This window comes from Trachemys scripta, chromosome 12 (genome assembly GCF_013100865.1).
Source record: "Trachemys scripta elegans isolate TJP31775 chromosome 12, CAS_Tse_1.0, whole genome shotgun sequence".
Lineage (NCBI taxonomy): Eukaryota > Metazoa > Chordata > Testudines > Emydidae > Trachemys > Trachemys scripta.
The window spans coordinates 33,232,913-33,301,849 of record NC_048309.1 but is presented as its reverse complement, the minus strand read 5'-3'; the positions used below and the strand labels follow the sequence as shown (position 1 = coordinate 33,301,849).

General features: G+C 47.7%; 2 protein-coding genes and 1 pseudogene across 2 annotated transcripts; all 3 read right to left on the bottom strand.

Moving 5' to 3' along the window:
• Positions 1-4,587: 4,587 nt before the first annotated feature.
• On the bottom strand, positions 4,588-5,538 carry LOC117886042 (annotated as a pseudogene).
• Positions 5,539-25,915: 20,377 nt separating this feature from the next.
• LOC117886142 (olfactory receptor 11A1-like) lies at positions 25,916-26,854 on the bottom strand. The gene has a single exon (XM_034787782.1). The coding sequence runs from the start codon at positions 26,852-26,854 to the stop codon at positions 25,916-25,918; it is 939 nt and encodes a 312-aa protein (XP_034643673.1).
• Positions 26,855-48,318: 21,464 nt separating this feature from the next.
• LOC117886040 (olfactory receptor 11A1-like) lies at positions 48,319-49,287 on the bottom strand. Its single transcript, XM_034787674.1, has one exon. The coding sequence runs from the start codon at positions 49,285-49,287 to the stop codon at positions 48,319-48,321; it is 969 nt and encodes a 322-aa protein (XP_034643565.1).
• Between the last annotated feature and the right edge of the window lie 19,650 nt (positions 49,288-68,937).

The following is a 68,937-nucleotide window of genomic DNA, read 5'->3' as shown; positions in this document are numbered from 1 at the left end:
AAATGGTTATCTTCATGGCAGTCCTGCTATTCCTAATCATCCCCTTTTTCTTGATAGTTATTTCTTATATTAAAATTGCCAGGACAATTTTGAAGATCCCATCAGCCCAGGGCAGGCGCAAGGCCTTCTCCACCTGCTCCTCACACCTCATTGTGGTGACTCTGTTCTATGGCTCTGGCATGATTGTGTATTTAGAACCAAAGTCAAAGGAGTCAGTGGACACCGACAAACTGCTCTCACTGTTCTACACCATTGTGACTCCAATGTTCAATCCCTTCATATATAGTCTGAGGAACAAGGAAGTGAAAGCTGCCCTAAGGAAATTAGTAGGGAGAAAATGATTCCATAAAATACACACCGTGTTCCTCAGATAACGTTCTAGATTCCTCCTAAGACAACGCGGAACCCACAAGATACGTTTCTGGTTCCTCAAGAGATGCTCAAGATTTCTGAAGATATAATCTAGACTACTTGGAGAATCCACCAGACATATTGCTAATTAGTATTCATTTCCAGATTACTCAAGACAGATTCTAGACATCCTGACGTACTGAAAAGATTCATTCAGACACATTCAACATGGTACATTTCATATTCCTCAAGATATAGCTTGATTTGCATGTTGAACTTCATCATGTATATTTTAAATGCAGAAAAAAATATTAGGGGAAATCTCATAACCAAAGCAGCTTCTTAATGTAGGATTCACATTCTTCCACATCTGATTTCTTGTAAATACTAAAATGCGCTGTAGCTTTAATAAAGCAAACATGTTTGTAATGAAAGAATGTATCTTGATAATGTAACTTCTTCCTTTCCTGTAGTTTCTGGACAACTGCATTAAAGTCTGGAATGTTATCCAGCCTCAGATCTAAGCCAATGTGAAACAGTTTTAAATGCAGAGTTTATTGTATCACAGTTAAGAAAATATTAATTTTACATTCAAATTATTACTATTAGAAGCACTGTGTTAATTTTTTTAACCCCTCACTTTTAATGAGTATTACCTAGAAGGAAATATGTATGTTAGTGTTACATTGGCTGGAGAAATCTGGAAGGATAGATTTTAACACCAGGGATGCAATCATGGATTTGTAAAACATCTGTTTTAATCTAGCTCAGTGGTTTGAGCATTGGCCTACTAAATCCAGCGTTGTGAGTTCAATCCTTAAGGGGGCCCTTTAGGGATCTGGGCCAAACATAGGGGATTAGACTAGATGACCTGGTAAGGTCCCTTCCAACCCTGGTATTCTATGATTCTAGTCAAGTCTCATATATGTATATTCTTATACCAGGCTCATCACCATAGCGTTTAAGCACTTTGCAACCATGGCTAGGGGTCAGGAACTCTCTGTGCAATGGATAGCTACTGAGAGCATTAGGATAGATACACTATTGTTCACATAATTTTGAATGTTGATGTTGCTTAGCTAGGCCCTGATTCAGGCACTTGAGAACACACACAAACTTTAATGGGACTTGAGCATAGGTTTAAAGTTAAGCACTGATTTCCTTCACAGGGAGGCCCTAAAGTGCAGATCCCAGAGTTCTTTAAAGGGAATAAGTTTAATTAATCAAAGCAGAACTTAAAGATCAATAAGAAAGTGCGAAAGATAAAACAATTATATAGCCATGCTATCAAAGTTAAAATGGATTAATGTAAAATATGGCATGATGCTAAAGCATAGCAAGAATTTTAGAATTGCAGGATGATAAATCAAAGTCTTATCACAAGATGTTAAATTGCTTCCAATTTTTTGCCCTTTTGGGTCAGTAATTTTGGTACCAATATGATCCTTGGTGGACGTCCTTAGCAACTTGCTGGGTAAACTTGATCATAGTCAAATTTCAAAGCATCAGTGACTATTCAACCAAAAGGAATTTCTAAACACAGAAATTATTTTATTACTGAAATGTCCATTTAACCCTAAGTTACCTTCCCAGGTAATAAGGAAAAGGTTGAAATGAAGTGTTTTGCTGTTATCAAAACAAGAAAGTTGAAACAAATTGTTCCAAAATTTCCATCTAACATTTTGTGAAAATTAACACGTCCCCATAAAAAAAATTAATTTTGTCAAAGCAGCTTTTTCTTACAGAAAACTGCTTAACAAAATTTCGACCAGCTTTAAAAATAACGAAAGGTGTGCATGCCAATTGATTGGGTACTTCAGTAGCATTTTGTGCGTGGCCTCAATAGTGCGTGTGTGTGTGAGCACGTGTGTGCACTTGCATGCACATACTTGCTTATTGGTGATGACAAGATGAAATTGTGGAACCAGAACATGGGAATCAAAATTGTTTAGCCACAGAGCTACTATTGTCCCAAATCAATCTGGGAACAAACCTGAGTGAACACCAGTTTGGGAACAGAGGTATTTGGTACAATAACAGCCTAGGTACCTCACATGAACCGGGACGATCAATGTAACGATAGAGAGGAAACAAGGGAAGATTCTTCTCTGACATACCAAGTAGCCTAATGCATCACAGGAAGTGAGGAAAAAAGGCCTCTCTAGAAATGTGAGGCTGTTCTTTTATTGCAAAACCACCCAGGGGGCCATCCACCTGGTTTAACGTACTACATAGTTGGTTAAAATCTGATGGTGTCTCTCTGTTCTTAACAATTCTTGATTTTAATTACCCCACCTGAGTCTTGGATTGTGTTCAGGTTAAAGCAGGTCAGAAAATGTCGCCAAAACATTTATTTGTCCAAAAAGTGACTATTTAACTAAATGGAAATTCCCATGAAAAAAAATGTGTTTTTTTGGTGATACCGTTTTTTGTTTGATGTGTAAAATTCTCAATGGTAAATTGATTTTTTTCTGGATCTACATTGAAAATTTTGGTTTTCATTTGTTGAAATGATATATATTGATTTGGGGATTTTTAGTTTTTCAATTAAAAGTCATTCTCCGTCTCTTCCCCCCATCTAGGGTGACCAGACAGCAAGTGTGAAAAATCAGAACGGGGGTTGGTGGTAATAGGAGCCTATATAAGAAAAAGACCCAAACATCAGGACTGTCCCTATAAAATCAAGACATCTGGTCACCCTACCCCTATCCCCCTTTTTCCGGTCAGCTGTAATAGGATGTTCTGGCTCTGTTCTGTGATAAGTCTTGTTTTTAATTATATCATCTTGGTCTTGGATTGTGCTGAAGTGAAATCTCTGGTATGTTCAACATCCTTTGACTCGGATGGGGGTCAGTTGATGAGGTGTTTGGTTGAGCCAGTCTTCTGTCCCAACTTAGCTGTGTTTGAGCGTCATCAAAGGCGAGGGGTGGTGGAACAATTTGTATAGTGGGGGTGCTGAGAGTCATTGAACCAAACTTCAAATCCTGGATATAAAGGAAACCACTCAAGCCAGGGTGTGCTACAGCAACCCCATCACCGTAGTTCCAGCACCTATGTCAGGGGCTCCCTAACTCACTACTCCAGCTGGCTGACCTACCTCAGAACCAGTGGAGGGATTTGAACCCGTGTCATGGCAGTGAGCCGACATAAATTAATGGTTCTCCAGCCAACCTGCAGGCTTAGTGGAACATGAGGGCTAGCTCCATTCTCCCTTCCCACGCCATGAATGCTTGTAATATGCTGGCATCAGAGCATGGTCTCGCTTGTGGATGCAGCCTCAGAAAGACTAGAGTCAGCCCAGCTACCAGGCTAAAGTGATTTCCTGTAGCTCCAGCGACAGACGTGTCTGTCCGTGGTTTTGTGCGTAGTCCCAGCTCCCTGTACTGGTGGGTTTTGTGGGTTGTGTATGATGACTTCCCCCTGAGCCTCAATGGAAGACAACAGGACTTAGGCACCCAAGTCAGTTGGCACATCTGAAAATGTTACTTGTACAGTTTTCAGCTAGTGAGTTGTTCATGAATTGTTCACCTTGACTATTCCTTATTTGTGATTGGTCACTGACTGCATTCAGATAATTGCTTCACTCTGATTGGTAAATAACCAATCAATTGCTAGGATGAACTTCCAGCAACTAATCATCTGCGCTAAACACCCTGGAATTTCTAGGATTTACAGACACTGTCATGAATCCACAATGGTTAGCTCAGCAGTCGTAAAGAGCAAACACCCCAAGCAGAAGCAGACAGAGGAGCTGGACCATTTATTTATAGGTTTGCTCATTTTTCTCATTAGCCAGCTAATATGGCACAAGAGCCCTAATTTGTGCATAGTCACTTTTCTGCAGAGTGTCACTATTCCTTGTTTTACAGAGCCCACCATGCTGAGAGATGCTACAGGAGAGCCGAGTTGGTGTGCCAAACACCTTGCCTTTTAAATCAAACAGTCCGTATAAGATACACATGTTCCCGTGTCCGGGAAGCATAGGTATGGGGTCAAAGATTTTACACCTGCGCAATGCCATTCAGTCCGGTGTGGTTATTTCTTATTTACATGCTGGCAAGTGAGAGGAGAATTGGGTCCATTTAACACCAATGGAGTTACTCTTGATTTACACCAGGGTAAGTAACAGAGGAGGCCCATGTAAGAGTGGAGAAAACCAGGTTCCCAATAGTTTTAGGAAACACTGGAAATGAGTAACGACCTCCCCTCTGATGTCCCACAAATAAGAGTCACTCCTCACCCACACCGTATGAGGAAGAAAGTCTGCCTTACTATTGACTTTCTGAGTGCATTCCTCACCTCCTTGTTCCTTAGATTGTAAACAATGGGGTTGAACATGGGTGTCACCACCGTGTAGAGCAGAGAGAGCAGCCTGTCGCTGCCCAGAGAATAGACCGACTTGGGCCTCACGTAGGTGAATGTGACTGTCCCGTAGAAGAGAGAAACCACAATGAGGTGTGAGGAGCAGGTGGAGAAGGCTTTGCGCCGGCCCTCGGCCGAGGGCATCCTCAGGATGGTGAAGAGGATGAGGATGTAGGACAAGAGAATGAGCAAAAATGGGATGAAGATAAAGACCACCGTGACTATGGCAACGGCAGCTTCATTCTTGCGAGTGTCTGTGGTGGCCAGTCTGAGCACAGGGAGAATGTCACAGAAGAAATGGCTGATACTATTAGACCCACAGAAAGGCAGAGTAAATATTGACACTGTTTAACCGAAAGCCACCAAAGTACCAATGGACCATGAAACAGCTGCCATCTGAATGCAGACTCTCTGGTTCATAACCAGGGTGTATTGCAGGGGGTGGCATATGGCCACATAGCAGTCGTACGCCATGACGGAGAGAAGGCAGCACTCCGTGATGCCGAAGAGAATGAAGAAGCACATCTGAGCACCGCAGCCTGCAAAGGAGATGGTCTGGGTCTCCAACAGCAGGTTCAGCAGCATCTTGGGGATCATGACCGAGGTGTAGCCAATTTCCAAGAAGGACAAGTTCCTGAGGAAGAAATACATCGGGGTGCAAAGAGCCCGATCTGTCACCGTGACAATAACTATCAGAGAGTTACCCAGCAGGGCCACCATGTAGAAGGTGAACACCACCACAAAGAGCAGGACTTGCAGTGCCTGGAAATCTGAGAACCCCAGGAACACAATCTCTGTCACACAGGTCTGGTTGCTCTTCCACATCTCTTCAACTTGCTTGACTCATGCAGAGTTCATGGAGACTGCAACGAATGCAAAGAAATGTACAGGTGTTAAATGTTCTTACAGGAAGATAAATTGATGGTAGTGGACAGAGATGGATTGGACAGCAAGCCCCCACTCTATACACCCGCTAGCTTACTGGAGGTTTCATAATACATATCTGGCTTCAATTCCAGCTTTTAACATCCTGAAAAATACCCCTTTGATATTTCTGAGTAGGAAGCTGGAATAACCAAAGAAGATTCTGTCCTCACACAATCCATCACAATTTTAACACTGAATCATAAGAGTATTTTTCTTTTTTTATCTGTAGATCTCAAAGCAGTTGACAAAGGTGGGTACGACAATTATCCCCGTTTTGCACATGAGCAAGCTGATGAAGAGTGAAAAGATGCAGTTTTTCTAAGGTCTCACAGAAGGTCAAAGGAAAAGCTTTGATTAAATTCTTATCCACTAGACCACCCTGGCTCCCCAGGAAAGAGCCGGCACGAGGGCCTTGGGAATCTAATCCATGATTTGTTCTAAGCAGAAAAGATTCAATTTTCCAATTTTTGAGTTTTCAATATTTTTTGCTCATAAATCCAATTTTAGATTTAAAAAGAAAAAAATTCATAAAAAATCATTCATTTTTTCTGCATCTTTCAGACACCTCCAGTTCCAAGTTCGTCGGTTGAAGTAGCTCTTTTGCAAAGCACACCTTCAGGATCAGGGGAGCTGCAGTATGGAGACCTTAGGTATGAACCTCCATCCAAAAGCAAAGTGGGTGCAGCAAACAGATCCCTCACAACCAAAGTCACCCATAACTTCCCTCTCTCTGTCACCTTCACGAGGCACTCGGAGTTTTCATCCAACCAACACTTTTAAGAGAAAATGTATAAATCACTGACCAGGAGATAGATCAATAGATTAATAGATAGATCGATAGATGATTAAAGAAATACCTTACAGGAAGGTTTGTGGAAACCTGTGCAATAAAATAAAATGGTCTAATTCTCCTACTGTCCTGTCTGCTGTGTTGTCTTAAACACCTAAGCAAAGAGAATTCAAAGTGGCTTCAAAAGGCTGGAAGCTGAAGCTAGGCAAATTCAGACTGGAAATAAGCCATAAGTTTTTTAACCATCAGGGTAATTAAACATCGGAACAATTTACCAAATGTTGTGGTGGATTCTGCATCACTGCCAATTTTTAAATCAAGACAGGATGTGTCTTTAAAAGAAACAAGACCATATAAAAACTCTCCATCCATTCACATTGGTAGTTGCATTTTACCCATGCTTTGCACTCTTTTGCACACTTGTGAATGGTGACACAAGGTGCAAAGCAACAGTGAATAGGGTCTCCTGTATCCTCTTCCTTTTGGAATGGCATTAGGTTGTCTCTAAGATAGTTTTTAAAATTTAAATTAATGGGGATGTCTGATCTCCTAGAACTGGAAGGGACCTTGAAAGATCATTGAGTCCAGCCCCCTGCCTTCACTAGCAGGACCAAGTACTGATTTTGCCCCAGATCCCTAAGTAGCCCCCTTGTGGATTGAACTCACAACCCTGGGTTTAGCAGGCCAATGCTCAAACCACTGAGCTATCCCTCCCCCCTAGTTCTTTGTCCTAGCATCACAACAAGCAGAGCACTACGAGGGCACTGCTGCAGTGTACACTCTCTGACACTTCCCTCACCCCTTGCTCAAATGCTGAAGCTTACTCCAGACTCAGGCAAAGTCAGCGAGAGCTTGGAAGGAATAAAGACTGTATAAAAACTGAGTATGCAGCTCAAGACTTAGTGTCTTCCTGAGTCTCTTTCCAAAATATGTCAGGATGCCAGTGTCATAACTATAAAGGGAAGGGTAACAGCTCTCCTGTGTACAGTACTATAAAATCCCTCCTGGCCAGAGACACCAAAATCCTTTTCTCTGTAAAGGGTTAAAAAGCTCAGGTAACCTGGCTGACACCTGACCCAAAGGACCAATAAGGGGACAAGATACTTTCAAATCTTGGGGGGGGAAAGGCTTTTGTTTGTGCTCTTTGTTTTTGGTTGTTGTTCGCTCTTGGGATTGAGAGGGACCAGACATCAATCCAGGTTCTCCCCATCTTTCTAAACAAGTCTCTCATATTTCAAACTTGTAAGTAAAAAGCCAGGCAAGGCATCTTAGTTTTACTTTGTTTTCTCAACTTGTAAATGTACCTTTTACTAGAGTGTTTATCTCTGTTTGCTGTACTTTGAACCTGAGGCTAGAGGGGGGTCCTCTGAGCTCTTTAAGTTTGATTACCCTGTAAAGTTATTTTCCATACTGATTTTACAGAGATGATTTTTACCTTTTTCTTTAATTAAAAGCCTTCTTTTTAAGAACCTGATTGATTTTTCCTTGTTTTAGATCCAAGGGGTTTGGATCTGTATTCACCAGGAGTTGGTAGGAGAAAGGAGGGGGATGGTTAATTTCTCCTTGTCTTAAGATCCAAGGGGTTTGAATCTGTATTCACCAGGGAATTGGTGAAAGGTTTCTCAATGCTTCCCAGGGGAGGGAATTAGCTTTGGGAATGGTGGCAGTGGACCAGATCTAAACTGGTAGTTAAGCTTAGAAGTCTTCATGCAGGCCCCCACATTTGTACCCTAAAGTTCAAAGTGGGGAAGCAGCCTTGACAGCCAGCAACTCATTTATATGTTTTTATTGAACTTTATGCTGGTGAGAGTGAATTTCTGCCATCAGCCAGAGAGCAGAAAGCACACAGAAAGCAGCCGTGAATGATGCCCTGCTTTGCTGCACTGGTCCAATACCCATAGGGTATTTGCTCCATAGGGGATAAAACAAATCTTATTGATATTTAAACCACCATGGGACCTACAGGGCCCATGCAAAATAACAGCCCCATTGGGCCAGGTGCTGCACAGACATAGTGAGAGGCAGTTCCTGCCGCAGTGGGCTTGTTAATCTGAACACAGAAGCCAGACAATGAACTACTATTTACAACATATTTCAGATAGGGAAACTGAGGCACAAAGTGATTAAGGGTGAAATTTTCTGAAGGTGCCTAAGGGCCAGATTTTCCAAGGTATTTAGGCCCCTGCTGGGAATTTCAAAAGCACCTAAGCAGGCTAGGAACCTACCACCAGTGAAATCAATGAGAGTTATGCAGCTAACGTATTCAGACACTTCTGAAAATTCCACTAGGAGTCTGTCTGCATCTTCAGGCACCTAAATAATGTTGCCAATCTGTCCTGTAGACATGGAAGAGCCTAGATCTTGTTGAAAGTCAAGGAGATTTAGGCTCCTAAATTATTTTGGTGCTTTTAAAAAAAAATGTCACTCTGCATGGCTTGCCCGGGGTCCCAAAGACAGACTGTGGGAAAGCGAGGGATTGAAGCCACCTTTACTGCTTTCCCCATGAGATTACCTTTGCTTAGCAAGCGGTGAGATTAAAGGCTTCATCCTTGAGGTTCTTTGTTTCCAACATCTTCCATTGCTCTTATCTGGGCTGCTGAGTGATGAACCAACATAGCCCTCCCCCCTTAACTCTCCCTCCGCCGAGCCAAGGAGCCTTTTGTTGCTTAATTTCTGATTTGTAATCTTTATCATGGACAAACTTTTCAAATCGCAACAGCCTCTGAAACAATGACGGAGCTTCCTTGGCACTAGCAGGCTGATGTTTTCAGAGCAAAGTCAATAGGAATTGGACACCTAACTCGCTAGGCAAATTCCTTACTCTGAGACGAAGAATTTGTCTCCTTATGCTTGTGTTGCTGATGCCGAGTACCTGGGAATGGATTGAAGAGGAGCTTTTAAACTCTCCCTAAGAGCCACAGGGAATGTGATGGTCAAAATAGAGCAGGTGGCTCTTCCCTTAAGGATGTCACCCAACAAACAGGCTAATAATACTCTTCTTGTTTGTTTGCTCCAAATTAGTGTTAGGGGAGAAATGCTGTACAGTGCTGTCAATTATCCATTGGGGGCAAGAGGGAAATGGACTCTGGGGAATTCGGACTCTATGAGCAATTCAAGCTTTGCCCACTCTGTTTAGCGTTCTAGCAGAGACAGTCAATTAATGCTAATGGGTTGGGATTTACCAACAGTTTCCATTCAGCTCAGCAAGGAGCTGTCAAATGTAGAGTTGGTCAGGTTGTTGTTTTTTTTCTTTCGCAAAGGACATTTTGATCAAAACAAAACAGTTTGAGTTCTTGTCCAAATTTCCCATGGTACATTTAGACTTTTCATTGAAAAACTGGAAACCAAAAATATTTTACTTTTCAGCAACTGAAATTTAAAAAAATTGGGCCAAAAACTGCCCCACACTCAAAATTTGGGACTGAAAATTGGGGGGCGGGGGGAAAATCAGCTGAAAGTTTACAGTTTCAGGGATTTGGATTTTGATGGGAAATTTTCAACCAAGTCTAATCACATGTCAAGTCTCCTCCTTGTTTATTGCTACAATTCTGTGGCTTCCTTTAATTTCATGGCTGTTACTGAGCATCACAGCAGTAGAGAGAGAATTCAGGAGGAGAGAGAGCGCAAGAGAGACACTGGGGGTATCTCTATACCAGAAAGTAACGTCGCCCTATATTACGCCGACTTACAGTTCACACAACCCTTCTTGGGTCGGTGGTTCGTGTCCTCACCAGGAGCGCTTCCACCGACCTAAAAGGGGCAGTGTGGGGAGCTGAGAGCCCAGTCCACAGGCAGCTTCCTGCTGGAAGCTTGGCTGTCCCACAGGCTCCCGGGCTCCCGGCAGGCTGTCCCCACCCTTAGTTCCCCATTCCCCACGGGGACCATGGGAACCCGCCCGGGGTTTCTCAGCTCCCCATTCCCTGCCGGGAGCTGGGCAGCCTTGTCAATTTCAGGCTCCTGGAGAGAACTGGTGCAGGGAAACCCCAGCTCCCAGCCGGGAGTAGGGTCCAGCCACCCAGTTCTCCAGAGGAGCGGGGGGCAGCTGGGCTCTTGCTGCCTGGCTTTCTTGTCAATTTCACAGCAGGAGCCAACCAATGAAAGTAATCTAACTACACCGCCATAAGCCCTACACCTTTGGTGGAGGTGGAGTTATGAAGTTGGGGGAGTAGGGCACTTACCTCGTCAGGAGCAAGGCTGTAGTGTGGACACTGACATAACTAGGTCGACGTAAGCTGCCTTACGTCGACCTAACTGTGTAGTGTAGACCAGGCCTGACACTAGAGCCTGGTGGGTCGTGCATTCAGCGGGGTGATGGAAGACCCAAGATGGAGTCCTCCAATGTCTATGTAAGTATTTCTCCAAAGTGGAACAGCTTCAGCAGGAGTGATTGAAGGATCCTTAATATTAGAATAGGCCCTAGCTCAGTGGTTCTGGTCCACATTTAAGAGGGAGGAGAAAATCACTGGCTTGTAGTTTGCAGGAGGTAAAATAAGACACTCATCATGGCCCCTTCTGGTTTTGAGAGCTCTGGAAGTATGAATCTAGGAGCTCCCAATGAAGGGAGTATTCTGTGCGTGTCTGGTTCTGATTTCACTACATAGTGATCAGAGAAAGAAGAGGAAGGACCCAATTCTAACAAATATCATCTATGGAGTTTGCCCTTTAGCTCAGTTGTTGTCTCCTGAGGGCAAGATTTTGAACGGTATTTAAGTGGCTAGAAAAAATGCAGGCACCTAGTGACATTTTCAGAAGGAAACAGGCCCTGAATGCCCGTTGATTCAATAGCAATGAGGCACTTGAACATCTCACTTGATGCCTAGCTGCATCTTGAGGCAAATAAATACCTTTAACACTCTGGCCCTGAGAGTTTGGAAACAAAGAGCCAGTGTGCTAAGCCCAGATCCCTGGTGGTGAGGATGGAGGGTGTCCGTACACATGCAAAGTATCTGGTATAACTGGCACATTATTATTCTGAGCTACTGGAGAACTTTGAACTTGCCCAATGGCCCAGATTCTCAGCTCAGTCACAGTGGTGTAAATCTGGAGTCATTCCACTGGCTCCAGTGCTGTCTCTGTCTCTGTTATCAGAATCCAAGCCACTCTCTCGGTGATGTTAATGCACTGGGCCAGATAAATCCTTGGTGTAACCATGGTGAAACTGGTGCAATTACACCAGGGAGTGATTTGGCCCAGTCTTGCCATTGAAAACTCCTTGTACTGAGCTCGGGCTAGATCATGCCGCAATAATGTTGTTTTTAATTAATACCCAAAGGGCCTAATTGCAAACCCTCCATCACCGCACACAGCTTAGAATCCATTTAGGAGTCATTATGTTGTGTTTATACATCAGTTATTTAAATCCCATGTTCCCCAGTTGTTAGGAACAGGTTAGCTCCAAGCAAATTCATCTGGACTTTTCACTCCTCAGTGTTGGAAGGAATCCAGGTGCTGTCTCAATGCTGGTAAAAAGGGATGACAGTTTGGTAGCCTGAGCCCATTTCATACCAAAACCATGGCTACCCCTCCTGTCCTAGAACCAGGCCATGCGAAGCCACCTGGCAGGGCTTTGCTAGCGTCTGGTGGAGTTTGACCTGACCCTCATTGTTAGGTTGTTTTTCACTCTTTACCCTTACACTGGGTAGCAGCGAATCCATGCAGAATACGTATGGATGCTTGAGTGTATCGAGTGTCTGACCAACCACTTACCACCACCAGAAAGAAAGGTGCTAGTTAAACGCTCAAGCATGCTCTAATAACCAGGTCATTTTCTTTGCAGAGCCCCTCAGAAATTCATGATGCTTTAGGAATGGGGCCAAGGGGAGTTAGGTGCCTTTGGAAGTCACTGTGAGTTGGGCTTCTAACTCCCACAGGCCCCCTTTAAAATCCCAGGCTCTGTGGGTAAACATCATGTTTAGTTTATGCGCAGTGTCCATAGAAAAAGCAACAACAATGGTCTGAAAGGCCTTAACCAGTCATTTTGGGCAGCGTGCCATTATTATTTTATAGCACACACAGGTGTGCTGGAAGCATCAAAGAAAAATACCATTCCTTGGTGATCGAGCTTGCACGCCAAACGAATGACAGGTTCAAATACAGCAACACTTCAGCAATCACATGAGACACATAAGCGACCAAGAGCCTGGCAGGGCCTGCCCTTACAGCAAGTTACCATGCAGCAAGCCAGGACGTGCATCTTTTGTTCCTCATCAGAACTCCGTACAAGAGGTTTGCCTGGGCCCTGAGCTCTTGCCCATACGTGAGCAGTGCTGGGGTACGCTTTGTGCTGCTGTTCTATAAGCCAGGGACTCTCAACCTTTCCAGATTACTGTACCCCTTTCAGAAGTCTGATTTGTCTGGTGTACCCCCAAGTCGCACCTCACTTAAAATCCACTTGCTTACAAAATCAGACCTAAACTACAAAAGTGTCACAGCACGCTGTTACTGAAAAATTGCTTCTTTCTCATTTTTAACCACATCATTATAAAATAAATGGATTGTTATTAGGGCTGTCGATTAATCGCAGCTAACGCATGCGATTAACTCAAAAAAATAATTGTGATTAATCGTAGCTTTAATCGCACTGTTAAACAACAGAATACCAATTGAAATTTATTAAATATTTTGGATGTTTTCCTACATTTTCAAATATATTTATTTCAATTACAACCCAGAATACAAAGTGTACAGTGCTCGCTTTATATTATTATTTTTTATTACAAATATTTGCACTGTAAAAATGATAAAAGAAATAGCATTTTCAATTCACCTCATACAAGTACTGTAGTGCTCTCTCTTTATCGTGAAAGTGCAATTTACAAATATAGATGTCAAGGCTGCTTCTCCACTCTGAACTTTAGGGTACAAATGTGGGGGCCTGCATGAAAACTTCTAAGCTTAACTACCAGCTTAGATCTGGTCCGCTGCCACCACTCTCGATGCTAATTCCCTTCCCTGGGTAGCCTTGAGAGACTCTTCACCAATTCCCTGGTGAATACAGATCCAAACCCCTTGGATCTGAAAACAAGGAGAAATTAACCATCCCCCCTCCTTCCTCCCACCAACTCCTGGTGGATCAAGATCCAACCCCCTTGGATCTAAAAACAAGGAAAAATCAATCAGGTTCTTAAAAAGAAGGCTTTCAATTAAAGAAAAAGGTAAAAATCATCTCTGTAAAATCAGGATGGAAAATAACTTTACAGGGTAATCAAACTTAAAGAGCCCAGAGGACCCCGCTCTAGCCTTAGGTTTAAAGTTACAGCAAACAGAGGTAAACACCCTAGTAAAAGGTACATTTACAAGTTGAGAAAACAAAGGTAAACTAACACGCCTTGCCTGGCTGTTTACTTACAAGTTTGAAATATGAGAGACTTGTTCAGAAAGATTTGGAGAGCCTGGATTGATGTCTGGTCCCTCTTAGTCCCAAGAGCGAACAACCCCCCAAAACAAAGAGCACAAACAAAAGCCTTTCCCCCCCAAGATTTGAAAGTATCTTGTCCCCTTATTGGTCCTTTGGGTCAGGTGTCAGCCAGGTTACCTGAACTTCTTAACCCTTTACAGGTAAAAGGATTTTGGAGTCTCTGGCCAGGAGGGATTTTATAGTACTGTACACAGGAGAGCTGTTACCCTTCCCTTTATAGTTATGACAATAGATTTTTTGTTACATAACTGCACTCAAAAACAAAGTAATGTAAAACTTTAGAGCCTACAAGTCCACTCAGTCCTACTTCTTGTTCAGCCAATCGCTAAGACAAACGAGTTTGTTTACATTTACAGAAGATAATGCTGCCCACTTCTTATTTACAATGTCACCTGAAAGTGAGAACAGGCGTTCGCATGGCAATTTTGTAGCCGGTATTGCAAGGTATTTATGTGCCAGATATGCTAAACATTCATATGCCCGTTCATGCTTCGGCCACTATTGCAGAGGACATGCTTCCATGCTCATGATGCTGATTAAAAAAATAATGCATTAATTAAATTTGTGACTGAACTCCTTGGGGGAGAATTGTATGTCTCCTGCTCTGTTTTACCTGAATTCTGCCATAAATTTCATGTTATAGCAATCTCGGATGACGACCCAGCACATGTTGTTCATTTTAAGAACACTTTCACCGCAGATTTGACAAAACGTAAAGAAAGTACCAATGTGAGATTTCTAAAGATAGCTACAGCACTCGACCCAAGGTTTAAGAATCTGAAGTGCTGTCCAAAATCTGACTGGGATGGGGTGTGGAGCATGCTTTCAGAAGTCTTAAAAGAGCAACACTCCAATACGGAAAGTACAGAACACAAACCATCAAAAAAGAAAATCCACCTTCTGCTGGTGGCATCTGACTCAGATAATGAAAATGAACATGTGTCAGTCTGCACTGCTTTGGATGGTTATTGAGCAGAACCCATCATCAGCATGGAGGCATGCCCCCTGGAATGGTGGTTGAAGCATGAAGGGACATATGAACCTTTAGCACATCTGGCACATAAATATCTTGTGGCACCGGCTAAAACAGTCAGGTGACATTGTAAACAAGAAGTGGGCAGCATTATCTGTTTGTCTGAGCGATTGGCTGAACAAGAAGTAGGACTGAGTGGACTTGCAGGCTCTAAAGTTTTCCATTGTTTTATTTTTGAATGAAGTTATTTTTGTACATAATTCTACATTTGTAAATTCAACTTTCATGATAAAGAGATTGCACTACAGTACTTGTATTAAGTGAATTGAAAAATACTATTTCTTTTGTTTTTTACAATGCAAATATTTGTAATAAAAAGTAAATATAAAGTGAGCACTGTACACTTTGTATTCTGTGTTTAATTAAAATCAATATATTTGAAAATGTAGAAAACATCCAAAAATATTTAAATAAATGTTATTTTATTATTGTTTAACAGCTCAATTAATCATGCAGTTAATCACGTGATTAATCACGATTAATTTTTTGAATTGTGTGATACATTTTTTAATTGCTTGAATGCCCTAATTGTAATATAAATATTGTACTTCCATTTCAGTGTATAGTCTATAGAGCAGTATGAACAAGTCATTGGCTGTATGAAATTGTAGTTTGTAATGACTCGGCTAGTGCTTTTTCTGTAGAGTTGATGTACCCCCTGGAAGACTTCTGTGCATAGACACCAACTCCATGGGTGATCCAGGGCTGGAGCACCCACAGAAAAAAATTAGCGGGTGCTTGGTAACCACTGGCAGCCAAACTCCTTCCCTCCTCCCAGTGCCTCCCACCCACTGGCAGACCCGCTGATCAACTCCTCCCCCTCCCTCCCAGCATCTGCTGCACACCACAGAACAGCTGTTCAGTGGTATGCAGGAGGCACTGGGAGGAAAGGGGAGGAGCAGGGATGGGGTGCGCTCAGGGGAGTGGGCGGGAAGAGGCAGGAAGGAGACAGAGTGGGGACAGGAAGAGGCAGGGCAGGGGTGGGGCCTTGGAGGAAGGGGTGGAGTGGGGGCGGGACTGGGGGTGGAGCAGGGGCGGGAAGAGATGGGGTAGGGGTGGGAGCTTGGAGGAAGAGATGGAGTGGGGGTGGGCATAGGGCAGAGGGGGCGTCGAGCACCCCCCAGGTAGAGAGGAAATTGGCACCTGTGCCTTTGTGTACCCCCAGGGGTACATGTACCCCTGGTTGAAGACCACCGCTATAAGGAATGGGACATGCTGGCCCCAGTCCCTTTGGTGCTCTTCTAGAAAGGCAGCCTGCTCAGTTCCCGGCGTCCTATTGATCCTTTCCACCATCCCATCAGATGAGGATGTGCTGGGGTGGGGCAGGTTTTGAGGAGCCCTAGAATCTCCCAAATCTGCAGAAATGCTTTGTATTCAAAGTGTGTCCATTGATCTGTGTGTTACTCATCCAGGATCCCAAATGTGGTGAAGAATTCATTCACTAGGACCCCGGTTGCTGTCACAGCTCTGGAGCTCTTACTGGATAAGCCTCAACAAGTCCTTTTGTGAAGCAGTCCAGAACAACCAGCAAATATTGACCTCCAGCCTCTGTCTCAGGAAAGGTCCCAAGAACACCAATGGCAGTGCACTGCTTTAGCCCCTTGGAAATTTTAAAATTGTCATTGATGGAGAATCCACTCAACCCTTGCTAAGTTCTTCCGGTGATTAATCATCCTCACTGTTAAAAATGTACACTTCATTTCCAGTATGAATTAGTCTAGCTTCAACTTCCATCGTGTTACACCTGTGTCTACTAGCCAGTAGAGCCCATTACTAAATATTTGTTCTCCATGTAGGTACTTATGGACTCTGATCACGTCACTTCTTAACCATCTCTTTGCTAAGCTAAATAGAATGATCCCCTTGAGTGAACGACTATAAAGCATGTTCTCCAATCCTTTAATCTTTCATTTCCTAGGAGCTCATAAGGTTTTGTCAAACTGCAGTCAGAAAAAAGTCAAGTATCAGAGGGGTAGCCGTGTTAGTCTGAATCTGTAAAAAGCAACAGNACTCTCCCTGAATCTTTACTGAAGTTGGGATATTCAAAGGGACCTAAAGAAATTTGACACTATTGAAAATCAGGGGGATTTGGTCACCAGACTCCCTTGAAATTCCCAGCCCCATTAAACTCTGCCCATCCAGGCACCTGCTTCTCTGCTCCATTCCCAGCCCCATTCAGCAGGTGGGAAAAGAAGAGACTCTCTCATCCCCCCGCATTGAGACACCCGGCGCAGCACAGGAGCTTGCGTGTCAGCGCCAGCAGAACAGGGCGTGAGCATGCTCACCTCCTGCTAGTGCCTGAGACACTGAACAGCAGCGCAGCAGGGAAACGGCCTCAGCCCAGCGCCCTGCCCCGAGCACAAAGGGAAACCCTAGCAGCCATGCACAGACCCCCCTTCCTGCTTCCATCCTTGCCCACCAGAGACACGCTCTACCCAGCTGCACTCTGCAGCCCAGCTGACGAGTGAGTGTGTCTGAGCCTAGATTCAGTACAGCATCATGCTCCCTGCCACGTTCTGCAGTGCCACAGGGGCAGGGAGCAGGAAGTGAGACAGAGCAGGAAATGCACAGCTCGGGTGAGCTCCAGCTGGTCTCCTTCCCACTACGGCACCGTTTTGTCCTCTGTGAGATCCCCAGGGTCTGACTAAGGGCTTGTCTAAATGAAAAGCTGGGGTGTGACTCTCCAGAGCACTAGCCTGCCACGTACTAACACTGCATGGACCCTGCTGCAGGCACTCAACTTTCCCTAGTGCACTTTGACCTCCCCCCGTTTCAAACAGCACTAGAGCAAGGTCCACTAGGAGACTTTTAGTGCACAACAGCAGGATCCGTGCGGCCCCTTACTGCACGGCAACCTAGAGCACTGCAGATTTCCACCCCAGCCAGCCACACACTAACTCCACGTGTGGACAAACCTCAGGAAGGATCAGATTTAAATTGAATCTGCTGCAGGAAATGGCAATGCTGAGTGGCTGTGGGGATTGGGACCGGCTTTCCACTTCCAGGCTGCTCCCCCCAGTGTCTCCTGCTCTCAGAGCTTGTCTGCAGGGTGGGGGAGTGCACTCAAGAGCAATGGGATTTCTAAAGGGCACCTGCAAGTTGCATGCGAACTGGTTCATATAGACACTTGCTGGAGCCCACTGAAATTTCCTTTGTGCACGACGTTTGGTGCACTGTAGAATTGACACCCTGCATTTGTTAGGGTTACCATACGTCTGGATTTTCCCGGACATGTCCGGCTTTTGGGGGCTCAAATCCCCGTCCGGGGGGAAATCCCCAAAAGCCGGGCATGTCCGGGAAAATCGGGAGGGCTCGGTGGTGCTCGGCCGGGGCCGGCGGTGCGGGGCCGGGGCCATGGTGCGGGGCCGGGAACCAGGGGCGCAGTGCCGGGCCAGGGTCACAGTGCCGGGCCGGGCGCGGGGCCGGGCGCGGTGCCGGGCCGGGGTCCGGGCCGGGAGCCGGGCCCACGGGGCCGGGGAGCCGGTCAGCCGGGGAGCCAAGCCCGCGGGGCGGGGAGCCGGGGAGCCGAGCCCGCGGGGCCGGGAGCTGGGGAACCGGGCCCGCGGGGAGCCGGTCAGCCGGGCCCGCGGGGCGGGGAGCCGGTCAGCCAGGCCCGCGGGGAGCCGGGGAGCTAAGCCCGTGGGGAGCCGGTCAGCCGGGGAGCCGAGCCCGCGGGGCGGGGAGCCAGGGAGCCGAGCCTGAGGGGCCGGGAGCCGGGGGGTGCGCCGGGCCGCCGGGGGCCGGCAGTGCTGGGCGGGCCGGGGGTGGTCGGCCGGGGCCGGCACCCCAGGGCCCGAGCCGACCCAGGCTGGAAACGCCGGGGGACCAGCCTGGGCCGCGCCTCCTCCTCCCCCCACACTCCCCTTACCTGCTTCAGGCTTCCCGCGAATCAAATATTCGCGGGAAGCAGGGGAGGGGGCGGAGACTTTGGGGAGGGGGCGGGGTTGGGGCGGGGCTGAGGCGGGGCTGGGGGCGGGGCCGTGGGCCGTGGAGTGTCCTCCATTTGGAGGCACAAAATATGGTAACCCTACATTTGTGCACCACCCCCACACATGGACAAGCCTGCATTCACTCGGCAAAGACACCTACCTTCTATTGCTGCACTGGGCTGGCGTTTGCTTTCTTGCTTGATGCTCACACCTGTGTGTATTATGAGGGACCTTCTTGCCTCCTGCTCTGGAGCTTCCAGGGTTTATAGAGGAAAGGCTCAGGCGGCTGTTGGGATCTCCACTGAGGCTGTTGATAATGATCCCAGTGAAAGCGCCCTCGGGAGGGAATTCAGTGCTATGTTGTTGTTAAAACAGTGTAAACATCAAGACCACTGACTACTGAGGCCTGGTCTACACTACAGAGTTAGGTTGACGCAAGGCAGCTTATGTCAACCTAACTGTGGAAGTCTCTACACTTAAATTTCGCTCCTGCTGACGTAACTACCCCACTGCACTGTGTCCCTCCCAGGACCCCATGAGAGGCACAGCAACATAGTTACACTGACCCAAACCCCCGTGTAGACAGTGCTATGTGGACGATAGAGGGTCTCCCATAGACATAGCTACTGTTTCTCAGGGAGGTGTGATTTTTTCAATTTTCTCACCCCACTGGATGTTACAGTTCACAATACACAGGCCTCTCGCTCAAGCCTGGGACCAGTCTCCTCTGTTGAAGTCTTCTGTCTCCCCAGCATTCTTCTTGCTTCTAGCATAGGTGAGGGAGGAGAAAGGCCCAAGCATGGTGCCCTAGTCCCCTGTTTATATCCTTAGTTCATGTCTCTAGAAGACATTTGCCCTGGCATGTTCTGGCGGGCATTGCTGAGTCGCAGTGATCATGTAAACCCCCAGTGTGGTGGACTTGTACAACTGAGTCATAGAGCTGATTAGTGATTTGTTAACATCCACCTGGCAGTAGAGGCTCTCAAACTTACAACATATTTCAGTGACAACAATACAGCAACATCTCATAATTTCATACATACTAACGACATACATATTTGGATAGAACAATAGGTTTCAGCAGATCATGATCTTTCTTATGATATCTTACATGGCATGCTCTGTATGAAATATCACAATCTTCTATGAATGATGAACATGGGGGTTACAGGGTGCTATTTTGAAGTACAGTGTGTCACACCAGGCTCTCATGTTTTCAGGGTTTCTGGTGAAAGGGCTCTGAGAATGCTCCATAGTTGCCTTGCTGGTCAATTGCAGACAAATATAAACCACAAAGGACTTTAAGGAGGATGGCTGGCTTTTTGCTGACTTGCTCAACCACCAAACTGGTTAGCCACAGACCTGTAGCAGTCTGGGTAGAGCCGCCCACTTCTGCACCAGTAGGGCCACTCTTGTGGATGTGTTGTGTTGCTGGAGGGTCAGGACAAGCTGCTTACAGAGTACCAGGAATGTAGCTTTTTTCATAAGCAAGTTCTGGACCCATTGCTGGTCATTCCAGGTCTGCATGATGAGATGGTTCCACCCACCTGTGCTTGTGGCCCTGCTCCAGAAGCGCCAGTCTACATAGGGTGCATCAGTGACTCTCCTGAGAGCCGTGAGCAGCATCAGCCGGTTTCAGTTTTCCATGTCTGTATCAGCCTCCTCCTCCTCCAACAGGGGTCATCAGCAGGTCATAAAATGCTGCCGACATGTCCACCGTTCCTGAAACTGGAGCAAAATCACAAGCAAGACAAGTGCTTTGTACGCCGACTCCTTCATGGCTCCATCTTCCAGGAGGGGGAGACCCAAAAGACAGATCGGCTGCTAGATGGACAGTCAAGTTTTCCCACAGGGCACCACAAACTAAAGGCTGGAGTGGCTTCAGCTGGGGAGCTGCTAGGCAACCTGGCACAGGCTGGTTTCACTTCGGTCTGTGTAACGCAGTGTCGACGCCTGAGAACTGGCGTGAGGCCTGAGGCCAGAAATTATAAACCGAGGACCAATATTCAGCATGGATGCTCACACACCCTGAAACTACGGCTTCGAGTCCCACGACCCTAGGCGTACACTGCAGTATAGGCACACCCTTACACACCTTCCGCCCATTGCAAAATGATACAGTGACGGGTTCCCCTGGAGTGCCACCTGAAACTGGTGTGTAACTGAGTCCCCTGACCTACCAGCCTGGGCTCCCTCTCACACTGTACTCCTGAGACAAGCTGCGAAGCCCTCCAAGCTTGCATTTTCACCAGCATTCACACAGGTAAGGAGGCTCCCAGCTGCATCACATGCAGGTTCTATGACCAACCCCTGCATGGGAAAGCATAGCTAGAGCATCTCCCAGTTCCTAAGGCACACAGCCCCTCAGGAGTATAAACCCAAAATTACACCGCCTTGTGCTGCACAGAGAACTATACAGTGTAACCTCATAAAATTCACCCCCTCCCTCAATGTGGAGAGGAATATGCAACAGCTTTCTCCCCCAGAGTTATTATTCTCAGACACTGATTTAGAATAAAGCAAAAATAAGTTTATTAACTACAATAGATAGACTTTAAGTGATTATAAGGGATAGCAAACAGATCAAAGCAGAGTACCTAGCAAATAAACAAAAAACACAATCTAAACTTAATATACTAAATAGATTGGATAGGAATAGCAGATCTTCACTCTAAGTGATGATACAAGCAGGTTTCAGATTCTTAAGGGGCAAGTTGCACTTGCTTTACAGCTTGGGATCCCCAGGTGTTCCATACACAGACTAAAAATCTCTTTAGCCTAGGTCCAGCACTTCCCCAGTCACGGCTGCCCAGAGTGGGGGACAAGTGGGGAAATTTGTCCCAGGCCCCGGGCCCCGCAGGGGCCCCTATGAGAAGGGCTGAGGCTCACCCCCGCCCCGCCATCCCCCATCCCCCTTGCACCTCAGCGTGCACATCCAGGATCTACGTGCCTCCAGCGGGACCTGAGCTCCTCCCCGCTCAGAGAAGCATGATAAGGGTGTGGGGCTGCGAATTCCAGGCCAATTGGCGGGAGCTCCGGTCCCGCTGGAGCTCACAACCCTGCCCCCTTACCACACGGCTCTGAGTGGGGAGGAGCTCAGGCCCCGCCGGGGGCACGTGGCTGCAGCGCTGTCCATGGACGCTCCTGGACGCGCGCGCTGAGGCTCCGGGAGAGGGAGTAAGCGGCCGGGGCCAGGGGGATTGGATAAGGGGCAGGGAGTCCCGGGCAGGGAGTCCCGGGGACTGAAGAGTCCTTTTACCTCTGTACTATAGTTACACTGTTGAGGTTTGCACCAATGTAGCTAATGCCCAGTCAGTGTTTCCATCACAATCAAGGTTTCAATGAAGGTGTTAATAGAATTTCTCTGCCTTGAAATTTGGGATGAAAAGATATAGGGACTAGATAGCCATGGAGGTTGTTGGACTTGCCTTTTCATCTCTTGAGATCCAGGACCAGCTGGTGCACAGGAGTGCATTCTTGTGGGATTATTAATGTTGCAACAGAACCTAGAGACCTCAGGTAAGATCAGGGCCCCATGATGTTAGGCACTGTACAGACACCCTGCCCCACAACATTTCTTATCTGAATGGACAAGACCAACAAAGAAAGCTTTATTTCCATTTTAGAGATGGGGAACTGAGGGCTGGGCTATAAAATGACTTGCCTCGGGTGAGACAGAAAGTCTGTGACAGCCAGAATTGAGCACACCTCGCGCAAACTCCAAACCAGCTCCTTAACCACAAAACCATGCTTTCTTTCTGGGGGTTCTCTGTTAATATTCCAAATCCAAAATGAAGCTGAGGTGCTTTTCCCTGCCACTGCAGACATTTACTCTCTCTCTCTCTGCATGTGATAAAGCATTGCTGCCAGAGATGACTCAACCCTGGGGCTCATAAAATGCTTCTCAAGATCAAATACTTTGTTTGTGGAATGGAGCAGATTGGACCAAGCATTTGGAGTTTAAACACAGCAACCCACCCAGTCCTAGGACCTAGAGCTGGTCAGAAATATTCCAGTGAAGTGTTTCTTTGAAGTTTAGCATTTGTTGAAATACAAGTGTTTTGTGGAGTTGGTTTGGTTTCAGTTAAACCTGCCTGGTTTTCTGCCACGTCACCTGCTTGGCTCCTAACAACCCACCTGCCAGACTGGCTCAGAATCCAGGGCTCCATCCTCCCTATTGAAATCCTCTGCAAAATAGAATTTCCTTCTCCACACAGCTCAACAAGGAACTGAGGGGGTTGGATAAGGGGCAGGGAGTCCCACGGACAGTCAGGGGACGGGGGGGCTGGATCGTGGGCATTCGGGGGTCTGTCAGGACTCGGCGGGGGGTGGATAGGGGTCGGGGCAGTCAGGGGATGGGGGATTGGGGGGGGGCCTCAGGGGGTGGTCAGGGGACAAAGAGCAGATGGGTCGGGATTTGGGGGGGCAGTTGGGGGGTAGGAAGTGGATGGGGGTTGGATAGGGGGCAGGGCCAGCCTGTTTGAGGAGGCACAGCCTTCCCTACCCTAAAGCTCATTCAGCAGTTTGAGGCTTGCTGCCAGCTATTTAACACCAAGAGCCAAGCTGTTATCTTTTCTCTTTTCCCTACATTTAATTTCAGTGCCATAGGGAGATACATGTCAGGGGAGGGTAGCTTCATTTAGAATTAGCCACTTTAGATTAACAATGATAGAGACAAGAGAGCCATGGGGGAGGGATCACATGAGAAGAGCAATATCTACACCACCTATCTCCTTCCCAACCCTACCAAGGGAGACCCTCCCCGCCCCTGCATTCCCCGAGGCTCCAGAGGGGTTAATTCAGTGGTTCTCAAACTTTCGTACTGGTGACCCCTTTCATATAGCAAACCTCTGAGTGCAATCCCCCCCTTATAAATTAAAAACACTTTTTAATATATTTAACACCATTATAAATGCTGGAGGCTCACAACTTGCAACCCCCAGTAATAACCTCGTGACCCCCTGAGGGGTCCCGACCCCCAGTTTGAGAACCCCAGGTTAATTTAATTTTAGCACTCTGTGTCCATTCACAGGCATGTGCTATTTTGAGCATTTCAGTTTTCACAGCATAGGCTCATCCCAGATTCTGGAACAAGCTCAAATGCTCAGTTCATGGAGTATGTACATAAGCTATACTAAAGACAAACCACAGTAACCGTCTCCAGTTTGTGAGGGACCCCATGGAGCCAGTCTCTAGAAAACAGATAAATTCATGGAGGTTAAGTCCATTAATGGCTATTATCCAGGATGGGTAAGGAATGGTGTCCCTAGCCTCTGTCTGTCAGAGGGTGGAGATGGATGGCAGGAGAGAGATCACTTGATCATTACCTGTTAGGTTCATTCCCTCTGGGGCATCTGGCATTAGCCACTGTCGGTAGACAGGATACTGGGCTGGATGGACTTTTGGTCTGACCCAGTCTGGCCATTCTTATGTTCTTATGTTCTAACCTAACTGAACCCAAAGTTATGGAGACAGATATGAGTCAAGGAAGCCAGCAGAGTATCAGAAACCTGGAAAAATCTCTGATTGGATGGGCTCAGGCGTTTGGTCACAAGCTGAGGTGGTTCAAAAGTTTTGGATTTTTTTTAAGCAGAATTTTTTTATTGTTTCTTTAAACAATCAAACACAGCAAGCAGCAAATATTTGGCCACACACTTCTGAAACCCCGAACCATGTTCAGGTTTTGGCAGACTAATTTCAGCTTTTCAATTAAAAAAACTACAACAAATTTTGAAGGAAAGCAGACATTGTCCCTGATTTTTTCTGATTTTTAAAATCCCTTAGTTTTCGATCCAAAAAAAGTTTTGACGGAAAATATTTGGCGAACCCTTTTAATGAGCTTTAGTGCCTTTTAGCACTAGCTGATGCTGAGAACCAGTGATACCTTGTAAAGGTGACTTTAAAAGAAGTTTTCTCAAAACTGGGTTTGTGCTGAGATACGGAAGGGTTTTTAAATGTTCATTTTTCCCAGAGACCCACAGGGGCCCCCATGAGAATACAGTATTCTATAGTATTGCAACTTTTTTTATGGAAGGGGCCCCCAAAATTGCTTTGCACCAGGCCCCCTGAATCCTCTGGATGGCCCTGCCTCCAGTTCAGTCTTTGTTCCTCAGGTGTTTCTAGGGGTCTTCTTGGGTGGGGGACTCAGTGAAGAACCCAGATGGCGTCACTCCCCTGCCTTATATAGCTTAGCATATGGCGGGAATCCTTAGTTTCAAAGCTTGGTTCCCATGCCAGTCAGTGGAAAAATACTTACATCCCAAGATGGAGAGCAGCACCAGGTGATCTGGTCACATGTCCCTGTAGTGTCACAGCAGCCATTACTTGGAGGCTGTCTGTGGTGTCCTCAGGGAGGCTCCCCAGGTGGGAGATAAGCTTCTCCTAAGGCCTATTGTTCTCTCTAATGGCTTATTAACCTGAATGGGCCCTTCCTAGCCAGCCATCTAGACTGACAGCATTTTGCCTAGTGGGCATTGCCCAGGAATAGCTACATGTGAAATAGATACATAGTCAATATTCATAAATTCAGATACAAAAACAATACATGCATACAAATAGGATAATCAGATTCAGCAAACCATAATCTTTCCAATTATCCCTCACAGACTTATCGTGCATAAAATACATCATAATTTTGATATAATTATATCATACTAATATCACTATGAAGAATATGGGGTGCAGTGTCACAGACACATAGTACAAAAAATAGGAAGACAGCACAATCTTCCCAGATATAAATGTATGTAGCTGTTGGGAATCCAGGGCATCAAGGAGAGAGAAACTATTTTAACAAGCTAATCCTACCCACGGTATCTGAGGCCAGTGCCGCGTAAAACATGGCATTTTCCCAACTCAGAGAGAGCAGAGAAGTAGGTGAAACACATAACTTAAATCTCAAATATCACTGTGTAGAGTGCATGACAGTCAGGTTTCCAATTAAGGCAGTAGCAAGTATCAGCTTTAGCCAGGAATGGGATTCCGCAATCCCAAAGTTTAGTATGTCCTCACATTCCCCAAAGAAGGCGTTAACTATCTTGCTCATTAAGCCAGAAAGATTCCTTCAGTATCAGTGACCCCATTGGAATTCATTTGACCAACACACATTAGTTGATGACTTTCCGCAGGGCCTCCTGGACCTCTCTGTTTCTCAGGCTATAGATGAGGGGGTTGACCAGGGGAGTCAGGACTGTGTAGAAAAGGGAGAAAACTTTGTTCAGGGCTCTCAGGGTGCCGGATTTCGGTAGCATGTAGACAATGATCAGGGTCCCATAGAAAAGAGCTACCACTATGAGGTGGGAGGAGCAGGTGGAAAAGGCTTTCTGCCTCCCGGTGGAGGATGGGATTCTCAGGATGGTGCTGATGATGCACACATAGGATGTCAGGGTTAAAAGAAATGGGCAAAGTGAATCAAGGGACACGAGTATAAAACTAACCTGTGTGATCTGGCTGGTGTCACTGCAGGAGAGCTGAATTAGTGGGGTGAAATCACAAAAGAAATGGTCAATTTCATTGGGGCCACAGAAAATTAATTGTGACATAAAAGACATCACTATTACACATACTAGAAATCCACTGATCCAAACCCCAGCTGCTAGCTGGAGGCAAAGCCTACCGTCCATAAAGGCTGCATAGTGCAGGGGTTTACATATCGCTAAATACCGATCATAAGACATCCCTGCCAGGAGATAGCATTCTGTGCATGCCAGAGAACCAACGCAATAGAATTGTGCAAAACAGCCACTGACTGAGATGGTTCTGTCCCCAGTCAGGAGACTGGCCAGCAGCCTGGGCAGGATGGTGGAGGTGTAGCAGGTCTCCAAGCAGGACAAGTTCCCCAGGAAAAAATACATGGGGGTGTGAAGATGCTGATCAGTCACAATTAGCACAACAATGAGGATGTTCCCAGCCATGGTCGCAGTGTAGATCACTAGAAACAGCAGGAAGAGAAGGGTCTGCAGCTCACGGAGATCCCCAAATCCCAGGAGGATGAATTCTGTGATAACCGTTCGATTGTCCTCTTCCGCTTTCTCTATGAGGTGCATCTAGGTCAAAATAAAAGTATTAAAACTCAGAGGTGGGACTTTCATAGGCACAAGCAGGTGGCACCAAAATCCCACCCATTAAAGCACATGGAGAAGGACAGATATTCCAAGGCATTTAGGGACCCAAAGTTGCAGATAGGCACCTAGTGGGATTTTCAAAAGTACCTACGCAACCTAGGTGCCTTAGGCCAGATTTTTTTAGCTATTTATGTGCTTCAGCACTCAGAATCGCAATGCCTAAGCCTAAATCTCATTTTCCAGATTCTATTGATGGTCAATGGGATTTAGACTCCTCAGTGCCCAAATCCCTTTTGAAAATGGAATTTAGGCTCCTCAATCAGTTAGGCGGTGCAACACTGAGCTCAGCAGCCCCTAAATTGCTTTAGAAATCTAGGCTGAGTGCTTTGCTAAATCAGGACCTGAATTCAAGCCATGCAGAGCCGCAAAGGATCTTTTGTTCCTCAACGTATGCTAGCCACTGGGTAGTTTCAGACCACACTAAAAAAGGTCTGAAGAGCTTAGCGAGAGAAAAGGAATGGCTTTCACAGGAACGATGGTGCAGCCTTTCATCAGATGAATAAATCCACCAGGTCTAATTCTGAGAGCAGAACCAGGCCCTGTAATTCTGAATAAATGTAAATCCCACATGCTTATAGGTTTTATTTTTAAATAACTGCAACTTGCTGCACTGAATATATGTACATATTATTGTTATTGTTTTCATAGGAAGTTGCGGTCTGAAAGACTGACTGCTGAAAGACACTGACCTCATGTTTCCATACCAAGCCCCCTGGTCTGCAAGCAGGACCAGGAGAACCCTTGAGAATTTCAAGTGATAGTGTATTAATTTAACACAGTTTTCAATGTACCATAGGTGCCATAGAAAGAGAGAGAAAGGTATAGGCAAAGAGACAGACAGACAGACAGGCACTGAGAAACACATGCAGACAGACACAGAGACATCAGACAGCTAGAGGGAGATGTGTGAAACACCTCTATGTAACATTAGATATGACTGGGATTTTTTTTCTTCCCAGAAATTTTTGACTTTTTGTGAAAAAAATTGACAATCAAAATTTTGTGGCCAAAAACTGGAAATTTTCCATGAAAATTACAGAGCAGCTGATTTGGCTTGCCACAGTCAAAAATTGGCTACACAGGAAACAATTCTCATCCAGTCACTACATCTCATTCATAGCATAAAAAGGGGCTTGGAAAAGCAAGTGCAAAATTTCACAGAGAGTAATCAAATGCAGGCAATCAAAGAAACTCTGACACACCATGTCTGGGACAGGGATAGAATGGGGAATGCTCAGAAACCGAGAGAGACAGATAGACTGACACCTAGTAGAACACTGGAAGACCTGCATTTCTTCATCAGCCTTCACTCAGTGGAAATTCCCATCCCCCCAGAACAATGGAAATGTATTGATTACAGACTGAGTAAAAAGTGAATAAACCCCAGAATTTTCCTCAATAATGATATTTACTGGTCTTCCCCCACGCCCGCAAACTGTCAACTTTTCATTAAAAACCTGAAAACTGAAAAATGTGGGCTGAAAATTACTGAAAACCAGAAGAATTCCACCACAAACCAAAATATGTTAGCGTTTTCAGAAGATTTTTTTTAATGGAGGAAAACAGATACTTTCCATGAAAAATTAAATTAAAAAAAAAAGTTCAAGATGGTGGAAAATGTCCACCGAGCCCTAACGCTTACCTTCACTGGTGTGTGTGAAGGAATGACTAATGTAGTGGGGTGCGAGGAGTGACCAGTGTATCAATGGTGACTGGTTTGGGGAATCATGATGCAGGTTCCACCATCATTCACTCTCCTCTCTTCATTTTATTCATGCCCCTTCACTCTCTCTTCACTCTCTCTGTAAAGACCCATCCGTTTTCTTGATGGGATGGACTGGTCCTGCAACCGTGCTTATTCCATTGTACAAAACCTTCATTACCCTTTCTCTGATGACTATGGGCTTTATAGAAGAAAGCTGCCTTTCCTGCGTGCTGCTAGCACAGGAATCACCCTGGAGACTGCTTGTGTTGATCATATCTAAATTAATGTGATGGGGTAATTGTTCATATTTTGCATTTCCAAACAGGGCACTTAACCAGACCAATGTAAATAACATTCTAACACAATTGAGCATTGCACACAGTGATTGTTGCATCAAGACCACATCTTTAGGTTGAACTCACTTACTGAACTCACCCAACTATTCGAGATAGCTGACTGGTGTGGAGAAAGTAAATAAGGAAGTGTTATTTACTCCTTCTCATAACACAAGAACTAGGGGTCACCAAATGAAATTAATAGAGAGCAGAATTAAAACGAATAAAAGGAAGTATTTTTTCACACAACGCACAGTCAACCTTTGGAACTCCTTGCCAGAGGATGTTGTGAAGGCCAACACTATAACAGGGTTTAAAAAAGAACTAGATAGATTCATGGAGGATAGCTCCAACGATGGCTATTAGCCAGGATGGGCACGGATAGTGTCCCTAGCCTTTGTTTGCCAGAAGTTGGGAATGAGCAACAGGGGATGGACCACTTGATGATTACCTGTTCTGTTCTTTCCCTCTGGGGCACCTGCCATTGGCCACTCTTGGAAGACAGGATATTGGGCTAGATGGACCTTTGGTCTGACCCAGTATGGATGCTCTTATGTTCTTATGAGATCTAAGCTGGGATTTTCCGTGCATTTCAGTGAGAGTCAGACCTATGTCCGCATTGTGATGGGTTGGGTCACAGAGACCACCTTGGGATTGCCATCTGATGTGCTGAGACTACCTCTGAGCCAGTTTTCCCTGCCAGCTTTGGACTTCAGTACCCTGTCTTGTTGAGCCAGACACTCTTGCATGCTGCAAACACAGACCCAGGTCTGAACCATGTCCCCCAAAAGCTGCAAATGTAACTGAAAACCACTTAGCAGGAACTCCTGTCTCCAGCACCCAGACACCCAGTTCCCAGTGGGATCCAAATCCCAAACAAATCCATTTTACTCTGCATAAAGCTTATATGGGATAAACTCATAAATTGTTCACCCTCTATAACCAGGGCTTTGGAGCGGAGCCCGGAGCTGGGGCATGGAGCAGCTCCGGAGCAGTGGAGCTGGAGGTTTTTGCCTTCAGCTGGAGCAGAGACAGAGCACAGCTCCAAAGGCCTGTCTATAACACTAATAGAAAGATATGCACAGCTGTTTGCTCTCCCAGGTACTGATTACTTACTCTGGGTTCATTAATAAGCAAAGGTGATTTTATTAAGTATAAAAATTAGGATTTAACTGGTTTCAAGTAATAACAGACAGAACAAAGTAAATTACCAAGCAAAATAAAACAAAAACACACAACTCTAAGCTTAATACAGTAAGAAACCAAATGCAGTTAAATCTCACCCTCAGAGATGTTCCAATAAGCTTCTTTCCTAGTTAAAAAGTCTCCCTGGCTAGGTAAAAGAAAGGGAGTGGGCACCTGACCAAAAGACCCAATGGGACAGCTAGAACGTTTTAAAATTGGGAAAAAAACCTTTCCCTTTGTGTACTGTTGTTGTTCTCCGGAGAGCGGAAACACAGAGCAGCAATGCTGTAAGCAGCTTTCAAACCAGGTATGAAAAAGCATCAATTCATACCTCGAACCACTTATTTAACAACCCAAATATGTAAGTCAATCGGGAATGTTTAGAAAGATGCAATTAGGATTATTTCTGTTTATTTCTTATTGGCTTGCGGACTCCTCTGTGCTAACCCCAAATTCTTTTTGTTTTGCTTGTAACCTTTAAGCTGGACCTCAAGATGGTTGTTCTTGATATTTAATTTTTGTAAGTGGGTTTTTTAAATCTAGCAAAAGCCTAAGTTCTGGGTGTATTTTCTTTCTTTTTGTTTTTAATAAAATTTACCTTTTTTAAGAACAGGATTGGATTTTTGGTGTTCTAAGAGGTTTGTGGATATGATGTTTAATTCACTGGGGCTAACAGCTAATTTCCTTTGTTTTCTTTCTCATTTCTTCCCCTGTGGGGGTGGGGAGGTGAAAGGGCTTGAGGGTACCCCACAGGAAGGAATTCCCAAGTGCACCTTCCTGGGTCCCAAGATATTTTTTTTGCACTTGGATGGTGGCAGCATCTCTCCATCCAAGGTCAGAGAGAAACTGTGACCTTGGGAGCTTAATACCAGCCTGAAGTGGCCAGTATTAAGTTTTAGAATCCTTGCGGGCCCAACTTCTGCACTCGAAGTGCCAGAGTGGGGAATCAGCCTTGACATGGTGACAGAGCAGTGGGATCATTTTGAACCAGAAGCACAGACCTCAGGATTTTAAAAGGACACATTTTTCCTTTTGGCTGATTCAAAGCAAGGGGGGGGGGTTTCTTTTCTTTTCTTTGCTGCCTAAGAGGGAACAGGCATGTAAGGGGTTCAACCTGCAAAGCCAGGGAGTCGAACAGGCAGGGATTTTTTTCTAGCTTCATGGGAATGGAATAGCTAGGCTAGAATACAGCAGCACTGTGCATGAGACTGAGGTCAGGCACCGAAACCCTAGAGAAACCAGTCTTCCCAAAGTGGCGCACGATGGAGAAGACAGACCCAGGTCAAGCCCAGAGATCCAGCTCCATGACAGAAATGCAGGGAGGGGATGGGGGAACAGGAACTTCCCAGGAGGGAAGAGTCAGCCCTCCCCAACCCGAGATCCAGATGCCAGGATGAAGGGATGCCTTTAATTCAGGCCAAGTTCTAACTGAGGCAGAATGGAATTTCTTCCTAGAGATGAAGCGCATGGAAGAGGAGGACAAGCATTTGGAGGCAGAAGTGGAGGATAGGACAGAGGTGAAGCACTGGGAAGTGGAGTTGAAGTGCTTAGAGCTGGAAAGGGCTACGCTGGATCAATCAGATAGCCCTAACAATCCTCCTCCAGGTACCGCTCCCCATTCCAAAAAATTCCCCACATACAAGGTAGGCTATGATACAGAGGTCTTCATAGAAAATTTTAAAAGGGCCTGCCTTGGGTACAACACCCCTATAGACCAGTATATGGTGGAGCTAAGGCCAAAACGCAGTGGACCCTTAGCAGAGGTGGCAGCTGAAATGCCTAAAGAACACATGAACGAGTATGAACTTTTTAAACACAAGGCCAGAAATTAGGATGGGACTAACACCTGAGCATGCCCGTCGGTGGTTCAGAGCCCTAAGGTGGAAACCAGACATGGCATTTTCCTGACACGCCTATCACATTGTAAAAATTGGGATACCTGGATATCAGGAGCAAATGTTAAATCTCTAGAAAAGCTGTCTTTCCTAATACAAATGGAGTAGTTCTTAGAGTCAAGTATCAAGGGGTAGCCGTGTTAGTCTGTATCTACAAAAACAACAAGGAGTCTGGTGGCACCTTAAAGACTAACAGATTTATTTGGGCATAAGCTTCCGTGGGTAAAAACCTCACTTCTTCGGATGCACCAGACTCCTTGCAGTTCTTAGAGGGTATTCCTGAGGACATAGAAAGGTATATCCTAGATGGGAATCCCAAAACTGTAATCAAGATGGGGGAGATCAGACCCAAAAGGGTGAGGTGGCAGAGAAGAAAAAAAAAGTGGCAGTTGGTGCGGATACCAGAAGGGGCAACCCAAGATGACACCCCACCATCGGGGTCAGCCCAAAGCCCCACCTCGCAAGGAGGAGCGCTCCACACAGCCAAGGAGAACCCAGATGCCCTCTCGTCCCACCACCCTACTCTCCAACCACCCACCTCGCCCCAGCCCACAGTCAGCTGGGCGATGCTTTAAATGTAATGAGCTGGGGCATATGAAGGCCAACTGCCCCAGGAGCACCCGCTGACTGCAATTTATCATCCCTGAGTCCCACCAAGAGCCTTCAGGCCCAGATGCCTTGCAAATACCCCCAAAGCGAAGGGAAACTGTAAGTGTGGGCAGAAGGAAGATTACTGCATCGAGAGACACTGGAACACACGTGTCAGGTATATACCAATCTGTGGCATACCCAAAATTCATTGACACAGAGGCCCAAGTGATGGTACAACCCTTTACGGCCAACTCTTTTAACTTGCCTACAGGCAGGTTGCCTGTCCAGTACAAGGGCTGGTCAGGAATATGGACTTTTGCAGTCTATGACGATTATCCCATTCCCATGCTGCTGGGAGAAGACTTAGCCAATCATGTGAGGCTAACAAAAAGGGTGGGGATGGTTACCCACAGCCAGCCTAAACAGGCCTCCACACCTAACTCCAAGGTAACCCTGTCTGGTGGGCACAAGGAGGACTGGCATCCTCAAAAACAGTTGGTTGTTCCAACTACGTATAGGGAAAAGATCTTGAGCTTAGCCCACAATTACCCTAGTAGCCATGCTGGGGTGAACAGGACTAAGGATCGTTTGGGGAAGTCATTCCACTGGGAGGGGATGGGCAAGGACTTTTCTACCTATGTCCGGTCTTGTGAGGTGTGCCAGAGAGTGGGAAAGCCCCAAGACCAGATCAAGGCCCCTCGCCAGCAACTCCCCATCATTGAAGTTCCATTTCAGAGTGTAGCTGTGGATATTCTGGGTCCTTTCCCTAAGACGACACCCAGCGGAAATTGTACATACTGACTTTCATGGATTTTGCCACCCAATGGCCGGAAGCAGTAGCTCTAAACAAAACCAGGCCTAAAAGCATAAACCAGGCATTGGCAGACATATTTGCCAATGTAGGTTAGCCCTCCAACATCCTTACAGATTCGGGAACTAACTTCCTGGCTGGACCATTAAATGTCTTTGGAAGCTGTCAGGGTTCCCTCCCCACTCTGAACTCTGGGGGACCACATGAAAGACCCCCTAAGCTTATTTCTACCAGCTTAGGTTAAAACTTCCCCAAGGAACAAATCCTTTCCTTGTCCTTGGATAGTATTGCTGCCAGCACCCAGTGATTTAGACAAAGATTCAGGAAAAGGACCACTTGGAGTTCCTATTTTCCCAAATAGCCCCCCAAAGCCCTTCACCTCCTTTCCTGGGGAGGCTTGAGAATAATATACCAACCAATTGCCTTTAATAAAAGTACAGACCGGACCTTTTATTTCTAGGACACTAAAGTCAATCAGGTTCTTAAAAGAAGAACTTCATTATAAAGAAAAAAGTAAAAGAAGCACCTGTGTAAAATCAGGGTGGAAAGTAATTTTACGGGGTGATAAAAATATTTAAAACACAGAGGATTCCTCTTTAGGCTCAACTTCAAAGTTACAAAAATAGGAATAAACCTCCCTCTTAGCATAGGGAAAATTCACAAGCTAAAGCAAAAGATAATCTAAGGCATTTCCTTGCCTTTACTTACAATTTCTGTAATTTTAGATGGATCATTTCAAGGTATCTTTTCAAGAGATGGGTTACCTGCTTGGTCTCTCTCTTTTTATCCAGAGGGAACAAAAAAAGAGAGCACAAACAAAACTTGCTCCCCTCCCCAGATTTGAAAGTATCTTCTTTTCCCATTGGTACTTCTGGTCAGGTGCCAACTAGGTTAATTGAACTGATTAACCCCTTACAGGTAAAATGATTCTGTACCTCTTTTTGTACCTCTGGCCAGGAGGGATTTTATGTTACTGCATACATAAAGGTTGTTACCCTTCCTTTTATATTTATGACAGAAGCTTATGGGGTATACCACTTGGTTGACACCCCTTACCACCATTAAAATGAATGACCCAGTGGAGAAATTTAATGAGACTTTGGGGGCCACGATACGTAAATTCATGAATGAGCTCTCCAATGATTGGAACCTAGTGTTGCAGCAGTTGCTTTTGGTCTACAGAGCTGTACCACATCCCAGTTTCGGATTTTCACCCTTTGAACTCATTTATGGCCACAAAGTTAAGGGGCCATTATAGTTGGTGAAGCAGCAATGGGAGGGGGTTACATCTTCTCCAGGAACTAACATTTTGGACTTTGTAACCAACCTGCAAAACACCCTCAAGGACTCTCTAGCCCTTGCTCAAGAAAACCTACAGAAAGTTCAACAGGAGCAAAAGGCCTTGTATGATAAACATGCCAAAGAGCGTTCCTTGAGAGTAGGTGACCAAGACCTGGAAGCGCTCCAAGCCAATAAGATGGAAGCATCATGGGATGGGCCATTTATGGTCCGACAGCGCCTGGGAGCTGTTAATTACCTCATAGCGTTCCCAGACCTTACCCTAAAACCTAAAGTATACAATGTTAATTCTCTAAAGCTCTTTTATTCCCAAGAAATCAAGGTTCTCCAGTTTTCAGTCCAGGAGAGAGACAATGCTGAGTGGCCTGAAGGAGTCTACTATGAAGGAAAAAGTAATGATAGCATAAAAGAGGTGAGCCTTTCCATCACCCTTGGGTGTTAACAGCAACAGCAAATCCAGGAGCTGTGCACCAGCTTTGCACCCATGTTTTCAGCAACCCCAGGATGGACAGAATGGGCATACCACTCCATTGAAACAGGCAATGCTCGCCCAATTCGAGCCCAACCCTACCGGATGACTCCTCAAGCCAAAACCGCAATAGAAAGGGAGATCAAGGACATGTTACAGATGGATGTAATCCACCCCTCTGAGAGTGCATGGGCCTCTCCAGTGGTTCTGGTTCCCAACCACATGGGGAAATCCGCTTTTGTGTGGACTACTGTAGGCTAAATGCCGTAAATTGCCCAGAAAACTATCCAATGCCATGCACAGATGAGCGACTGGAGAAACCGGGACATGCCCAGTTCATCTCCACCTTAGACTTAACTAAGGGGTACTGGCAAGTGCCGCTAGATGACCCCGCCAAGGAGAGGTCAGCCTTCATCACCCAGGTAGGGTTGTATGAATTTAATGCACTACCTTTTGGAATGCAGAATGCACCCGCCACCTTCCAAAGACTGGTACATAACCTTCTGGCTGGATTTGGGGAATTTGCAGTCGCCTACCTTGATGATGTGGCCATATTCTCAGATTCATGGGCAGAACACTTGGAACACCTCCAAGCTCTCTTCCAGGGCATAAGGGAGGCAGGATTAACCAATAAGGCCAAAAAATGTCAAATAGGCCTAAATAGGGTAACGTACCTTGGACATCAGGTAGGTCAAGGAACTATCAACCCCCTACAGGCAAAAGTATATGCTATCCAAAATTGCCCTTTCCCTAAGTCAAAGAAGCAGGTCCAATCCTTCTTGGGCTTGGCCAGGTATTACCGACGATTTATGCCACATTAAATGTAGGTTCGAGGTATGAATGTTGATGCTTTTTCATACCTGGTTTTCAAGCTGCTTATAGCATTGCTGTTCTGTGTCTCCACTCTCCGGAGAACAACAACTACAAAGGAGAAGTTTTTTCCAATTTTAAAAAGTTCTAGCCGTCCCATTGGCTCTTTTGGTCAGGTGCCCGCTACCTTTCTCTTAGCTAGCCAGGGAGACTTTTTAACCCTTTACAGGTAAAGCAAGCAGAGAACAGCCATCAAGAGGGATTTAATAGTTAATTGTCTGGCTGGGTGTCCATAAAAGGGAGTTCCTCCCCCCCACTTCATTTATCACAGGGTCACAGAGAATTAATTTGGACAGCAAATACATGGATGGTCTCCAAACTAGAAATCAATTTACACAACATACAGCTGTGGGATTTCTCCAGAGCTCCCACCCGTCCCTCCCACACCCCTTCCAATTCCCCAGAGAGGCCCAAATCGCCCCCTCCTATAGCTCCCACCTCCTTCCCCACAGCCTCCCACCCAACCCCACTGTGCCCCTATTTAATCCCATCTAACCCCTGCTGCCCCACCCCCAAATAAACACGTTCAACCCAGAGAAACCCAACCCCACAAATCTCCTCCTGCAACACCCCCCATCCATCCCACCAACCCCCCTCTCCCCACATAAACCCACCCCTGGGGCACAACCCGCCAGATAAATGCCCCCAGGAAACATCGCCCTTCCAGTTGCCTCCTGCCCAAACCTCCGCACCCAGACCTTCCCCTGCCACCTGTCACCACCTCCCCAGCCCTATTCCCTAATAAACCCACCTCTGGAAACTGCCCCTGCACCCCCATTCCCCACCACCCACAAACCACTTCCCTCCACACAGATTCCCTCTATCTTCATCCCAACCCCCTACCACCACCCCTTACTCCCCCAAGGGCCCTCTGCAGCCCCCAATACGCAGGTCCATCTACCCTGGCTGCACCAAACCCCCTCCCTTCTTACATTGCTCCCATCCACTGGGGCTCACCCGGAACCACTCCACACACACACAGGATCCCTCATCCCTTTACCCTGGCATGAACATCCTGCCTTCACTGTATGTGGGGCTGGGGACCTTTCCCCTCCTTAACCGTCCATGTCCTTGTCCCCTTGGAGTGGTCAGACAGCTCAGCCCCCACTCACTGAGAAGAGCCCCCACAGCAAATCTGTGAGTGAGGATAGGGTTACCATACGTCCGGATTTTCCCGGACATGTCCAGCTTTTTGGGGCTCAAATCCCCGTCTGGGGGGAAATCCCAAAAAGCCGGACATGTCCGGGAAAATAGGGAGGGAGGGAGGGAGGGAGGAGGGAGGGCTCGGCGGTGCTCGGCCGGGGCCTCTGGGGCTGGGGTCCACAGTGCGGGGCTGGGCCGGGGCCGGGGGTGCTCGGCAGGAGCGGGGGGTGCGGGGTCGGGGCCGGGGCCGGGGGCACGGTGCTGGGCCAGGAGCTGAGGGCGCGGTGCCGGGCCGGGGTCCAGGAGCCGGGCGCGCGGTGCTGGGCCGGGAGCCGGGGGCGCGGTGCCAAGCCAGGGGCCAGGCCGGGCCAGGAGCCGGGGTTGCGGGGCCGGGCCGGGGTCCGGGGTCGCGGGGCCGGGCCGGGCCAGGAGCCGGGGTCGCGGGGCCGGGCCGGGCCAGGAGCCGGGGTCATGGTCCGGGCCAGGCCGGGAGCCGGGGTCGCGGGGCCAGGCCGGGGGCCGGGGTCGCAGTGCTGGGCCGGGAGCCAGTGGCCCAGGGCCCGAGCCAAGCCGGGCGGGAGACGCCAGGGCCACAGCCTCTTGGCCTGGGCCGGCCGGCAGCCAGAGGGAGCCGCTCAGCTAGGAGGGCCGGACTGAGCCGCGCCGCCCCCCGCCCCCGCCTACCTGCTGCCTCCCTGTTTCAGGCTTCCCGCGAACATTTGATTCACGGGAAGCAGGGGAGGAGGAGGAGCAGGGGGTGGAGAGTTCAGGGGAGGGGGCAGAGTTGGGGCGGGGCTGAGGGCGGGGAAGGGGCAGGGTTGGGGCGGGGCCGGGTCCCCATGGAATGTCCTCCTTTTTAAAAACTAAAAGATGGTAACCCTAAGTGAGGAGAGCCAATGTACCGAAGCAGGGAGCTGAGCCCAGCGCCACTGGAGAGGCCCCACTGCTGTGGGGTGCGTGCAGGATTAATTTGCTCCCCAATCCCCTATTCTTCCCGGCTGGGGCCTCACAGCCACACCAGGCTGGGGTAGAAACAGCGAGAGTTGGGCCTGGCAGTTTTACCGAGCTTCCCCAAATCTTCACCAGCTTCCAGTGCGCTGGGGCTGAGTGACCAAACCCTGGCTGGCCTGATCTGGCCTCTACTGGGCAGCAGCTGTGACTAAAAGGATCAGAATGGACTTTTTTCACCTTAAAAGCTACGAATCTCCGAGTTTCCACACACACACCCCTGCGGTCCTCCGCGGCCCCTCCCTCACCCTGCCCTGGAAGAGTGGGTTAATGTGGAAGTGTGACTCTTGCACGCTGGAGAGAAGGTGTCTGCATGGGGGAGGCATGGTTGGGAGTGCAGGGCCCCCTCTTTTTCCTGTCCTTCCACACGTGAGTAGAAAGGGGCATCGTGTAAACCACGTTGATCTCCTTGGGGCACAGACCAGTCCTTCTCCCAAGTTGGGAGGGGTTGCAAGTGCTTTGGAGGATAGGAATAAAATTCGAAATGATCTGGACAAATGAGAAATGGTCTGAAGTAAATAGGATGAAATTCAATAAGGACAAAGGCAAAGTATCCACTTAGGCGGGAACAATCAATTGCACACATACAGAATTGGAAATGACTGCCTAGTAAGGAGTACTGCGGAAGGGAATCTGGGGGTCATAGTGGATCACTATGCAAAAAAACCAACATCATTCTGGGATGTATTAGCAGGAGTGTTGTAAGGAAGACACGAGAAGTAATTCTACTGCTCTATGCCGCACTGAAAAGGCCTCAGCCAGTCCTGGGCGCCACATTGCAGGAAAGATGGGGACAAACTGGAGAAAGCCCAGAGAAGAGCAACAAAAATGATGAAAGGTCTAGAAAACATGACCTATGAGGGAAGATTGAAGAAATTGGGTTTGTTTAGTCTGAAAAAGAGAAGACTGAGAGCGGCCATGATAACAGTTTGCAAGTACATAAAAGCTTGTTACAAGGAGGAGGGGAAAAAATTGTTTTCCTTAAACACCGAGGATAGGAAAAGAAGCAATGGGCTTAAAAGGTCGAACATTAGGAAAAAATTCCTATCCTGGTGGTTAAGTACTGGAACAAATTGCTTAGGGCGGTTATGAAATCTCCATCCTTGGGGGTTTTAAGAACAAGTTAGACAAACACCTGTCAGAGACGGTCTGTATAATACTTAGTCCTGCCATGAGTGCAGACGACCACTCGAGGTCTTTTCTAGTCCTACACTTCTAGGAATCTAGGATTCTCTGCTGTCTGGAAAGAAGCAAGCACAGAGCAATGCGACTATGAACAAGAAATAAATCATAAACCTTACAGATTTGCCGGGAATCTCCAATGGCAATGAGATGGGGATTCTTAAGAACTTCACATAAAGAACTGAACAAAGGAAGCCAATTTGCAGTGTGCAACAATAATTTTTATTGGTCCTAAAAAATAAAAATACATATTCTTGAGCACCAGCTACCAGCTCCTCATCCATTCACTTACTGTTTACTAGAGCGGGTGAAAACTGTTTAGTCAAAGCATATTTCAACAAAAATAGGGATTTGACTAAACAAACTTTTTCATGAAAAATGTCTGCTTCCCTCAGAGATACTAACTTTTTATTTATTTATTTTTTGAAGAAAAGAAAACCTTAAAACAAACAACAGAACCATTTTTTTCAACTTCCAGCTGAAAGTTTTCAGATTTCCCAGGCCAAAAAAATAAAACTATTTTTCATTTTCATGGTTTTCGGTTCTTTGATGAAAAGTCAAACGTTTCTGCCAAAAATAACCCCCAAAAACAATTTCCAAACATCTCTATAATTTACAAATATATTTATTCACATGCACGTCTTTCATACAGCACTTCGGTGTCAGGGGCCACTTGGACCCTGCCACTTTGACAAGAGAAACCTGATTGAAGATCCTCATTTCAGAAAACTAATCTGAATTTTTTGTAAGGGTCACAGATCTCCTGACAGCATTTCTCAGGGCCTCCTTGACCTCTCTGTTTCTCAGGCTGTAGATGAGCGGATTGGCCAGGGGCGTCAGGACTGTGTAGCAGACAGAGAACACTTTGTTCAGGGCTCTGAGGGTGCTGGATTTCGGTAGCATGTAGACAATCATTATGGTCCCATAGAAGATTGTCACCACGATGAGGTAAGAGGAGCAGGTGGAAAAGGCCTTTTGCCTCCCGCTGGTGGAAGGGATTCTCAGGATGGTGCTGATGACACAAACATAGGACATCAAGGTTAATAGAAATGGGGGAAATGCATTTAGGAAGGAAAATGTATATATAACTGGTGTGATCTGGTTGGTGTCACTGCATGAGAGTTTTAGCATTGGGGTGAGATCACAGAAGAAGTGGTCCAGTTCATTGGGACCACAGAAAATTAACTCTGACATGAGACACATTAATATTACACAAGATAGAAATCCACTTATCCAAGACCCAGCTGCTAGCTGAAGGCACAGCCGGCCATTCATAAGGGCTCCATAGTGCAGCGGTTTGCATATGGCTAAATACCGATCATAAAACATCACTGACAAGAGATAACACTCTGTAGTTGCTAGAAAACCAAATAAAACAAATTGAGTGATGCAGGCCTCCACAGAAATGGTTCTGTCCCCAGTCAGGAGACTGACCAGCATCCTGGGCAGGATGGTGGAGGTGTAGCAGATCTCCAGGCAGGACAAGTTCCCCAGGAAGAAGTACATGGGAGTGTGAAGGTGCTGATCAGTCACAACTAGCGCAACGATGAGGAGGTTCCCGGCCATGGTCACAACATAGATCACTAGAAACAGCAGGAAGAGAAGGATCTGCAGCCCAGATTGATTCCCGAATCCCAGGAGGATAAATTCTGTTACAGGCGTTTGATTTCCCCCTTCTGCTTTCTCCATGAGCTGTACCACTAGGAAGAAAAGCACCAAATAGTGGAATAATTTCCTCTGCTATTCTGCTATTAAACAGTAGAAAGTTTCCTCCAGTCAATTATATGAAAGTCTTCTAGGGCCACGTAACTTGGCCCTGTGAGTCTCGGTCAGGAATACAGGTATTGACACACCCGAGAAGAGCAGTGATCCCTCTAATCTAGAGTCCTGTCTTAAAGAGTGGCCAATACCAGATGCTCTAGAAAAATATTCAGCTCCCTTAAAGGCCTTTGTACAATATCATATATGTGGGGAATCTTTTCCCAAGACAGTGGTGTTGTAGCCATGTTGGTAGCCGGATATTACAGAGACAAGCTAGGTGAGGTAACATCTTTTATTGTTCCAATAAAATTGGTCACCCACCTTGTTTCCCCAGATAGTTAATTCTTGGCCTATGTCATGAAACCTTCTATGTTTTATACTTTGTTGGTGTAACTAGACATCTTCATTCATTGTTAGGTGATTATCAGGCCCCAGTTACCACAGTGTCTGATCACCTCACAGTCCTTAATGTATTTATCCCCACAACGCCGCAATGAGATTGGAAAACCTTTTTGTGCCCAATGTACACATGGAGAACTGAGGCGCTAAGTGATTCCCCCAAATGGCCCCAGACTCTAAACCTAACCTTGATGGAGCTTCTCTGTCCCATTCATCAGTCTTCACCTCTCACACATCCCCTTTTTCTTCATCTCCTCCTTCAATTAAACTCCCCCTGAGTCTTTCCTGAGGTTGGAAAATTCAAAGGAATCTAAAGAAATTTGACACTATTGAAAATCAGGGGGATTTGGTCACTGGACTCCCTTGAAATTCCCAGCCTCATTAAACTCTGCCCATCCAGGCACCTGCTTCTCTGCTCCATTCCCAGCCCCATTCAGCAGGTGGGAAAAGAAGAGACTCTCTCACCCCCCCGCACTGAGACACCCGACGCAGCACAGAAGCCTGCAGCTCAGCGCCAGCAGAACAGGGCGTGAGCATGCTCGCCTCATGCGAATGCCGGAGACACTGACCGGCAGCGCAGCAGGGAAATGGCCTCTGCCCAGCGCCCTGCCCCGTGCACAGAGGGAAACCCCAGCAGCCATGCACAGAGCCCCCTCCCTCTCCCACTCCTCCCCTTCTTGGGCACCAGAGACACGCTCTACCCCAGCTGACAAGTGAGCGTATCTGGGCCTGGATTCAGTGCAGCGTCATGCTTCCAGCCACGCCCTGCAGTGCCGCAGGGGCAGGGAGTAGGAAGTGAGATGGAGCAGGAAATGCACAGCTCTGGGAAGGATCAGATTTAAATTGAATCCGCAGCAGGAAACGGCAGTGCTGAGTGGCTGTGGGGATTGGGACCTGCTTTCCACTTCCAGGCTGCTCTCCCCAGTGTCTCCTGCTCTCAGAGCTTGTCTGCAGGGTGGGCGAGTGCACTCAAGAGCAATGGGATTTCTAAAGGGCACCTGCAAGTTGCACATGAACTGGCTCGTATAGACTCTTGCTGGTGCCCACTGAAGTTTCCTTTGTGCACAATGTTTGGTGCACTGTAGAAGTGACATCCTGCAGTTGTGCACCACCACCCCCCACCACCTCCGTGGACAAGCCTGCATTCACTCGACAAAGACACCTACCTTCTACTGCTGCACTGGGCTGGCGCTTGCTTTCTTGCTTGATGCTCACACCTGTGTGTATTATGAGGGACCTTCATGCTTCCTGCTCTGGAGCTTCCAGGGTTTATAGAGGAAAGCTGCCTCGCGCTGGCTCAGGCGGCTGTTGGGATCTCTACTGAGGCTGTTGATAATGATCCCAGTGAAAGTGCCCTCGGGAGGGAATTCAGTGCTATGTTGTTGTTAAAACAGTGTAAACATCAAGGCCACTGACTACTGAGGCCTGGTCTACACTACAGAGTTAGGTTGACGCAAGGCAGCTTATGTCAACCTAACAGTGGGAGTCTCTACACTTAAATTTCGCTCCTGCCGACGTAACTGCCCCACTACGTCGACTTAATAACGCCACGAGCGGCGTAGCATCAAGGTCTATGTAGTTAGATTGATGCAGTGTCAACGTAGACACTGCGTTACTTACATCGACTGTTACTGGCTTTCAGGAGCCTTCCTCACAACAGCCTGCACTGGCAGTACAATCAATACCAGCACTCCTGGTGAGGCCGCGCACTGCCGACACAAGGAGCAAAGTGTAGACACACACAAGCGATGTAATTACTGTGGCAGCTGTATGCCAACATATGTTAGGTTGACTTAATTTTATAGTGTAGACATGGCCTGAGTAGAGCAGAATGAGTTCCTTAGGATTTGGCCCATAGAAGTTATTCTTTGCTGACTCTCTGGGCTAGATTGCCCATTCTTGGATGAATTAACAGGAGTGATATATGTAAGACATGGGAGGGAATTGTTCTGCTCTACTCAGCACCGGTGAGGCCTCAGCTGGAGTGCTGTGTCCAGTTCTGGGTGCCGCACTTTTAGAGGGCTGGGGACAAATTAGATACTGTCCAGGGGAAAGCAACAAAAATGATAAAGAGTTTTAGAAAACCTGACCTATAAGCAATGGTTGAAAGAATTGGGCATGTTTAGACTAGAGAAGAGAAGGGTGGGGGGATATGATCCCAGTCTTCACAGATGTACCAGGTCATTAGAAAGAGGATGATGATCAATTGTTCTCCATGTGTACCTAGGGTAGGACAAGAAGGAATCTATAACAAAATATGTAGGAGGTGGGAGGCACTGCGGAATCACAGAGCAACCTTGACCAATGGAGAGACCATTGGACTGGGACTATTCCCAGCTGTGCTCCTGGCCTGCTGGTTGACTGTGGGCAAGTCACATTGCCGCTCTGTGCCTCAGTTTCCCATCTGTAAAATGTGAGTATTGCTGTAAAGCTCTGGGGGATCTGCTGATGAAAAGGACGATAGCAAAGGTAGGTCTTTTGATTATTAGCGAGCCCCTGTAGCACGTCAACTGCAAATTTTTAAATGAGAACCACAGCTGTCTAAAAGGCATTACAGTACCTTTTATCAACAAACATTTCTCCTTCTGTTTAAAAAACTAGGAAATAAAATGTCAAAAAACTTTGCCAACGTAGAGTTAAAGTGCCTGGTGATAGCTCAGGGCCTTCCAGAATGCTGAGTTCAGCTAAACTCAAACTTCTGAAAACCAGGAAACACAGAGAGACAATAAATGCCTACACAACCTTAGCTCTGCCCTACTTGAGCGATGCCCCAGAACTCCCATAATGCACACACTTTCATTCTGCTTTTTCACTAGAATAGACAGGCACTACCTGCACTTGCCCTGCACTCAAACACTCATCCTGCTCCCCAAAAAGAACACTACCCATGTAAAATTTAGAAGCCCCTTCACCCCTTTTCTCAACACCTTCACACAGGGTACCACCTAAACCTAAACTTCTCTCTATCCAGATTTAAATCCACAAATTGTTCTCATGTCCCATCTCACTGCGGACAATGCCCATTCCAATACAGAATTGTATCCACTGTGGCAGGAGCAGGGAACTGGGGTTTTCTTGCCATGGGTACTGTCAGTGGGGAGGTGGGTCTGTGCATTCACAAAGGGACTTGGGCATTGAGTGTCGCAACTCCTAACTTTTTGGTGCCTAGAAAAATCACAGGGCTGCACAAAGCCTGCGTGGTGCCCCTACAACGAAGGAGGAGAGATCGGCACCTAAGAACGGGATCCATAGAAGGACCGCACACTCAGCTGACAGACACCCGAGCTAGCCAATGGGAGATGACGAGGAGAGGGGGGGGTGTCCTCAGCGCCACCCCTCTCAAGAAGTTCAGCACCTAAATCTGGGCTGGAGGGGGAAGCCTCGCTCTGCTTGGGACTCTCAGCCCCTCTCTGAGTTAGACACGGAAACCTCCTAGCTTTGAGTCCAATGTTTAAGCTACGCCGGGGTCACACCCTGGGTTCAAGTCCTCCAGCCCCAGAGTAGAGAAAGGATTTGCCATCCCTCAGGTAAGTGCACTAACCACTGGGGTTACTGGCAATATTAGTGGGAGAAGGACTCCCGCAGTCTCTCCCATTGAAGCTGCTCCTCTTGGCACAAATAATAAGAGAGGCCTTGGCCCAGAGACAGTAAATACGAAAAGGTCTCCATAGCCTGGAGGACGAGTGCTCCCCGGGATGTGGGAGACCTGGAATCCAAATGACTCTTTCATTATTTAAAATCTAGGAATCAATTAATTCAGATCCCGAGCCCCAAATAACCCCCTCCCCGAACCCATGCCACACACCTCCCCTCAACTGCCCACCCAGCCCCCCAGCTCCTGCTTAAACCCATCTAACCTCTTGCTGCCCCATCCCCAAATTACCCCCAACAGAACCTCTTGCCAGGGCCCCCCACCCATCCCACCTCCCTGCCCAGGGTGCCACCTGGAACTGGGGTACCACTGAGCCCTGCTGACCCACCAGCCTGGGCTCCCTCTTACACTGTACTGCTGTGACAAGCTGCAAAGCCCTCCAGGCTCCAACCTGCACCTTCACCAGCACACATACCAGTAGAGATACACCCAGATTCAGTTACATGCAGGCAGGCTCTCTGACCAGCCCCTGCACAGGAAGGCTACAGCTAGGGCAACTACCAGCTCCTCAGGCACACACCCCCTCTGGAGTATAAACCCAAAATTATACCATCTTGTGCTGCATAGGGAACTGTACAGCGTAAGCTCATAAAATTTGACCACTCCCTTAATCTGGAGAGTAATATGCAAATGCCTTTTACCCCTGAGGTATGATTCCCACAAACTGGTTCAGAATAGAGCAAAAATAAGTTTATTAACTACAAAAGATAGATTTTAAGTGATTATAAGGGATAGTAAACGGATCAAAGCAGATTACCTAGCAAATAAACAAAAAACACAATCTAAGCTTCATATACTAAATAGATTGGATATGAATAGCAGATCTTCACCCTAAGAGATGACACAACCAGGCTGCAGATTCTTAAGGGACAAGCTGCACTTGCTTACACCTCGGAATTCACAGGTGTTCCATTCACAGATTAAAAATCCCTTTAGCCTGGATCCAGCACTTCCCCCAGTTCAGTCTTTGTTCCTCAGGTGTTTCCAGGTGTGTTGTTGTAGGGAGAGTGAGTCCCAGCATGATGTCATTTCCCCATTTTATATCTTCTTCCCACTTGCTGGAAAGCTCTTTTGCTGTGACCTGGGTCAAACAATTCCCATTGTGTAGTGATATTTATGAGAGGTTTCAATTGTAAACAGTTCCTGGGGTAATCCTTGTGCTTGTGTGCATTTCCTCAGTAAGCCATTAACACTGTTTGTCCTTTGTACTGTTGTACCTGAAATGCTGCTTTTGGGTGCTTTCAAGCTCACGTTTCAGTAACACATACATAGCCAAACTTCATAACTTCACATACAACGATAGCACATACAATCCAACAAGATATTACTGTCTAGCAGATCAAGACTTTTAGAATGATACCTCCCAAGGGACACTTTGTACTAAACATATCCTGGGGAATATTGGGGTGCCAGGATGTCACACCCTGCATACCCCAGACCCCTTCCTCCACCACTACTCACCATCCCCCAGCCCCATTCGCCAATAAAACCACTTCTTAAAACCTCCTACATCTCCATCCCCCAGCATCCTCAAATCATTTCCGCCCCCCAAACCTCCCTCTGTCTTCACCCCAGCCCCCCTCCCACTGTCCCACCACCCTTACGCCCCCCTGGGCCCTTCTGCAGCCCCCAATACCCAGGTCCATCTACCCTACACATCAGCCAGAATGCCCCCAACTCCTGGCTGCAAAAGCCCCCTCTCCCTTCTTCAGCCGCTCCTGTCCCCTAGGGCTCACCCCAGAACGCCCCACAGGCCACCTCACCCCTTTACTCTGGCACCAGCATCCCACCTTCACTGTGTGTGGTGCTGGGGACCTTTACCCTCCTTAGCCCTACCATTGCTTGTCCCCTTCAGGTCATCGGACGGCTCATCCCCCACTCACTCAGAGCAGCTCCCCAGCAAATCTCTGCATGATGAGAGCCAACGGGCCGGAGAGGGGAGCTGGGCCGAGCTCCACAGGATGCTGCTGTGGGGTGAGCGGGGGGCAGGCTGGCTCTCCAACCCCCGTTTCCCCTCGCTGGCGCATCATCTCTGCATCAAGCCAGGATAGAGATTTGAGAGCGGGGCCTGGCAGTTTTACTGAGCTCCCCAAAGGAGATCTTCACCACCCTCCAGGGCACTGGTTCTAAGGGAGCAATCCCCGGCTGGCCTGCTCTGGCCTTTGCTGAGCAGGAGATCAGTCTAAAATGACCAGAATGGACTTATTGCACCTTAAAAGCTATGACTCTCCGAGCTCCCCTCCCCTCAGGAAGAATGGGTTAACAGGGAAGCATGACTCTTGCAGGGTGGAGAGAACGTGGGGGGAGGATTGTGAGTCCAAGGACCCCTCTCTCTCCTGTCCCCTGCTCAGCCGAGTAGAAAAGAACACAGTGAAAACCACAGTGATCTCCTTGGGGCACAGACCATTCCTCTCCCCTCTCTGGAAACAGCCCAGGACTGAGCAGTGCACCTACACGCTAGTAATAAACCATAACCCTTAAACATCGGCAAGGAGTCTACAGTGAGACAGAGATGGGGCTTGTTAAGAACCCCACATACAGAGCTGAACAAAGGAAGGCAGCCTGCAGTGTGCAACAGCAACTCGTATTGGTCCTACAAAGCCCATGAACAACGATACAGATTCTTGAGCACCAGCCCCCGGCTTCCGGTCCATTCACTTACTATTTATCAGAGCTGGTGACAACTTTTCAGTAACAGCAAATTCTAAGAGAACACGAATTTTGATTAAACAATTATTTCATGGAAAATGTCTCCTTCCCTCACAGATGTTGATTTTTTTTTTTGCCAGAAAACTGAAAACACCGCAGCCAATTATTTTTCCAGTTTCCAGCTGAAAGTTTTTAAATTCCGCCTGCCAAAAAACAAGACGTTTTCATTTTCCAGGTTTTCGTGTCTTTGTTAAAAGTCAAAATTTCCTGCCAACCCCTCCCACCCCCCCAAATATATTTTCAAACATCTCTATTCTTTATAAATATGTATATGCACAAGCATGTCGTTCATACAGCACTTTTGTATCGGGGCCACTTGGCCCTGCTGCTTTGACAACAGAAACCTAATGGATTGGTCCTCATTTCATTCAACTAATCTGGATTCTTTGTAAGGGTCACAGATCTCCTCACAGCATTTATCAGGGCCTCTTTGAACTCTCTGTTTCTCAGGCTGTAGATGAGCGGATTGGCCAGGGGAGTCAGGACTGTGTAGCAGACAGAGAACATTTTGTTCAGGGCTCTCAGGGTGCTGGATTTCGGTAGCATGTAGACAATCATTATGGTCCCATAGAAGATTGTCACCACGATGAGGTGAGAGGAGCAGGTGGAAAAGGCCTTTTGCCTCCCGCTGGTGGACGGGATTCGCAGGATGGTCACAATGATACACACGTAGGATATCAGGGTTAATAGAAAAGGGGAAACCGAATCTAGGAAGGTAAATATATAAATAACTGGTGTGATCTGGCTGGTGTCGCTGCAGGAGAGTTGAATCAGTAGGGTGAAATCACAAAAGAAATGGTCAATTTCATTAGGGCCACAGAAAATTAACTGTGGCATAAGACACATGAATATTGTACAAGCTAGAAATCCACTTATCCAAGACCCAGCTGCTAGCTGGAGGCACAGCCGGACATTCATAAGAGCTCCATAGTGCAGCGGTTTGCATATGGCTAAATACCGATCGTAAGACATCACTGTCAGGAGATAACACTCTGTAGTTACCAGAGAACCAAATAAAACCAATTGTGTGATGCAGCCCTCCACAGAAATGGTTCTGTCCCCAGTCAGAAGACTGACCAGCATCCTGGGCAGGATGGTGGAGGTGTAGCAGGTCTCCAAGCAGGACAAGTTCCCCAGGAAGAAGTACATGGGGGTGTGAAGGTGCTGATCAGTCACAACTAGCGCAACGATGAGGAAGTTCCCAGCCATGGTCGCAATGTAGATCACTAGGAAAACCAGGAAGAGAAGGATCTGCAGCTCAGGGAGATGCCCAAACCCCAAGAGGATGAATTCCGTGACGAACGTTTGATTTTCCCCTTCTCCTTTCTCCATGAGCTGCATCCTGTGACAGTGAAAAGGTAATTAGAATCAAAAGATTTGCCTGTACCAGGAAATTGGGTTGATTTCCATCATTTGATCCCCTAAGAGTTTCCACTGCAAACTGAGAGCTGGGTTTATATTCTCTCACACCAGAGCAACTGCTTCAGGAGCTGGAGACTCCACCACTTCCTTTGGTGGTTTGTTCCAATGGATAATCACCCACACTGGCAACAGACTGCGCCTTAATTCCCATTGACGTGTGTCTGGGTCTAGCACCCAGCACTTGGTGCTAACTGTGCCTGTCCCTGGGTGATGAAAGAGCCCTTTGGTAACCAGTTGTTTCTCCCCACGAAGGTGCTGAGACCTCTACTCATGTCACTTCACCGAACAGACCCAGCTCTTTAAGTCTCCCACTGTAAGGTATTTCCTCCAGACCGCAGATCGGTTTTGTGGCTCTATTCTGCACCCTCCCCAATCTCTCCACGTCCATTTTATACCATACCCCCAGCCCTACACACGTTATTCCAGCATTGGTGTCACCAGGGGTCTGTGCAGAGCTAAAATCCCCTCCCTGCTCCTGTTCTCTGCTCCCCTGTTTATACAGCCAAGGACGGCGTCAGCCCGTGCCCCACCCCACCACATGGGGAGCTGATGTTGGGTTTCTCGCCCTCTGTAGCCCCTACCTGTGCTGTGATGGGGGCCAGGGTCACACACACAAGCTGACCCCAAGGAAGGGAAGGAGGGAGGTGGCACCATGGCAATGCCTGCAATGAGGGAGTGACACTGACCCACAGAGTACAAATCAAACCACCCTCGGGCAGGAGCAGCGCCAGGGTTTTTGCCGCCCTAGGCGGGGGGTCCTTCCACACTCCCGGTCTTCGGGGCACTTCGGCGGTGGGTCCCGGAGCATGAAAGGACCCCCCGCCGCAGAATTGCTGCCGAAGACCCAGAGCGCGGAAGGACCACCTGCCGCAGAATTTCCGCCAAGGATGGCAAATACCACCCCCCAAATCCTGGTGCCCTAAGCGACCGTCTAGGTCGCCTAAATGGAAGCGCCAGCCCTGCCCTTGGGGCAGACTCCTCTCATTCATAGTGCAGTAGTGACTGGTCCAGACACACTGAAACTGCTGATAATGAATTTCCAGCTCTTACTGTTAACTATGAATTACTGGTTGTCGATCACTGATTGTTGTGTTGTGGCAGTGCCGGGGGATCGGGTCCTTACTGCGCTGGGTGCTGTGTAACCACCCAACAATTAATAACAATTCCCACCGGCTATAAGGCCCAAGGGTGCTGGGTGGAACTGCAGGCAGAGTCTGTGCTGTATCCCAACTGCCACATGGACCCCCTAACTCAGCCCTGCCCAATGCATTCTCACTGCAGTGGTATCAGGGCCTCGGGTGGGAGACACTGGGGGAGAATGGAAAGTCTGCCTGTGCCCAGTACTCACCCGCCCCCGTTACTGCAATGTCCAAGCTCCTCACAATCTCTAATCTGTTCATCTTCACGCACAACTCGTGACATAACATTAGGAGCCTCGGTGCTTCTGAAAATCCCACTAGGTGCCTAAATACCTTTCAAAATATGATCCAAAGTGACTTACCGAAGGTCGCCCAGCAAGGCTGTGGCTGAGCAGAGAAGAGACTCCAGGTCTCCTGTCACAGGCTGGAGTCCTAATCGCCATGGGACCCGCGCTCTGGAGAAAATGAAGGTAGAGCTGTCAGTGCTCGGGCAAAGGTTGTGACACAGACACAGGTCGCTGCTTCCTGATCTGTAAGGATTCCAGTCTCCATTCTGTGCATTTCTAACGTACACCCCTTTCCTGGGGGGAGCTCAGTAACACCCACAAAATGCTGAGAATCTCTCTGCTCCCACAGAAAGCCACGGAGGAGATGCTCAGCAGGAGACACGAAACATGTCAGCAGTGGGCTGGGAAGGTGCATCGCAATCTGCCCCCCCAAAAAGGCTGGAGAGGCAGCTGGGAAGCAGCTGAGAATCTGAGGGTTCCTGATGAGAGAGGGAATAGCCAGCCATGGGGCAAGAGGGTGTGGGGAGCACAGACAGAGGGATATGTAAGGACAGAGATGAGACCTGGGTTTCCTTTCTGATCCATCAGTGTCTCTAGCTGCAAACCGCAAAGCAACCAACTCTGAAGTCCTTCCGCCGGCAGAGCTCCCAGTGTGTGAGGACACTGCCTGAGGGGGTGTCTCAGACCAAGGGCTGTGTAGGCATAAGGACCTGAAGATCTGCCCCGAGGCTAGTGATGCTCACCTTCAATCCTCAGCAGGCAGTAGCGTACTCTTCATGGCCAGGCACTGGGGCTGGTGTCAGTCAGCCTTCGTGTCTCAGTTCCTGGGCAGATCCCTGCCTGTGACTGTTGGGACGGGTGCCTCTCGCTGCCCAGGGTGATTGCTGGCATCACACACACAGACCCGTAGTGCCTCCTGCTCTGAGTTCTTGCCAGGTTTATGAGCGAAAACAGCCACCCCCTTGGGCCTTGCTACTGCTGTTGGGATCTCCCTTGGGACTGCTGCCGGCGATGCTCTGGGTTCCCTGCAGAGGGGAATTGATGCTTTGGGGGGGAGGGTAGCTCAGTGGTTTGCGCATTGGCCTGCTAAACCCAGGGTTTTGAGTTCAATCCTTCAGGGGGTCACTTAGGGATCTGGGGCAAAATCAGTACTTAGTCCTGCTAGTGAAGGCAGAGGGCTGGACTCTTATGACCTTTCAAGGTTCCTTCCAGTTCTAGGAGATAGGATATCTCCATTAATTTAAAATGGGGGAAAGCCGACTGCTGCAGAGGAGCATGTGGATTGGACAGAGACTTCTCTTAGAGGAGAGTCTAATGATAGAGAATCTCCAGGTTATAGTCAGGAACAGAGGATGGAGGAGGATAATGTAAGGGCCAGATCAGATGATAAACATTCACATAAAAAAGAATCTGACACATCAGAAAAGGGCAGACAAATAAACAGTGACAAGTTTTTAAAGTGCTTGTACACAAATGCCAAAAGTCTAAATAATAAGATGGGTGAACTAGAGTGCCTTGTGATAAAGGAGGATATTGATATAATAGGTATCACAGAAACCTAGTGGACTGAGAGCAATCAATGGGACACAATCATTCCAGGGTACAAAATATATCAGAAGGACAGAACAGGTCGTGCGGTGGGGGAGTGGCACTATATGTGAAAGAAAATGTAGAATCAAATGAAGTAAAAATCTTAAGTGAATCCACATGTTCCATAGAATCTCTATGGATAGAAATTTCATGCTCTAATAAGAATATAACATTAGAGATCTATTATCAACCACCTGACCAGGACGGTGATAGTAATGATGAAATGCTAAGGGAAATTAGAGAGGCTATCAAAATTAAGAACTCAATAATAGTGGGGGTTTTAAATTATCCCCATATTGACTGGGAACATTTCACTTCAGGACGAAATGCAGAGATAAAATTTCTCGATACTTTAAATGACTGCTTCATGGAGCAGCTGGTACGGGAACCCACAAGGAGAGAGGCAACTCTAAATTTAGTCCTGAGTGGAGCGCAGGAGCTGGTCCAAGAGGTAACTATAACAGGACCGCTTGGAAATAGTGACCATAATACAATAGCATTCAACATCCCTGTGGTGGGAAGACCATCTCAACAGCCAAACACTGTGGCATTTAATTTCAAAAGGGGGAACTATGCAAAAATGAGGGGGTTAGTTAAATAGAAGTTAAAAAGTACAGTGACTAAAGTGAAATCCCTGCAAGCTGCATGGGCACTTTTTAAAGACACCATAATAGAGGCCCAACTTCAATGTATACCCCAAATTAAGAAACACAGTAAAAGAACTAAAAAAGAGCCACTGTGGCTTAACAACCATATAAAAGAAGCAGTGAGAGATAAAAAGACTTCCTTTAAAAAGTGGAAGTCAAATCCTAGTGAGGCAAATAGAAAGGAGCATAAACACTGCCAAATTAAGTGCAAGAATGTAATAAGAAAAGCCAAAGCGGAGTTTGAAGAACGGCTAGCCAAAAACTCCAAAGATAATAAAAAAATGTATTTTAAGTACATCAGAAGCAGGAAGCCTCCTAAACAACCAGTGGGGCCCCGTGATGATCGAGATACAAAAGGAGCGCTTAAAAACAATAAAGTCATTGCAGAGAAACTAAATGGATTCTTTGCTTCATTCTTCATGGCTGAGGACGTTAGGGAGATTCCCAAACCTGAGCCAGCTTTTGTAGTTGACAAATCTGAGGAACTGTCACAGATTGAAGTGTCACTAGAGGAGGTTTTAGAATTAATTGATAAACTTAACATTAACAAGTCACCGACCAGATGGCATTCACCCAAGAGTTCTGAAAGAACTCAAATGTGAAGTTGCAGAACTATTAACTAAGGTTTATAACCTGTCCTTTAAATCAGCTTCTGTACCCAATGACTGGAAGTTAGCTAATGTAACACCAATATTTAAAAGGGCTCTAGAGGTGATCCAGGCAATTACGGACTTAACGTAAGTCTAATGTCAGTACCGGGTAAATTCGTCGAAACAATAGTTAAGAATAAAATTGTCAGACACATAGACTCATAGACTTTAAGGTCAGAAGGGACCATTATGATCATCTAGTCTGACCTCCTGCAATGCAGGCCATAGAATCTCACCCACCCACTCCTGTAACAAATCCCTAACCTATGCCTGAGTTATTGAAGTCCTCAAATCCTGGTTTAAAAACCTCAAGGTGCAGAGAATCCTCCAGCAAGTGACCCATGCCCCACGCTGCAGAGGAAGGCGAAAAACCTCCAGGGCCTCTGCCAATCTGCCCTGGAGGAAAATTCATTCCCAACCCAAATATGGTGATCAGTTAAACCCTGAGCATGTGGGCAAGACTCACCAGCCAGCACCCAGGAAAGAATTCTCTGTAGTAACTCAGATCCCACCCCATCTAACATCCCATCACAGACCATTGGGCATATTTACCTGCTAATAATCAAAGATCAATTAATTGCCAAAATTAGGCTATTCCATCATACCATCCCCTCCTTAAACTTATCAAGCTTAGTCTTGAAGCCAGATATGTCTTTTGCCTCCATTGCTCCCCTTGGAAGGCTGTTCCAGAATTTCACTCCTCTAATGGTTAGAAACCTTCGTCTAATTTCAAGTCTAAACTTCCTAATGTCCAGTTTATATCCATTTGTTCTTGTGTCCACATTGGTACTAAGCTTAAATAATTCCTCTCCTTCCCTGATATTTATCCCTCTGATATATTTATAAAGAGCAATCATATCTCCCCTCGGCCTTCTTTTGGTTAGGCTAAACAAGCCAAGCTCTTTGAGTCTCCTTTCATAAGACAGGTTTTCCATTCCTCGGATCATCCTAGTAGCCCTTCTCTGTACCTGTTCCAGTTTGAATTCATCCTTCTTAAACATGGGAGACCAGAACTGCACACAATATTCCGGATGAGGTCTCACCAGTGCCTTGTATAATGGTACTAACACCTCCTTATCTTTACTGGAAATACCTCACCTGATGCATCCCAAGACCGCATTAGCTTTTTTAACAGCCATATCACATTGGCTGCTCATAGTCATCCTCTGTCCAACCAATACTCCGAGGTCCTTCTCCTCCTCTGTTACTTCCAACTGATGTGTCCCCAATTTATAACCAAAATTCTTGTTATTAATCCCTAGCTTTCTTTCCCAGTGTGATTTTTGCCCAGACAGACTCCGTCTTATCCATTCCATCACTTCTTATTTCTTTACAGTCTACCTCATCATTGATATACAGTGCTACATAGAAAAACATAAACTGTTGAGCAATAGTCAACATGGTTTCTGTGAAGGGAAATAGTATACTTAGATTTCCAGAAAGCATTTGACAAGGTCCCTCACCAAAAGCTCTTACGTAAATTAAGTTGTCATGGGATAAAAGGGAAGGTCCTTTCATGGATTGAGAACTGGTTAAAAGACAGGGAACAAAGGGTAGGAATTAATGGTAAATTCTCAGAATGGAGAGGGGTAACTAGTGGTGTTCCCCAAGGGTCAGTCCTCGGACCAGTCCTATTCAACTTATTCATAAGTGATCTGGAGAAAGGGGTAAACAGTGAGGTGGCAAAGTTTGCAGATGACACTAAACTGCTCAAGATAGTTAGGACCAAAGCAGACTGTGACGAACTTCAAAAAGATCTCACAAAACTAAGTGATTGGGCAACAAAATGGCAAATGAAATTTAATGTGGATAAATGTAAAGTAATGCACATTGGAAAAAATAACCCCAACTATACATACAATATGATGGGGGCTAATTTAGCTACAACAAGTCAGGAAAAAGATCTTGGAGTCATTGTGGATAGTTCTCTAAAGATGTCCACGCAGTGTGCAGAGGCAGTCAAAAAAGCAAACAGGATATTAGGAATCATTAAAAAGGTGATAGAGAATAAGACTGAGAATATATTATTGCCCTTATATAAATCGATGGTACGCCCTCATCTCGAATACTGCGTACAGATGTGGTCTCCTCATCTCAAAAAAGATATACTGGCACTAGAAAAGGTTCAGAAAAGGGCAACTAAAATGATTAGGGGTTTGGAACGGGTGCCATATGAGGAGAGAGTAAAGAGGCTAGGACTCTTCAGTTTGGAAAAGAGGACACTAAGGGGGGATATGATAGAGGTATATAAAATCATGAGTGATGTGGAGAAAGTGGATAAGAAAAAGTTATTTACTTATTCCCATAATACAAGAACTATGGGTCACCAAATGAAATTAATAGGCAGCAGATTTAAAACAAATAAAAGGAAGTTCTTCTTCACGCAGTGCACAGTCAACTTGTGGAACTCCTTACCTGAGGAGGTTGTGAAGGCATTCATTAGACAGGATGGGTAAGGAATGGTGTCCCTAGACTCTGTTTGTCAGAGGATGGAGATGGATGGCGGGAGAGAGATCGCTTGATCATTGCCTGTTAGGTCCACTCCCTCTGGGGCACCTGGTATTGGCCACTGTCGGTAGACAGGATACTGGGATAGATGGACCATTGGTCTGACCCGGTACAGCTGTTCTTATGTTCTTATGTTATGTTACATGTTTTAACAGTGTAACATCATAATAACAGCCATATGGGGTCAGACCAAAGCTCCATCTAGCTCAGTGTCCTGTCATCCAACAGTGGCCGGTGCCAGGTGCTTCAGAGGGAATGAACAGAACAGGGCAGTTGTTCCGTGATCCATCCCCTGTCATCCAGTCCCAGCTCCTGGCAGTCAGAAGTTCAGGGACACCCACAGCATGGAGTTGTGTCCCTGACCCTCTTGGCTAATACCCATTAATGAATCTATCCTCCATGAACTTATCTAGTCCTTATTTCAACCTTGCTTTACTTTTGGCCTTCACAACATCCCCTGGCAACAAGTTCCACAGGTTGACTGTGCGTTGTTTGTCTGCCTGGGATCAGACTCCGGCTGGTCTCTGCAGCGTTACCCCAAGGGGGTAAAGTTCATGGGACCTGAAGGTTATAGGGGCTGCTCCTTGATGGTTGCCCAGAGGGGGGAGAACACCACTCGCTCCATGGTTTTGTGGCTTACTCTGCACCAGCGCACAGGCCAGGTGAGTCACAGAGGGTCCAATGCCGCAGTCTAGCCACCGTTCGGCAGCATAACATTGCCCCCAACATGGGCCCAGCTTGGAACCATCTGGCTGGCCCAGAATGGACTGACCAGGGCCTGTCCCCTCTGAAACTGGTGCTGGGAAGTCAGATTAACAATTGTTCTAGTGACAATTTTCCAAGCAACTCTGCTTCCTTTACAGTCACTGGGGCAGCCAGCCACCACCAGTGTCCTTCTGAGGTCACCCCCATCACTTAGATTGACACTCGCTTTGGCTGGAGGGAGCTGGCCAGAGGAGGGTGGGGGGTGAGAGGCCCAGGCTGGAGGGAGCTGGCCAGCGTATAAAATAAATATGAATTAAAAATCAATTAAAAGACTATAAAACAACATTTAAAAGCATAAAATAAAAAAACCATAATGATATTTTAAAATTTTAAAAAACCTCAGAAACTGAACTCAAACATGCTGGGTGAGAGACAATGGGACATGTGCAGCTCTCATCACACTTTAGGGGTGTCTGAGCACCCCATGCCCAGCACCTCAAGGACAGGTATAGACAGCAGTCTCACCCAGGCCCTGCGGCCACCGCAGTCCACATTATCAATGATCTGTGAGTCCCTCCAGGCTAAGGGATTTAGACATCCAAACCCCATTAAAATCCCAGCCCTATTGAAAATTAATGGGAGACGTGGGGTCTCAAGGTATCTTGAAACCCCCTCCCATACAGCCTTATTGTCTACACGTGGGTCTGTCCAGACAGGCTGGATTGGTTGGGTTGTGTTGAAATTTGACTGGCTGATAGGATTTTTACCTGGGTTAACGAACATGATGAGAGTGTCAATCCAAGTGATGACGGGGTGTCCGTAGAATGACACGGGGGAGGCTGGGTAGCTGTGCTCAGAATCTGGCCCCACTGTCTTCTACAGCAGAGCAGCTCAGATAATTGCCAGTGGAACCGTTTTCCATCTGACTTCATAGCACCAGTTTCAGAGGGGCTGAGGTTCTGCTTTAGGCTTTTAGTTCAGGCCATTCTGAGCCAGCCAGAGGGTGCCAATAAGGCCCATACCAGGGACAGGGTGGTGCTGCCGCAGGGTGGCTGGCTAAAAGTAAACTCCATCACTGTTACCATCTAGCAGCCTCCAGCTCCAGATCACAAGCAGCTCACTATTAACCTGTGTGGTCCGGACATTGAGCAGGGAGCAGCTGTCGTCAGACATGGGGCAGGAGGATGCTCGAAAGATGTGGACGCTCTCTCGTACATCAGCAACTGCTGCCCTGTTCCGGGCGTCTCAGTGACGTCCGTGGGGACGTTATGACATCCAACTTCTGGCATAGCTCCAGATCTATAGAGCCGCGGTTACACCAACTCTGCTGTATGACCGTGAAACCTGGGCTCTGGGGCAGGCTGAGGAGTGACGGAGTGATGGTCTTTGATTCTCGTTGTCTCCGTCAGCTGCTCCATATCAAGTGGCAGGACAAAATCAGCAATGAGGATGTTTGTAGCCAAACCCAGCAACTGCCTCCATCATCATCGGTCCAGTTCTGGCGGCTTTCTTGGTACAGGCATATTGTTAAGATGGACGACCAACAAATGCCAAAGGGGGTTTACCAAGCAAAGCCGCTGTATGGTCGGCAGTCACATGGTCCCCGAAAGCTTCGGTGGCATGATAAGCTTTCCAGTGATGGACATAGACTGAAACTCTAGCCAGATGTCAGGGCCTAGCTAGGGATGGATCCAGGCGACCAGAGAACATCAGGGCCTAGCTAGAGATGCATCCGGGCGGCCAGAGCACGTCAGGGCCTAGCTAGGGATGGAGCCGGGTGGCACTCAATGCACAAGGAATCTACATCCCCCCCATGGGATTATTGCCCTGATGCTCAAGTTGGTGGCTGGCTGACAGTATTTCTAGCTATACCAAGGCTGGGTTACCTTGGGGAATTGCCTCCCTTCTCGGTGCCTCAGTTGTCTCGCCTGTGAAATGGGGATGAGGACACTTGCCACCCCTTGCCACGTGCTTTGAGAGCCACTGCTGGAAAGTGGTATGTAGGAGTTCAATCTGATCATTAAAGGAATTGAAGCTAATTTTCCATTTGCTTGGGCTCTTCACACGCATATGGCACGTGGGAACACAGGAGCTTTCCGTGGGGATTAGGATGCCAACAGCACCCACGTTGCTGTAACACTGTTTTAACAAATAACTCAGCATCAGCTCCCCTCTGCAGGGAAACCAAAGCATCGCCGGCAGCAATCTCAAGCGAGATCCCACCAGCAGTGGAAAGGCCCAAGGGGGCGGCTGCTTTCACTGATAAACCCAGCAAGAAGCCAGAGCAGGAGGCACTAAGGGTCTGTGTGATGCCAGCAATCACCCTGGCCAGCGAGAGGCACCTGTCCCAGCAGCCACAGACAGGGGCCTGCCCAGGAACTGAGACACGAAGGCTGACTGACACCAGCCCCAGTCCCTGGTCATGGAGAGCACTCTGCTGCCTGCTGAGGATTAGAGGTGAGTGTCACTAGCCTCAGGGCAGATCTTCAGGTCCTTACGCCTACGCAGCCCTTGGCCTGACACACCCCCTCAGGCAGTGTCCTCACACGCTGGGAGCTCTGCCGGAGGAAGGACTTCAGAGTTGGTTGCTTTGCAGTTTGCAGCTAGAGACACTGATGGATCAGAAAGGAGACCCAGCTCTCATCTCAGCCCTTACACATTCCTCTGTCTGTGCTCCCCACACCCTCTTGCCCTCTGGCTGGCTGTCCCACTCTGTCTCCCTGGCAGCTCATTGTTTGCTCAGGGACCCTGCCCCACAAGTTCTCAGCTGCCCCTCCACCCTTTCCTGGGGTGTGGATTCCGATGCACCTTCCCAACCCAGTGCTGAGATGTTTTGTGTCTGCTGCTGAGCGTCTCCTCCATGGCTTTCCGTGGGAGCAGAGAGGGTATCAGCATTTTGTGGGTGCTTATTGATCTCCTCCCAGGAAAGGGGTGTACGTTAGAAATGCACAGAATGGAGACTGGAATCCTTAGCGATCAGGAAGCAGCGAGCCATGTCTGTGTCACAACCTTTGCCCGAGCACTGACAGCTCTACCTTCATTTTCTCCAGAGCGTGGAGCCCGTGGCGGTTAGGGCCCAGCCTGTGACAGGAGATCTGGGGTCTCTTCTCTGCTCAGCCGCAGCCTTGCTGGGGGACTTTGGATAACTCACTTTGGATCATATTTTGAAAGGTATTTAGGCACCTAATGGGATTTTCAAAAGCACCCAAGCTCCCAATGTTATGTCACGGGTTATGTGTGAAGATGAACAGATTAGAGATTGACTTTTCATCAAAACAACTGAAACCTGAAAAATTGAAACGTTTTGCTTTTTGGCAACTGACATTTGAAAACCTTCAGATGGAAACTGTCAAGAAAATGCCCTGCACTGTTGTGATAGTGTTTATCCCCAGATGTTACAGAGACAAAACAGGTGAAGTAATATCTTTTAATGGACCATCTTCTACTGGTGAAAGACACAAGCTTTCAAGCTTACTCAGAAGAGTTCTTCTTTAGGTCTGGGGAACATACTCAGAATGTCACAGCTAAATACAAGGTGAAACAGATTGTTTAGCATAAGTAGTTAGTACATATTGAAAGGGACTGATAGCAAGTGATCACTTTATGAAAAAAGTGTTCACATCAGGTGATTGGGTGTTTTTGTCTTTTATCATTTTTCAGTGAGTTCATTTGAGAGCGCAGTGATTGTCTGGTTTCACCCACATTATTGTTATTGGAACATTTAGTGCACGGGATGAAGTACACCACATTATGATAGGCTTGTGTAGGATCCATAGATCTTGACAGGTGTGTTGTGGTGGGTGTTGATCACTGTAGCAGTGGAGAAATGGCTGCTGCTTTTGCAGCTGTTGCTCTGGCCGAGTCTGGCATTGCTTTGAATTGGTGGGTTCCGGTCTGTGGAGAGCTGGCTCTGCTGATGAGGTTGGAGAAGTGAGGGGGTTGCTTGAAAGCCAGAAGTGGGGATTCAGGAAATATTTCTTTCAGGTTGTGATCCCCATCGAGTGTAGATTGCAATTTTTTAAATAGCACTTGTCACAAAATGATTGCTCTACATCTGATTTCTCAGTCCTCAGCCAGAAAGGAAACTGTAGCGGGGTGGTCACCCCGCTCATGCCCTGAAGGGCTTAAAACAGACCTGGGAGAGGGCAGGGGTGGGGGAAAAGCTAGGCTGATTGGGAGAAGCAACCTCAGGTGGGGCCATGCCCCAATCAGGCCACGGATGGCCCTATAAGAGGGCTGAGGGCCAGAGACTGAAAACACACTCTCTCTCTAGCTTCTGAGAGAGGAGGGCCTGGCTGCCTGGGAGCTGAGCAGGGTACCTGAGGTGGAGCAGTGCTGGGAAAGGGCAGAGGGAGTTGAGGAGCTCCAGCCTAGCAAAACCTCAGGCTGCAGGCATAGTTCAGGGCCCACAAAGGGCACTAGCAGGGTACCTGAAGTGGAGCAGTGCTGGGGAAGGGCAGAGGGAGCTGGGAAGCTCCAGCCTAGCAAAGCCCCAGGCTCAGGCCTTACTAAAGGCCAGGAAAAGTACTGGGGCTACAGAAGTGTGGCCTGGGAATAGGCAGGAGCAGCTGGTCCAACCCCCCTTGCTGATGATGAGTGATTTACAGCCTGCAGTTTGCCCTAGTGAGCAGGGGCTAGTTGATGACTGGCAGTAGCCACTGAGGCAAGATGGGGATAGAGGGTTGGGGGTTCCCCTGGGTGGGGAGACCCAAATTGTGGGATATTGCTGGGGCGGAACCCCAGGGTAAAGGGCACTGGGGTCCGGGAGGGACACGGGGCCAGCGGCAGGTGAGACACCGGCCTGCAGAGGGCGCTCCGGGCTGGAAAGAGCTAATACCCTAGACAACCAGCAGGAGGCACCGCAGCGGTGAGTCGTCACACCGCCACAAGTGGTGGAGAATGCGGGCATAGGCAGTCCACCCCTGACACAAGGGGCAGGGCAAGGACTGTGGGACTATTGCCCGAATCCGATCGTTGAGGAACGGAAGGTGGAGATAATGATGGTGGACTTTTATTGGACGACCTGGGTGGCCCAGCTTGCTGAGCAGCAGAGGGGGTTGTTCCAGCTGCTGCTGGGGTGGACACCCTGACCATATGGGAGACCAGGCACCAAGGGCGGGAGGCCAGGGCCTGGATCTAAGAACTGTTTCACCTGTAGGCAACCGGGACACTACAAGAAGGAGTATCTCTACTGAGATGAAGCAAGGAGGCCCCACGCAGAAAATGCACCCCTGTGAGGGTAACAGGGGGGCCACTAACTTGTTGGGCCTGTAAGGAGCCCAGGCACATAAGGAGGGAGTGCCCTCAGGGGACTTGCAGGGCCCTGACTAGCCCTGAAGTAAGGACTAAGCCACAAACAGACTGTGGGAGGGCCGTGGCAAAAGGAAGTCACAGGAGGTGCTTCCACTGCCACACCAAGGGCCATTTAAAAAGGAACTGCCCCCTTAGAAAAAGGGGGAGTGCCGACCAAGGGGCCCAGTCTGAGCCTGACCAGGCTGGAGGGACAGGGAAGGCTGGAGCCCCAAACAAGGACTGTTCAGGGACAAAGAGACCCCTGACAAACCAGGGAACCCACATGGGAGCCAGGAAGGCTACGGTGGGACCCCAAGTAGGGAGGGAAACCCACGTGGGAGCTCAGCAGGCTACAATGGGCACCCAAACCCTTCAAGAGGGAAGCAGGTTGCTCCAGACAGTGGAGAGCCTGTGACAGGAGAGGGATTCCCTGAGGGCCCAGCTGCAAGGGAAGCTGGGGTAATAGGGAGTCGTCCCCCGCCCCCGTTAGCTTTCTTAAGGGGGAGGGTGTGTAGCGGGGTGGTCATCCCACTCATGCCCTGAAGGGCTACAAACAGCCCTGGGAGAGGGCTGTGGAGGATAAATGCTAGGCTGATTGGGGGAAGCAACCTCAAGTGTGGCCATGCTCCAATCAGGCCACGGAGGGCTCTATAAGAGGGCTGAGGGCCAGAGACTGAAACAGACACTCTCTCTCCAGCTTCTGAGAGAGGAGGATCTGGCTGCCTGGGTGCTGAGCAGGGTACCTGAGGTGGAGCAGTGCTGGGGAAGGGCAGAGGGAACTGGGGAGCTCCAGCCTAGCAAAATCCCAGGCTGCAGGCCTTGCTAAAGGCCAGAAAAGGTACTGGGGCTACAGAAGTGTAGCCTGGGAATAGGCAGCAGCAGCTGGTCCAACCCCCCTAGTGAGCAGGGGCTAGATGATGACTGGCAGTAGCCACTGAGGCAAGGTGGGGATAGAGGGTTGGGGGTTCCCCTGGGTCGGGAGACCCAAACTGTGGGGTACTGCTGGGGCGGAACCCCAGGGTAAAGGGCACTGGGGTCCGGGAGGGACACGGGGCCAGCGGCAGGTGAGACACTGGCCTGCAGAGGGCGCTCCGGGCTGGAAAGAACTAATTCCTGAGACAACCAGCAGGTGGTGCCGCAGCGGTGAGTTGTCGCCCCGCCACAGAAACCTGCACAACCCTGTCCAAAGGTGAGCCTGGGAATGTAAATTCATAACTCTGCTAGACACTAAAAGGCATGGACTGAACAGAGATACTAGCTTTATGGCTTATTACTACAAACTATAGCCAACAAACACACCCAAAAAACACAATCTAAGCTTAATATACTAAATAGATTGGATATGAATAGCAGATTCTCACCCTTAGGCCCTGTCTACACTGGAAAGTTTCTGTGCAGTAATGCACCTTTCTACAGTGTAACTCCCGAGGTGTACACACTGACAAGCCACTTAGTGCACAGAAACTGCGCAGTTGTAGCACTTTAAAAAAAACACCCCGATGAGAGGCGTAAAGCTTTCTCCACCGGGGCTACGGTGCTGTGGTGCCAGTGTAGACACCGTGACGATTACAGCGCTGTGATTGGCCTCCGGTAGGTGTCCCACAATACCAGTTCTCACCTCTCTGGTCATCCATTTGAACTCTACTGCCCTGCCCTCAGGTGACCAACCGTCAGCCCTACCCCATAAATTCCTTTGGAAATTTGAAAGTTCCCTTCCTGTTTGCTCGGTGATCCGTTCAGTGGTCTCAGTGCATCTTTCCAGGTGGCCATGCCTGCTCCAAGCACCAGGTGATCCCCCACTTGGAGCAATGCCAAGCTACTGGACCTCGGCATTTGGGGAGAGGAGGCTGTGCAGTCCCAGCTGCTCTCCAGCTGTAGGAATTATGATACCTATGGACAGATTTCTAGATGCATGATAGAAAAGGGCCATGATCGGGACACATTGCAGTGCAGGGTCAAAGTGAAGGAGCTGCAGTATGCCTACCACAAGGTGCGGGAGGCAAATCACCACTCTGGTGCTGCACCCACGAGCTGCTGGTTCTACAAAGAGCTAGACGTGATACTCGGTGGTGACCCCACATCCACTGTGAAGGCCCCTGTGGATCCTTCATTGGCTCGTGTGCCAGTCAAGAGTGGACCAAGCCAGGAGGAGGAAATCTTGGATGAGGATGTGGAGGAGGAGGGGCAGGGGGACCCAGAGGCAGAGGATGACTCGGAGGCCAGAGAAACATGCAGCCAGGAGCTCTTTTCTACCCCAGAGGAGCCTAGCCAGTCACAACTGTCGGAGCTTGGCGAAGCGCAAACAGGAGAGGAGGCCCCGGTAAGTGGATCTGATTTTGGGAATCCCTGAAGCGAGTTGTTGGGGGTAGGAGGGCAGGAGGGTTGCAGAAAGCAGGCTCGTCTCCCACCGCAAGCCTAGTCTGAGCCGCGGAACAGGCTGTTGATTGACTCCCTCACTTCACAGGAATCTCCCTCAGAGATCTCCAGGAAACTCTCATGGAGATACTGGGCAATCCACTGCCACAGGTTCTTCGGCAGAGCTGCTTTGTTTCTTGCCCCATTAATGGTAACTTTCCCTCACCACTGTGCCATCATGGGGATGACCATTGCTGCACACAGGCGAGCCGCATAGGGGCCAGGGAGGAAGCCACAGGCTTGGAGAAGACCCTTCCTTGATTCCCTGCTCACCCTCAGCAGCGAGATATCTTCCATAATGATCACCTCCTGCGGAAAGTGTGTGGACAGGAATGATTATCAAGCCCCCCCTACGGTGCTGGCTCTCGCCAAGAGCCACATACCCAGTGTAGAGCAGGGTCCAGGAAGAGTGATTTACCCTGTCCCTGTGGCTCACCATTTTGGGGGTCTTGTGGCTCATGTGTGCTTGCCTAGGGTCAGCTAGTTAGTGACAGGTGTGTGAGCACTGGCTATGTTTTAAAGCACTGAATCAGTCGGGGCGGGGGGTGAGAGACCCTCCGGGCTCCGCCTGTGCGCCGGAGCGGAGGGCAAAATTACTTTTTTGTGCAGTGGGTAGTGGGACTCCACAGTGCTGGACTGTGAGGAGGGAGGAGTGTAGGGTGACCAGACCTCCCAATTTTATTGGGACTATCCCGATATTTGCTCGTTTGTCCCGCGTCCCAACCGATGTCCCACTACCCACTGCACTCAACACCCATCCCTCTGCAGTTTGGTCCTGCTGAAGTACAGTACCCATTGCATTGTACTCCAAAGGAAAACGTTGGATGTGATCCCTGAACAAACACAAATCTTTAGCCATCCTGGGACCCCTCCTTCTCCTGGGACCTTCCCTTACCCCCTCCCCCTCCCAGCTGATGTATTTTTTCGTTTGACTCTCTCCTCTGGTTGTTGTTTTTTAATAAAAGAATTGTGCTGGTTTTAAAGCAATCTTTATTCTATTAATTGAAAGCAAAAAGAGCACTGCAAAGCAACATACATTTATGTTAAACCCCCTTATTGCATCATGTGCACCAATCACCTCCTAGCATTACAAGCACTGCAATCCCGAGCATAGCAACAAATATTAGTGGCTTTCAGCTTTAAATTGTTGCCCAAAAGCATCCCTGATCCTTATGGCCCCACACTATGCCCCTCTAATAGCCCTGGTTTCTGGCTGTTCAAATTCAGCCTGCAGGTGCTGAGCCTCTGTGGTCCAGCCCTGAGTGAAGCTTTCACCCTTCCTTTACAAATATTATGAAGCATAGAGCACGCAGCTATAAGCATAGGAATGTTTCATCGGACAGGTCCAGCTTCCCATAGAGGCATCGCCAGTGGGCTTTTAAACGGCCAAAAGTACACTCAACAGTCATTCTGCACTTGCTCAGCCTGTTGTTGAGCTGCTCCTTGCTGCTGCCAAGTTGCCCCATGTATGGCTTCATAAGCCACGGCATGAAGGGGTAGGCGGGGTCTCCCAGGATCACAATGAGCATTTTGACCTCACCTACGGTGGTCTTCCGGTCCGGGAAGAAAGACCCAGCTTGCAGCTTCCTGAACAGGTCAGTGTTCCAAAAGATGCGTATGTCATGCACTTTTCCGGACCAACCTGCATTAATGTCTGTGAAATGCCCACACTGATCCACAAGCACCTGGAAAACCATTGAGAATACCCCTTGTGATTAATGTACTCGGTAGCTAGGTGGTCTGGTGTCAGAATTGGAATATGCGTGCCATCTATCACCCCTCCGCAGTTAGGGAAGCCCATTTGTGCAAAGCCATCCACAATGTCACGCACGTTGCCCAGAATCACGGTCTTTTGGAGCAGGATGCGATTAATGGCCTTGCACACTTCCATCAACACAAGACCCATGGTCGACTTTCCCACTCCGAACTGGTTAGCAACCAATCAGTAGCAGTTTGGAGTAGCCAGCTTCCACAGTGCAATCGCCACCTGCTTCTCCACTGACAGAGCAGCTCTCATTCTCATGTCCTTGTGCTGGGCGAGCTCATCACACAGTCCCATGAATGCGGCTTTCCTCATCAAAAAGTTCTGCAGCCACTGCTCGTCATCCCATATGTGCACGACAATGTGATCCCACCACTCAGTGCTTGTTTCCCAAGCCTAAAAGTGGCGTTCCACGGTGGTCAGCACCTCCGTGAATGCCATAAGCAATCATGTGTCGTAGCTACTATGTGTGGCGAGATCAATATTGCGCACCTTGTCATAAACATATAGCTAAGGGTAGCATAAAATCTCTCCTTTACCTGTAAAGGGTTAAGAAGCTCAGATAACCTAGTTGGCACCTGACCAAAAGGACCAATAAGGGGAGAAGATACTTTCAAATCTGTGGGGGAAGGTTGTTTTTTTGTCTCTTTGTGTGTTCTCTCCGGGTCAGCGAGGAACCAGGGCAGGGAAAATACATCTCCCTAAGCCATATCTGAACTAAGCATCCAATATTACAGAAATAGTAAGTAATAGCAAGGAAATGTGTTAGATTATCTTTTGTTTTAGCTTGTGAATTTTTCCTGTGCTAAGAGGGAGGTTTATCCCTGTTTTTGTAACCTTAAAGTTTTGCCTAGAAGGGAATCCTCTGTGTTTTGAATCTGATTACCCTGTAAATTACCTTCCATCCTGATTTTACAGAGCTGCTGCTTTTACTTTTTCTTTATAATAAAGTTCTGTTTTTTAAGAATCTGATTGGTTTTTAGTGTCCTAAAAACCCAAGGGTCTGGTCTGTGCTCAACTTGGTTACTCTCAAGCCTCCCCAGGAAAGGGGGTGAAGGGGCTTTGGGGGATATTTTGAGGAAACAGGAACTCCTAGTGGTTCTTTTCCTGAATCTTTGTCTAACTCACTTGATGGTGGCAGCAGTACTCATCCAAGGACAAGGAAGGACTTGTGCCTTGGGAAAGTTTTTAACCTAAGCTGGTAGACATAAGCTTCGGGGGTCTTTCATGCGGGTCCCCATATCTGTTCCCCAGAGTTCAGAGTGGGGAGGAACGCTGACGCACCTTTTGCCTTTGTAGTTTAAGGAATAACTCCACTGCCACTCGAGACGTGTTGGTCAGAGTGAGCAGCATACTGACCATACTGGTCAACAGTTCGGGATCCATCCAGGGATTTCTGGGATGCAAAGCAATGCATCAAAGGGCATTGGGACTGGACCCAGGATGCCCCACGACCCCCTCTGCCTTCCCACAAGTCTTAGCGGCAGAAGAGAAAGAGGTGTTCTGGGAGATAGCTGCACCACCCCTTTACCCTGCACCAGACTGCACCACTCCAAATACTGCTGCAAATGCCGCAAGTGTGAACACGCTATTGCGCAGGCAGTTCACAGTGTGAACACACAACCATGGTTTCCCTTCAGCGCCAGTGTAGACAGGCCCTAAGAGATTATACAAGCAGGCTGCAGATTCTTAAGGGGCAAGCTGCACTTGCTTACAGTTTGGAATCCCCGGGTGTTCCATTCACAGGCTAAAAATCCCTTTCGCCTGGGTCCAGCTCTTGCCCTAGTTCAGTCTTTGTTCCTCAGGTGTTTCCAGGTGTGTTGTTGTAGGGAGAGTGAGTCCCAGCATGATGTCATTTCCCCATTTTATATCTTCTTCCCACTTGCTGGAAAACTCTTTTGCTGTGACCTGGGTCAAACAGTTCCCATTGTGTAGTGAGAGAGGTTTCAATTGTACACAGTTCCTGGGGTAATCCTTGTGCTTGTGTGCATTTCCTCAGTAAGCCATTAACACTGTTTGTCCTTTGTACTGTTGTACCTGAAATGCAGCTTTTGGGTGCTTTTAATCTCACGTTTTAGTAACACATACATAGCCAAACTTCATAACTTCACATACAACGATAGCACATACAATCCAACAAGATATTACTGTCTAGCAGATCAAGACTTTTAGAATGATACCCCACAAGGCACACTTTGTACAAAACATATCCTGGGGAATATTGGGGTGCCAGGATGTCACACCCTGCATACCCCAAACCCCTTCCTCCGCCACTACTCACCATCCCCCAGGCCCATTCCTCAATAAAACCACTTCTTAAAACCTCCTACACCTCCATCCCCCAGCATCCTCAAATCATTTCTGCCCCCCAAACCTCCCTCTGTCTTCACCCCAGCCCCCCCCCAATATCCCACCACCCTTACTCCCCCCTGGGCCCTTCTGCAGCCCCCAATACCCAGGTCCATCTACCCTACACATCAGCTAGAATGCCCCCAACTCCTGGCTGCAACAACCCCCCTCTCCCTTCTTCAGCCGCTCCTGTCCCCTGGGGCTCACCCCGGAATGCCACACAGG

Coding starts and splice junctions, on each gene's coding strand:
- LOC117886040 (XM_034787674.1), bottom strand. CDS start 49,287: ATGCAGCTCATGGAGAAAGGAGAAGGGGAAAATCAAACGTTCGTCACG.
- LOC117886142 (XM_034787782.1), bottom strand. CDS start 26,854: ATGCACCTCATAGAGAAAGCGGAAGAGGACAATCGAACGGTTATCACA.